Below are 72089 nucleotides of genomic sequence, written 5' to 3' on the forward strand. Positions count from 1 at the left end.
GAATATAATACAAATGTGAGAAATTAAAATTGTTTTATATGTTTTCAGAAAGTTAATATTGAATATTTTAGAAGAAAACTGTATTAAAATTAAAAGGTATCCATAAAACTCCCTATTTACTTAGATTTTCTTTAATTTTTTCAAAGGAGTTTTACAATTTTCTCCATAAGGCACTACCTAGCTTTTGTTAGATTCACTTATTTTAGTTTATATTTTTGGTATGATTATCTTTTTAAAAATTACTTTTTAAATTTGTTGCTGGTTGTAGAAACTCATTGACTTTTTTATATTGCTTTTTTAAATTCAGCAACCTTGCTAATAATTTCTTCATAGATTTTTGCATTTTCCATGTTGCTGATAACATACGTAAATAATGAATGTTTCATTTCTTCTTTTCAATACTTATACCTTTATTTCTCTCCTCTTCCTTCAATACATTATTGAATGAAAGTGTTATAAGCACTTTTGACCTCAATCATTCACTCTTTCACCATTAAATTTTTGCTGTCAGTTTTCTGCAGATATACTTTAGGAGGTTAAAGGAATTCTACCGTAGCTTTCTTAGGGTTTACTTTTATATATTTATTTTTATCATGAGTGGAAATTTAAGTTTATCAAAATTTTTTCATTTACTGAGATGTACCTGGGTTTTTTCTCTTTTAATCTGTATGAATTATGTGAATTTGGTTTTCTAACATTAAAACAATCTTGTGTTCCTGTGATAAACCCAACTGAGTCATGATTCTTTTACACATTGCTGGAATTACTTTGTCAATTTTTTTATCTTCTCCCAAAGACATACTTATTGATTTTTAGAGAGAGAAAAAGGACGGGAAAGAGGGAGGGAAAGAAACATCAATGTGAAAAAGAAACATGTATTGGTTACCTTTTATATGCATCCTGATCAGGGACCAAATCTGCAAACCAGTCATGTGCCCTGACTGGGAATTAAAGCAGTGAGCTTTTGGTTTGGAGGCTGGTGCCCAATCCACTGAGTCACAGCAGCCAGGGCAGTAGTATTAATCTTTTAAAAGAACCAAATTTTGGATTCTCTCTCAGGCCTCATAGCACCATCAAGAGGTAGGAAATACTAGACACATTTTAAAGCTAAGGGAATTGAAGCTCAGAGAAAGGAAGTCACTTGCTTAAGGTTGCAGTAGCCTCAGCACTGGCTCTGTCCTGCCCTTGGCCTTGTGCTCTGCTGCCTTGGTGGGAGTCAAACTGAAGAGGAGACCATCATTCCACCTCATTTCCCCCTGAGCCCTGGGTCCTGGGATCCCTGCAGAGGGTCTCAGTCATCAGCCAGATTGTTCTCCTGTGCAGGGCCTGGCGCTGCCTCAACAATCAGTTCCTTTTTCCCTTTTGAACCTCAACCCAAACAGAGCCATGGATACAGAAATAGAACCTCAGCATGGGGAGGTAGGGAGGGATGTGTGTGTGCCCGCGAGCACGTACGCATCCCTATGACCTGGGCCACTATAAAGGAAACTTAGACATTAGCCTTCATTCTTCCAACTCCTACCCCCACCGCTGCCTAGCCTGCAACTCTACTTTTACATGTACCAGCAGTATGGATGCTTCCCACCCGGAGGAAGCACGCTGAGTGCCCAAGAGAAATCATAGTGTTCGTCTTGCTCTGTGAATTGCCAGTGGGGTTTCTGGAAGCCATTTCTGGAATTTGTCTTCCAAGCCTATAGTGTCCAAACACTGTGGTTACAACTGTGTTTAAAAAAAATCATATAAAGGAAAAAAAATGGGGTTATGAGTTTTTTAATTTTCAAAATTTTCTGTAATGTGATTATTTTTATAATTAAGAGTTATGAAAAAATGCAATGAACTGCACAAGCTCTATGTTGCTTTGCTCTGTGTAAAACACCTGCCGATTGCTCAGCGTTGCTTTTGACAAAGTGGTATGTAATACGATATTGCCAAGGTTTCTAAAAACTGTTTTAATTTTTTATTGTGGTAAAATATACATAACATAACATTTACCATTTTAACATTTTAAGTCTATAGTTCAGTTCCATGAAATGCACTCACATTGCTGGGCAACTGCCACCATCATCATCTCCAGAACCTTTTCATCTTCCCCAAATGAAACTCTGTCCCTGTTAAACACTGACTTCCCCACAGCCCCTGGTTATGTCTATTCTACTTTCTGTCTCTGTGGATCTGACTATTCTAGATACTTCATAAAAGTGGAATCATATAATACTTGTCCTTTTGTATCTGTCTTATTCACTTGGCATAATGTCTTCAAAGTTCTTCCATGTGGTACCATATGTTGGAATTTCCTTCCTTTTTAAGACTGAATAGTATTTCACAGTATGTATACACATTTTACTTATCCGTTCATCCATGGATGAACATGTGGGTTGTTTCTATCTTTTGGCTCTTGTGATAAGGCTGCTATGAACATGGGTGTACAAATATCTACCTAGAGGTGGAACTGTTGCCAAGGAGATTTTTAAAACTTGATTTTGGGACTTTCCTTCGGACCTTATTTTGAAATAACCCAGCTAAGGCTGCTCATTGTCCGTTGAATGTAGATTTTACTTTTAGAAACTTCCAGCAGTTTTGCAGGGGCATCAAAATGGATTGGTTTCTTACTATGTGTTGCCCTGGTGCTACAAGGTTTAGACATACTGCATCTTCTAATAAAGCAAGGCTGAGAAGTAAGGACAGGTGTCTTGCTTTCCAGACGAGGGAACTGAGACAGAGGGGAAGAGCCTGCCCAGTGTACAGTACCAGTCACAGGGTCAGGGTTCGAGCTCAGATCTGTTTGAGCTCAATGCCTGGGCTTGGCATTTTACCATGTTCTCTTACTTGGAAGCAATCGTTGGGCTACCAAATTAGAAAATACCATTTTGGATCAAAAAGGTATGATTGTGGAGACAGATATTAGAATATTCATTATAAAATTTTCCAATCAAAAGGAAAATAAATGATCATTTGTCTAAATTTTGGAGTATAAAGAAAAGCAGAAAGAGAAAAGTTACCCATGGTTGTGCCCTCACTGTCAATCAATCGTACCGTTGCATAAAATGTTGAATTGCATTTCCTCCACAGTTCAGCTGGGCATGGTGCTCATTTGATCATTGCAGGTCAAGAAGAGAAGCATTTAGTCACCTTAACGAAGCTGTGTCTTTTCATTTACAAAGGATTACTCTGTCAGGAGACGTCAGAGTGTGGCAGCTGCACAGAGCAGGAAAGAACTTGCGAAGTGCTTGCCGCAGCGAGAGAGGGCTTTTAGCTGAGAGCCTCCCGCTGCCCCGGTTGGAGCCAGCCACATGCCTTGCCCAGGCAGCTCTCCAGCCCGGACCGAACGCGGTGGGGGCACCAGCACCCACTGTTTCTGCCCAACAGGGGACTCCTCGAATGGGCAACTGTGCTCCACTGCCCACGGGGTTGCCCAAGACTTCGCATAATTTGCGCTGCGGTCTGAGACGTTCCCCTCCCTGTTTTTCTCACTCCCCTCTCTTTTTTCACAGGTGTGGGTCTGCACGGCACTCTGAGGGCTTTCCCTGCCCAGGCCTGCCTCCTCCCCCTTTTCCTTCATAGTTATTGTCCCCCGATAAACCTCTCAATCCTGACTCCCGCTCTGCACCTACTAACTCCTAACTCCACCAGCCACTACCGGGAGCACCCGGCTCTGGGAACACAGGTGGCGACTGTTGATGGCAAGCTCCGTGCACATTTCTGAGTTTTTCTTTAGTCTTTCAAAAGCAAAGCTTAGGATTTCTACATGAAGTGATGTTCAACATACCACCAGTTTTGGACTTAATGCAGAGCATAAAAGTATATATTTATAATAATGGTGTTTTCTATTTTTTTTGACTCAACCGTATGTTTTAATATTTTAAGAAGTATAAAATGGTAGTCTAACAGAGTGAAATCCTCGTCTCCCTGTCTCTATCTTAATTGTAGCCTGCATTTCTCCTGTGGCCTTTAGGCGAATAGCTCCTGCTATCACACTGATAATTATTAAAGGAATTCTGCTTGAAGTTTGAGCTTTCAGCGAAAACTTGCCGAGTCTCAAGACCAGATTCAAATTAGCTGGGGTCAACAAAACTGGGCAACAAAGAGATGTAGAGATTTCCCGCTCTTCCTTGGATTCCTGTTGGCGCCTAGGTGTCTCGTTCCTCTTGGCCATCCATACCTCTTGGGCTGAGCCTCCTCCCTTTTCTTGACATTAGAGACACCTGAATTCTGGGCTCTTTTAAAATGGGTTTGCCGAAGCTCTATGCCCACCCCCTCCATTTTCTCTAGCTGGGGTCTCCTGGATCAATAATCTTCTCCTCACTCCAAGCTCTGACATTTTGAATATTGGCCTCTTTTATTGAAGCATTGGGCACACGAACCTTGAATTGGTGACAGTAGAATAATATGTAAGAACTCCGAGAAATCATAGAAGAAACACTAATGAAAGACTGGAAATGAAAGAGAATGAAACATGGAAGCCAAACCCTGCAATAACGAAGATGGACAGATAACACTATAAACGAGGGGAGTGGTGGGACATGAGGCAACTGTTCTCTGGAAATCCCGGTTGTGACTAATCAATAAATTCTGATTAATGTGGAAGAGGATAACATAGTAAAAATGTGTTAACAGCTGAGTGTCTTATAATGCAAGCTAGTGGAATTAAGTGCTAAACACATAAAATAAATATATGAAAGTAGCTGTATCTGCTGTAACTCACACCACTGCAGGGGCTTTGAAGAGCTGCTAATACAATAGGAATGCATTTTCTGTCTCTGTGTTTGGAGATACAACAGGCCATTCCCAGGAGGCCACGCTCCCCACCTCCCACAGTCAGGAAGGGCAGTCGGGCCTGTTCACCACTCCTTTGCATTCCGTGTACCTAGTGAGCAGCTCCCATGATGAAGGCGGAGCGGAGTCTTAGGCTGTTGGAAGCATTTTCATCCTGACTGCACATCTAAGGCCTGGCCTGCGATGTCTGCAGCTGCCCACTGGGAGGCAGGGGCTCCATCTTGCTCCTGTCTTGAGTGCCTGGGTCGTGTGTCTGGGACATTGAGATCACAGGCCTGGGCATTTTCTTTGTTGCTCCATTTATTTCCCTGACATGAAACCTACCCCCTCATGCTCCCTCCTCCCCCAGGATGTCCTGATTGGCCCCAGAAGCTCATCTTTGCTTAGCCGGGCTGCTCATTCACTAATGCCCAGGCCGCACTCAGAGCCTCCCAGGTGTTAACAATGTACAGCCAAGGCTAAGAATTGCCGGCTTAGCTAAACCCATTTTCCCCTCTGGGAGGAAGGAAAAAAGGCCATTTCATTGGCCACACCACTGCCCCTCAGGACAGAGCCAGGTCACCCTCACCTCATCCCATTCAGCAGTGCCTGCCGTAGCTCTTACATGCACACAGTCTTGTCCTCTTATGGAGGGCCCTTAGGTTTAGTTCTCTCCACCCTCCCACCCAAACCCTCAAATGAGCCAGATGGGTGTGGAATTTAGGGTAAAAACCCAGAATCAAGATCTATCCTTGACCACAAATGGACAGCTAGCTCTGGTCATGCTCTCTAACCCCTATGAGGCTGAGACTTTTACATCCAAAAATGAGAGTGGTACTTTTGCTCATCAGTCCTCCTTTCCTGGGAGCCCGGATAAGAGCTAAGGCTTGACATACAGCATTTGCAATCCTCTCAATACCCAGTTAGGTAAATCTTTTCGTTACCTTTTTGCTAATGGGAAAATAGACTCAGCTGAACGCACTTGTTAGGGTCATGCAAGGGGGTGGGCTTTGGGATCAGACAGACTAGGTTCAAATTCCCGCTTCACTTCTTGCTAGCTGGGGAATCTCCAGCATGGTAATGAACCAGTCCAATGGTCCATTGCAATGGGAACCCTAAGAATTTTCTGCTGTACTCTCAAATCTCTTCTGGGCAGGCTCTGGCTGGGCAGTAGTAGGGTCAAGAGAGCAGCGTAGGAAGCTCAACCCAAACTGAGGGAGTGACCTTCTCCCCTTCTCCAGTCTGGGGCTCCCTCCAGGCAGAGGTGCTGAAGAGAAGAACACATGAGACCGTTTGGATAAGCGAGTGCACAACTGACAAGTCACACAGGCTTTGACCAACCTCAGGGGGAGCGGCAACAGGTATGGGATGAACCCCCACGTTCCTTTGAGTGTGCAGCTCCAAGATGTTCCTTTATTATGTGTAATTCCGATGATATCTCCCACAGCCTCATTTTATGTTGTGGCACAAACTACTCTCAAACTCCTGCTCAGAACTCTCCCTAAGGTGGAGCCAGCTGGACTCTGTGAGGCCCGATGGGAGCGATTGTTTACTTTATTTGCATGTGGCTTTTTCAATAGAATGTCATATCCTAAGGTGCGGGGCCCGTTGCCAGGGTGACAAGATGTAGGGCATATACCGGTTTAGCCTTTGCTGAGTTCTGACTCTCTTGGCTTACACCTCTCCTGTGTGCTAGACTGTTCTAGACCATTTCCATGGTCACAAAAACATAAACATGCTGAAATTTCTCCTTATTTTCTCTGATTCTCTATAGGTTCTCCTGGAGCTTCACCTTATCCTGAATTCACCGACTTCACTTTTTATTTCTGTTGACGTATTCTGATACTGTCCCCACTCCAGTGTAATAAATTATTAGCTCTGAGCGATACAGGCACCCAACCTGTCCCTCACAGGTAATTGTGAGGAGTAATTGAGATAATGTGTGTAAGCACCAAGCACATTGTAAATGCTTATACAAATTAGCTATAATTATATAAACAATAGTCATACTGTGTGGCAGAGCTATGCTAGCAGGAAGTACAAAGTACACTAAAAATGCTCAGTAAACTGAGAAATGGTAAACAGTGATGGGTTGTAACTACTGCGTGGTGTCTGGGAGACCTGAGCCCCAACTAATACCTTTATTTACTTATTCACCAAACGTTTACTGAGGTTAGTGGTGGCAACTTGTCACATTCACAGCTGCCCCATGTTTCCTTTTCTTTTTTCAATTGCTAACTTAAAAAATACTTTTTTATCCTCATCAGAAGATATGCTCATTGATTTTAGAGAGAGGAGAAGGGAGAAAGAGAGAGAGGGAGAGAAACACCGATTGGTTGCCTCCTGTAGGTGCCCTGATGGGGACCGAACCCATAACCTAGGCATGTGTCCTGAATGGGAATCGAACCTGCGATCTTTCTGTTTATGGGACAATGCTCCAACCAACTCAGCCACACTGGCCAGAGCAAAAAAAAATTTTTTTTTAAATTGTGATAAAATACACATAACAATATCTACCACCTTAACCATTTTTAAATGAATGGGTCGGGGCATTAGGTACATTCACATTATTTTTGCAGCCAGTCACCATCTATCCAGGGCGCCTTTTTCATCTTGCATGCTAATGTCTTTTGAATTGTCTTTCTGTCTCTGGGGAAATTCCTCTTCTGCCTTCCCAGCGAGAAAGTCAGAACTCATGTTTCTACCTGTTCTGGGACTGGGCTGCAGGTCTGTGACCAAGCTCCACCAACCAGCAATCAGATGCGGCTGTGTAGACCGGGGTTCAGACGGGAGCCAAGGAAGAAATAGGCCGCAGGGGAAGCCGCCATATTTGCTGGCATAGGTGGCAGCAAAGATGTCCAGCTTTTGGTGGTGGTGGCTGCAGTGGTGGTAGTTCCCGCAGGTGGCAAGGTCAGGTTTCTGATGCAGAAGTGAAAACAGCGCAGCTGCTGTAGCGATTGCAGGATGACAGGTTCTGGGCACTTCAAGCTTGGCATTGGCAGTAGTTTCCGTATCTCGCCATGGTTTTGGGTGTCACATCTGGATTGTTTTGTCTCAAGTCTACTCACGAGTAAATTTCTTTTCCTTCCTTCCTTCCTTCCTTTCTTCCTTCCTTCTTTCCTTCCTTTCTTCTCCTTCTCCTCCTTCTCTCTCTATCTGGAACTCTGCCAGTCATTTGCATCAAAAGGGCCACAGAGAACGGTGAGACCAAGGCTGCCTAGCCATCTTGTTTTTGGATGCTGTTGGCAAAGCTGCTCCACCCTTGAGCTCCTTTCTAATGAACTGGTCAGGCCCCAGCTCTTCCCTCGTCTCTCCTTGACTCTAGTCCAGGCAGGGAGGGCTCTGGGATGCAGTAGCTCCTCCTTATTGTTGGGATTCCTGGGAGAGAAATTATTTTCAGAAACTGTCACTGTTCAGATCCCAGGCGGCTGGGCAAGAGGGAAGACGAGCTCTAGTCTCACTGGGTCTGCAGATGGTTGACCATCCGGCCACAGGACAAGCTTCATGCAGTCAAATTTCTGAAAAGTTCTGCAAAAGCTGATGTATATCATTCTGGAGATTATTTTTCAATGAAAAAAAAATCTAGGAACTAAATAATCTTTTCTCCTCTTCTGTGGCTGTGTGCATATGATTGTGTGTGTGTGTGTGTGAGGGAGGGAGAGAGAGAGAGAGAGAGAGAGAGAGAGAGAGAGAGAGAGTGTGTCTTGAGCTCTGGGTCATTGTCACTCTAATAGACTTCTAATTAAATACAGTAATCAGCACATGCAGAGAATTTAGAGACTAAGTCAAATCTGTTAGTATCAAAAGGTGCAGTCTGAGATATTCTCAAATTAATGTTACATTAAAATATAACCACAGGTCTATCAAAAATTAAAGATAATTAATTCCTACCTGAAACATGACAGAGGACTCAGCGAGCTAAGGTTTGTATTTATTATCATTGGTTTATTAAAAGTATTAGGTGTTGTGTAGAGGACAACTGACCAACTGAAAGAGTATACAGCAGTCTTCCTTGAGGTTAAAATACATATACTTGTTCCCTTTCCAAATGAGTAATGAGAGATACAAATTCTTTTTACTGGGTTAGGTAAGATTCCAATTGCTCATACTAGGTAGAAGCTCATTTTCTTATGATTATTCAAAGTATTTTTCCTTTTTTTAAAAAAAATTAAAAAGTACTCTTCCTTGCTTTTTACCTCCCTTGTTTTGAAAAGATTTTAAGGGCAACTAAAAACACCCTGCATCACCCTGGCCCCAGTGGCTCAGTTGGTTGGAGCATTCTCACACACCAGAAGTTTGTGGGTTTGATTCTGGTGAGGGCACATACCTACGTTGCGGGTTCTAACCCCAGTCGGGATGCAGCCGCTCAATGTTTCTTTTTCTCTCTCTCTCTCTCTCCTTCTTTTCCTCTCGCTCAAATCAGTAAACATATCCTGGGGAGGGGGTTAATAAAAAAGAAGTATTAGAAATATGGTTAAGGTAGAACTCGGCATGACAGTTTTAACCGCCTCAGACCTCCGCCCGGCTCCATCTCCCCTCGAGTGCAGCCAGTCGCCACCTCGGAAAATCTTAACAACACAGGCAGCAACAGGCCCAGCCACGGAAGACGCGAGCCGGGGTAACACAGGAAGATATCCCTGCACTTACTAGTCTAAAAGCCCACGGGTTAGCTGAAGTCCAGGGAGCGGCCTCGCCCTCATCATGAAGAAAATTTCAAAATTGAAACCTTACTGTGGAGGGACCAATCGTAGCCACGTTCTCTCCAAGAATGGCGTTCCCAGTGACGTAAGAGCACAATCTGGATTGTGATTGGCTGAGATAGCAGCACGCTCCGGCCAATCATAGCTGAGGTGCTTTGGTATGAATAAGCAGAAGGCGGGAGCGAGGGGAGGAGAAGCAGGAGAGGAAAGAAGGTGTGTCACTTCCTCCTGTGCGGTTTGTGGAAGCCGCTGTGTCATTGGTTGGCTCTTCTTCCGATTGCACCAATCGCAATCTTCTCTGCTGAGCCCTAACTAAGAAACTGAAAGCAGAGATGAGGGTGTAACCAATGAAAAAAAAAAAAAAAAAAGAGTGCAGCAACCAATCTTTTTGCCCAACAGGAAAAGGAGTTTCCTAAGGAAAGGTGTTACCTAGTCGCCAATGGGCGGGCGCCGCCGAAGCGGAGGAGCCAACGAGTGCAAGACGTTGAGTGACAGCTGTCCAATAGGGACCCTCAGTGCTAGTACGGTTTGTGGTTTAAGCGCCGCGGCGGCCTGAGGAATGTCAATTATTCAACATGGAGGAGGAGGTCGATAAGCTGGAATTGATGGTGAGTGTAAAGTGAAGGAGATCTACTGGGTAGTTTATGTTTCCCCGGATGGCCGCCAAAGTGGGACGCAATTTGGAATCGCCGGAAACCCTGGGCGGAGGCTGGACCAAACCTGAGTTCCCTCCTCCTGCACCAAAGGGAGCTGCCTGCTCTTTTAACCGCTGGGGGTGGGGGGGGGCGTGCAGAGAAGGGGTTACATCCGGGCAACTAGTGAGGGAAATGTCGGGAGAGGCTGAGGGTGTGGGGCCATTGAAATAGTTTGTTCCTTGCCCTCACCTTTCTGCCCCTCAAGGAGCTGTAGCTGGTGTGGACGTTCGTATTTCCACCCAAAGATGTGACTGGAATGGTCCCCACAGGCCCCTAGAAGGGGAGAGGTCGGTCACACTCCAGAAAAAGGGGGTGGAGGGTGGGGTTTGGTGGGGATAACGGAGTGTAGCGGAGAGAAATCTGTTCGGGCCTGAACTGTTCGCATCCTCCTAGGCGGGCTGGGAAGTCTGAGAAAGGATGCCAGACTTGCGGGCTCAACTTCCTAGCGGCCAAGAACGCCCCTAGACACGTTTTTGTTTGGCCCACAGGGGCAGGCAGTCCTTGGGCGGGGGAGCGAGCGATGGGCACCTGGACCTTAAGCTCCTTTCCTGGAGCACGGGCGGGATCGCACGAGGAAGGCTCCCTGCTCCTGAGGTGCCTGGTTTCGTTCGTTTGTGAAGGTAGGGGGCGGGGGCGAATCGTTGGAAAGGACTCCCTCAGTGCTCGTCCTGCACGGGGGCGCCAGCTGGAGAGTGTCCTAGTTTTCTTCTATGGACGCTTCTCCACTTGCCCTCTTTATTCACTCCCTTCCGTCCCTAGGCTACTAGCTACTAGCTTGATCGGCCGCGTTTTTTAATCTTGTTAGTTCCCTTATTTTACCTTCAGCGTTACCAGTTTTGTTTTTTCAATTGGGCTGGCTTCCTTTAAAACATGGAATTTGGCGGACTCACCCGTCATTGAGCTCCTGTCGGTTTTTCGGTAAAGAAAAATAAGGTTAAGAAGCCAAAAGCTTTCTCACCCCGCAGTCCGCCCCTCCCCCCCTTGCCATTCGCCGGCATTGCTCCTTCGGAATCACACATTTATGCCTGCGTTGCTTTCTCCAAGCAACGCTTTTGCACTGTTGGTGGGAATGCAGATTAAGAATATTTACATTGCTGTGCAGTCACTACCATCCATCCCCAGAGCTTCATCTTTCCAAACTAAAACTCTGCACCCATTGAACAGTAACCCTACATTCTCCCTTCACCCCAGTATCTAGTGACCACCGTTCTACTTTCTCTAGGAATTGAACTACTCTAGGTACTCATTTAATATTTGTACTTTTGTGACTGGGTTATTTCACTTAGCATAATGTCCTCAGTGTTCATCCATGATGTAGCATGTATCAGAATTTCCTTCGTTTATAAGGCTGAATGATATTCCATTGTATGTATGTACCGCATTTTGTTTCCTCATCTGTTAATATGGACACGTGTTGCTTCCACCTTTTGGCTATTATGAATAATGGTCCTATAAACAGGGGTGTACAAATATCTGTTTCCGTGCTTTCAGTTTTTTTTTTGGTGTATACCCAGAAGTAGAACTGCTGGATTGTATGGTAATTCTACTTTTAATTTTTCGAATTTTCTGTCTCTTAAAGCCTGTTTATAATTTTATTGTCTTCTCAAATATTTTGTAATTGGAAGTGTGTATACATTACTTAAAAGGGGCATGGGAAATTTTTTTTTAATCCTCATCTGAGGATATGTTTATTGATGTATTTACTTATATTTTTTAGGGGGTGGTCAGGGAGGAAGGCAAAAGGAGAAAGAGAGAGAAAAACATCAATCAGTTGCCTCCTGCACACCGGGGATTGAACCCAGCAGCTTTTGGTGTATGGGAGGATGCTTCAATCAATGAAGCCCCCTCGCCAGGGGCTAAAGGGGCATGGGAATTTAAAAAAATAAAAAACCGAAAGCAGTGGTATAAACCCCTGACTTTTAGCATTTGCCAAGTTTCCTGTGTAAATATTTCCATCCTGATCAAATTTTAGCTACCCCTATGATGTCCTTGAAAGTAGAGTTGGAAAGACATGTGTATTAGCACATGATATTGTATTTCCTCTATACAGTTATGATATACCTCAAGAGCACAGATAATAGTAAAATAACTGGGAAGTTATGATTTTTGAGTATTTATTTGTTTTAATAGATTAATTATAAATTCACATAATTTAAATCTTAGTGATACCTGTGTTTAACAACTGGCTTGCAAAAGTCCTTGAAAATTTAGCTGACTCCATCATCCACCCAACTGTCAATTGAAAGCACACTCTGTTGTATCTTTCTTTTTTTTTTAAATATTTATTTATTTTTAGAGAGAGGGGAAAGGAAGGAGAAAGAGAGGGAGAGGAACCTCAATGTTGGAGAGAAACATAGATGAGTTGTTTCACACACCCTGACCAGGGATTGAACCTGCAACCCAGACATGTGCCCTGACCAGGAATTGAACTGGTGACCTTTTGCTTTGTGGTAGGACACCCAACCAACTGAGCCACACCAATCAGGGCTCTGTCATATCTTGTAAAATATAAGTTACTCAAAAGCAGGAACCACTATTTTTTGTTACTATTTGACAATGTTAATACATTGTGGACTTCCAGGTATTACAAGAAGTCATTGCTGAAATGACTCTCTTAAAAAAAAGATATTGTTAAATGGACTATGGGATTATGCTAGTTAAACTTTAAGCAGAAGTAAAATATCAAGTTAAAGAACACACATAGGCTTAAGGGTTTCTGGTTCATAAATAAGTTAAGGGCTTCTAAAATAGAGATTGTTTTAAGGGAACCCTGAAGCCACACATGTGATAATCTTAAGAATTCTGTGGTAATAGAGAAATTTTCAAAATGTTAAGTAGTTTTAAAAATTTTAATAGACCTTGGGTATTATATATAGACCATGGAAGATTTTTATATATTTTTTATTTCCTTTTTTTCAAAACGAGTTATATATCACATTATCAAAATATTAAAAAATATAAAGAGAAAAGAAGGAATAGTTGCAGAATTGTGTTTATTAATATGCCTCTTACTTCACAAAATAATGATTTATGCTGATTTTTAGTTCCAGAAAGCTGACTCTGACCTGGATTATATTCAATACAGGCTGGAATATGAAATCAAGATTAATCATCCTGATTCAACAGGCGAGGTAATCTGGAAAATCAATGTCTTTTCAAAAGAAAATTTTATTACAAGATTTTCTGATAGTATTTCTAATAATAGTGGTTATAACAATTACAGTATTAAGTACTAAGTTTATAGAATCTTAAAATCTTTTTATGTGGGAAACTTGGTCACAGCATATGAGAACACACTATTGTTTCCATAGTCAAGGGAATTTGTGGCTACCTTTTTTTTTTACACTTAAAAATAATTATTGAGTCAGGAAATAATGAACCATTGTGGAAGCCTCTGACATTGTAACATTTTTTTGATTGAGTGGAAGTACAAATTAACATATTATTTTATATAAAATTGGTAAAGCATGGTGAGTGTTTAGTTTTTACTGAACATTCTAGCTCCTTACTAGGACTATTCTAGCTCCTTAACTGACTTAGCTTTTTCTTTGTTTTTCTCCTCTTTTCTCTGACTGAAGAACAACAAACCAATTCTGGTCCAGTGGTACCACCAAATGACTGGCCAAAGGACTCCTCTGAGTCAGTGTCCTTCAAGAACTATGTGGAAGGCATTTCACATGATGCTCCAACTTTCTCTCCATTTTCCATCTCATCTTTGTTCCACTTCCAGTTATTTTTCTCTTCTACAACTTGTTTTCAAAACAGCTTTATTGAGTCATAATTCACATAACTATAAAATTCATCCTTCCAAAGTATACATTTCAGTGGTTTTTAGTATATTCAGAGATGTGCAGTCATCGCAACAATCAATTTTTGAACATTTTCATTACCTCAATAAGAAACACATGGCCATTAGCAGTCACTTACCAACCCCACCCACTGCCTGCTCCAAGCAGCCACTAATTAATTACTTTATATTTCTGTACATTTGCTGTCTGACTATCTAATGTGAATGGGATCACCTATATGTTTTTCAGACACATTTCATATCTTTTAAATATTCATCCATGTTGTATCATGAATCAGTACTTTATTCTTTCTTAGAGCTGAATAATATTTCATTGTATGGCTATACCACATTTTCTTATTTATTCATTAGTTGATAGACATTTTGGTTCCTTTTTTTGGCGACTATGGTAATGCTACTCTAAACATTGATGTACAGGTTTCTGTGTGGAAATTTGCTTTTATTTCTCTTGGGTATATACCTAAGAGTAGAATTGCTGACCAAATGCTAACTCTACATTTAATACTTTCAGGAACTGCCTATTATTTTATTTTCCAGAGCACCAACACCATTTTACATTATTATCCTTTTTTGTTTTTGGTGGTAGACTATACATAACAAAATTTACCATTTTAACCATTTAAGTGGTATTAAGTATATTCACATTAAATGCAACCATGATTACCATCCATCTCCAGAACTTTGCGTCTCCCCAAACTGAAAATGTATCCACTAAACAATAACTCCCCGTTTCACCCTCCCTCCAACCCCTGGCAATCACCATTCTGCTTCTTATCTATGAACTTGACTACTCTTGGTACATTAAAAAGTGGACTCAATACAGTATTTGTCCTTTTGTGATGGCTTATTGCACTTAGCATAATGTCCTCAACATTCACCCGAGGTGTAGTATGTACCAGAATTTCCTTTCCAAGGCTGAATAACATTCCATTGTCTGTAGGTACCACGTTTTGTTTATACATTCATCTGTCAGGGGGTGCTTGGGTTGCTTCCATCTTTCGAATATTGTGAATAATGCCACTATGTACATGGTTGTACATATATCTGATTGAGTCTTTGGGCTGTTATAACAAAATACCACCAACTGGGTCTCATGTAAATAACAGAAGTCCAAGATCAAGGTGTCAGTATGACCAGGTTTGGGCCCTCGTCTCTGGTAGACTTTTGATTATAATCTCACATAGCAGAGGAGAAAGATCTCTCTGAGGCCTCTTTCATCAGAGCACTGATTCCATTCATAATTACTCTGACCTAATCGCCTCCTGAAGGTCCTACCTCCTAAGTCCATCTCCATGGGGGTTAGGTTTTAACCAATAAATTTTGGAAGGACACATTCAGACCACAGTGATTATGACTCTGCAAATATTGCTTTTATCTAAAGTCATAGTATACTGTATTTGCTTTTCCTTTCTTACACACTTCTTTTTCTGAAGCTTTAAATTATTTTTTTTTTCTTCAATCTCTTTAGTTTCCCTGTGCCTTTATCATTCATTCAGCCTCAGACTTTCCTAACAGAACTGTAAGACTTGTCAACATTGTCAGACACATCACATGATCCCTCAGTTCCATTTTCCCCAGTTCTTTCCCATATCCCTTCTTGTGCTGTTTTTCTGCTCCAGTCCGACCTGCGCAACAGGCCCCCTGCCTGGCTGTGTTTCTGGGATTTCTTTACCAACATTTCAGTAATTTCTTTAGTTTTTCTCCTCGTTTGGATCATGTGTTTCACTCTTTCTTGTTTTACTCCCTTGATTAGGTGAAGCATATCCTTCAGAAACTTTGAGGAGGAATACACAAAAGGTTAACTTTTTGAGATATCAGATGTTTGAAAATATCTTTATTTAAGCCTTATTTAACCCTTTAGTCAACAGATGGTTTGGTTGAATATGGAATTCTAGATTGGAGATTATTTTTTCTTAATTTAACATTATTGCTTTGTGGTTTTTTAGCTTCCAGTGTTCTTGTTGAGAAATAGATGCCATTCTAATTTCTGATCCTTTGTGTGTGTTCCTCCTTATTCTACCCTCCCCCCATCTCTCTTGGAACTTCTATAATATTTTATTCATGCTGTGAAATTTATTTTATGGTTACAGTATAGGTCCTTTCATTAATTCTGCTGTTACTTGGTGGGGCTCTTTAAATATGAAAACACATGGATCTGAAGTTTTATAACTTTTCTTACCCAGTATGTTCATAAGAAAAGAAATTCTTTGTTGTGGCCTTTAGTATTTCCTTTATTTTTCCAGTTCTGCTGGAGATCTTTTATCCAATACAATGTCTGGCCTCTAGAAATAGGATGGGAAATATACCCCTAAGGGTGACAGGACAGGTCTCAATGTCATTGGGGGCAATATTGAGTAGATACCACAAAAGGCAGCTTAATATACATTTGGTGTTATTTATTATTTCTTTGCCCATGTCAAACATACTACTAAGAGTTCTTTTTTCATACTGTCTTCTGTCCCTTCTTGTAATGCTCATGGCATAGGTCTTGATCACTCTCTGCAGAATTATATTACTTGTCTTCAAGTTAGATCTTTTGTTTTTATTCCTTCCTGTTGGATTAAAAAAACAAAAACAAAAACAAAAAAAAAACATTTCCATCATTAAAAGCTTAGAGAAAAATCTCCAAGGAAGCGGAGAGGGGAGGGCGATGAACTGAGTCTCTGCCTATAGCCATGATGAAGGGTCCATGAAGGAGATATTTGAAGAGCAGGAAGGTAACTAAGATGATACAGTTTTATGGAAATCAAGAGTTTGTTTTAAGGCCATGGCCAGGTAGCTCAGTTGGTATAGCATTGTCCTAATATGCCAAGATTGTGGGTTTGATCCCTGGACACATACAAGAATTAACCGATGAACACACAAATAAAGGGAACAACAAATCGATGTTTCTCTCTCTCCCCACTTCCTCTCTGTCTCTAAAAATCAGTCAATAAATTAATTTGAAAACTTACAAAAAGAAGGTTATTAAAATTTTATTCCATAGGGCAAGCCTGACCTTTAAATTATTTTAAAGTTTTGCAAAGAATACTAGTCTGTGGGTATGTTAAACTGAGGAAGTATATTATAGGATCTCAAAGGTCAGTGGCAAATGGAAAAAAAATGAAACTGGTTTTGAAGTGACAAGAGAGTCAAGAGAAGGAGTTAATTTTTCCCTTAGTATTGGGGAGATGTCTATATGTATTTGAAGTCTCTAAAGGGTACTGAAATGGTTATTGAAATAATAGGAAAGTCAAGTTACGGAGGCCATGGAAAGGAACGACAGCAATAGTGGCAGTGTTAGGGGGCTGAGTATGGTGAGAATGTCTATAGATGTTCTCCTTTCGGGATGCAATGCCAGGAAGGGAGTTTTTACTAGATGTTTTCTGCCTTCTCAGTAAAGTAGTCTGTGAGGTCTTATGGCAGGAAGGAGTAGGTGGAAATTGAGGGAGTAGAGAAAGTTTGGAATAGCTAGTATTGAAGGTTTGCTAAGGAACCATCAGGGATTGAAAGGAGTTACCAAGTGGCAGAAAGGACCCAGTTCAAATGAAATGTCTTTTATGGAATAGTGATTATATTCCAAAAAGACTTTGAAAAACCACTTAATATATAAATATAGTTGCTTGAGTTGCCATGAATTTTATATAATGAAGTCAGCGAATTGGTATTTATATATACTTTAGCCCCATGGCAGTGTTTAAGAATTTTATAAGTGGTTCACATTGTCTTATTCTTTAACAACAAATTAATATAGTTCCTTTAATCATCTTCTGAATCGCGTTTAAAATTGTATTTTAGAAATACTATGCAATTCATTGGTTTGAACTATGTATCAAACACTATGCATTTAAAATGACCTTATTTGATGTTTAATTGCTTTTTTGTGGACTATTTCTATACGTAGGCTTTATTTTTTTTAATTTTTATTTTTCAATTATAGTGACATTCAGTATTATTTTATATTGGTTTCAGGTGTACAGCATAGTGGTTGGACAATTATATAATTTATGAAGTGATCCTCCCAGTAATTGTAGTACCCACCGAACACCGTGCATAGTTATTAGAATATTATTGACTGTATTCCCTGTACTGTACTTCTGTACCTAGACTTTAAATTCCTTGAGGATAGAATCTAGGTCTTCTACTTACCTCTTTCTTTCCCTTCTCCATCCTTGTCACACAATTGCATAATAAAATATTCACAGTGTTTCTTAAATGGATGGTAGAATGCCTTGTATTTATTTTAATTCTTAAAAGAAGTTTAATTTTTCATTTCCACAATTTAATATACATATATATTTTTTCCTGATGTAGAAAAATCCAGTTACACTCTTACAGGAATTGTCAGCAATAAAGTCTCGATATCAGACTTTGCATGCACGCTTTAAGCCGATTGCTGAGGAGCAGAAAGAGACTAAGAGCCGCATCTGTGCTACTTTCAGTAAGACTATGACCATGATACAAGAACTCCAAAAGCAAACAGACCTGGAGGTAATGCTTTCAATTGACATGTTAAATTTGTAAAGTTTTTATTCTGAGTGTTGCTTTGAAAGATGAATCCTCAGTAATGTTCATTTTAAAATTCATCAGTTTGAACTGTTGATAGAAATGAGGTTTTCTTGATTCCCTTTTAATTTATTATCTCCTTGTATTTTAAAATGAGCATGTGAACTTGGCATGGCTGATTAAGAGGTATGCTGTCTTGGATTATGCTGTCATGGCAGAAAAGGTGATAATACTTATTAAATCTACCAGCTCTGTTGGTTCCATAATGTAAGGGACAAAGAAACTAGTGACCCTCAAACCAGTAGGAAATAATTAATAGCAAAGGACAAATGTAATTGAATCTTGAATTAGGGGGTCTCCGAGTCAACAGTATTAGCATACATACAAGTCAGGAAGTGACATTCTGCAGTTCATCACAAATGTCTCTGAGATCAAAGGGGGGAAGATATTCATCACCAAACACAGGGAAATGGGAAAATGTAGCTAGACAGCTCAACAAACAAGTTAGCAAATCTCCAAGGGAGAGCTGGAGACAGACCTATAACCAGATTACCCTTAGTTAATTACCACCCTCAGTTAATTTAATTAATCAAGTTAGACTGTAACTCCAGAGTATCCAGCATGGAAAAACGGAGGAGGAGGGAGAGGGGAACGGGGTTTTACTTGCATTAGGTTAAAGCCAGCTTGCTTTGTCTGTTGGGGCACGCATATCTTTGTTTCGTGCCCCCAGCTCTGCAGACCTGTGAATGAACAACGCATCGGCTACTGCTGAGTCCTGTGTCCTGGTGTTTTTATTGTGAGCATGTCTCACAATAAGAACTAGTGAGAAGGGAAGGAGGATGGGGAGTGGAGGGAGCTCACCAAACCAACTGAAGGAACGAACTATAAAAAAAAGTCAGTTTTCGGCGTGCGGCTAAGCTCGTGTGAGGTGGTGGTGTCGGCGGCGGCTGCAGTGAAAGAGTTGGCGCGATGTCTCACACCATTCTGCTGGTACAGCCCACCAAGAGGCCAGAGGGCAGAACCTACGCTGACTATGAATCAGTGAACGAATGCATGGAAGGAAGGCGTTTGTAAAATGTGTGAAGAACATCTGAAGAGAATGAATCCCAACAGCCCCTCTATTACATATGATATCAGCCAGTTGTTTGACTTTATTGATGATCTGGCAGACCTCAGCTGTCTTGTTTACCGAGCTGATACCCAGACATACCAGCCTTATAACAAAGACTGGATTAAAGAGAAGATCTATGTGCTCCTTTGTCGGCAGGCCCAACAGGCCGGGAAATAGTTGTGCCGGAAGATTGAGGGTGGGCTTGGAATACAGGTGTACAGTGATCTGTAGTGGGAGTTTTGTATTATAGTAATCCTGTTTCCATTTTGGTACACTCTAGTCAGGGTTGAATGTGCTAGATGATAATGGCATCGAACAAGATCACCCCCCTTTTTTTCTTTTCCTGTTTTTTTACTGAAACATTGTTATGATTTTGAGGAAAGTTTTTCTTCATCAGTTAATGTTCATATCTACTTTGCAACATTCACTGTACTAACCCTTCAAGTTGGGGTCGGGGTGGTGACCCAGTTTAGTTATGTCCTAAGATAAAGTCTTGGTGCAAAATAAATAAATGTTCTTTAGTTAAAAAAAAAAAAAAAAGTCAGTTATAGATGCTTTCCAGACTTCTCAGTCAGAATACTATTTTCCTGTTTTGGGGACAGTAGAGGGAGATCCTCTATTTCAGTTGCAGTAAGGTACAGTAAGGTGACTTTTTCATTTAATCCATGTGAATTTGGGGCAAATGTTGGCTTGATCAGCCAGACCACCTGGGCCATTCAGTAGCCAAATGTGGCTATATAAATTAAAATTCAAGTAATGAAATAAAATGAAAAATTCAGTTCTTCATCTACTGATCGGACAGTGCAGATATAGAATATTCCCAGCATCACAGACAGTTCTATGGGACAGCACTGCCCTGGAGATTCTAATTCTGTAGTTAGTTATATGGGGTGTTCTAGATTTGGCAGTATCTGTAGAGATGACCTAAAGTAGTCCCCTTACCTGCAGTTTGGCTTTCCCCAGTTTCATTTACCTGGAGTCCAAAAATATCAAATGGAGAATTCCAGAAATAAACAATTCATAAATTTTAAATTTCAAGCTATTTTAACATGATGAAATCTTGAACAGTCCCACTCCATTTTGCCTAGGGATGGAAATCACCCCTTTGTTCAGAGTATCCATGCTGTATATGCTACCTGCCCACCTGTTAGTCACTTTTTAGTTCTTTCAGTTATCAGATTGACTGTCCCAGGACAGCAATCCTTGTGTTCGAGTCACCCTTATTTTATAATATTTAATGCAAGAGTAGTGATGCTTGCAATTTGGATATGCCAAAGAGAAGCCAGAAATTGCTTCTTTTAAGTGAAAGGGGTGAGTACAGTACAAGAAGATATTTTGAGGACTTCCGGCCAAGACGGAGGCATAGACAGACATGCTGCGTCTTCCTCCACAACTAAGAAGGAATACAACTACCTCAAAACTAGAAACAACCAGAAGCTCCAGAAAATCAAACTGCATGGAAGTCTAACAAACAAAGACAGAAAGAAGAAATCCTCATCCAGCCAGGTAGGAGGGGCAGAGCCAGGGCGGAGAGGACAAGGTGTGGTGGTGGTGGCAGCAGGCCAGTGGAAAGCATAGTTACACATTTCAAAAAGTCAGGAGGGACACCTGGGGAGTGTTCTCAGCTCCTCACCAGACCTCGCAGCTCACGATCCCAGCACCGGGAAAAATCAAGCCTCATTGCTTCTGACTGTGCAAGCCAGTGGGGGTTGGGGCGGAGGCGGAAACTGCCGGTCTCTTAGTGGAGTCCACTTCTTTAAAGGGCTGCTACGGTCCTAGAACATACGCAGATCCACCCACTCTTGGAACGACGGCCAGGGCAATAGCCAGAGGGGTGCCAGTCCCATACGAAAGTGAGAGAGGTGCCTGGAGAAGGGGCAAGTACTGGGCAAGTGGCATTGTTCCCTCTCAGACCCCTCCCCCACCCACATTGCCACAAGGACGTGAAACAGGTCATCCTGTACTGACGAATCCCTAAGGCTCCGCCCCTTGCAACGTAACAGGAGCGACAGCTCTACCTAAGACACAGAGGCAAACAAACATAGGAGCCTGTCAAGATGAGCAGACAGAGAAGTATGGCCCAAAAGAGGGAACAGATCAAGGTTCCAGTGGGAGAACTAAGTGACGGGGAGTTAGCCAACCTAACAGGCACAGAGTTCAAAACACTGGTGATGAAGATGCTCACAGGCTTGACATATGCTTGACTGATATGCTTGAGTATGGCAAACGCATAAGAGAAGAAGGCTATACTAGGTGAAATGAAGGAAAATTCACACAAAACCAAGGGTGAAGGGAAAACCGGGGTTCAAATCAATGATTTCGAACATAAGAAAAAAAGTCAACCAGGGCAGGAGGAGGAAACAAGAATTGAAAGAAATGAGGAGAGGCTTGGGAACCTCTGGGACAACTTTAAACGTGCCAACATCCGAATCATGGGGGTGCCAGAAGGAGAAGAGGAAGAGCAAGAAATTGAAAACTTATGTTAAAAAAATAACGGAGGAAAACTTCCTAAATTTTGCGAAGGAAGTAGACATACAAGTCCAGGAAGCACGGAGCGTCCCGGGCGAGCTGGACCCAGAAGGGACCACCCCAAGAAACATCATGATTAAAATGCCAAAGGTGAAAGATAAAGAGAGAATCCTAAAAGCAGCAAGAGAAGCTGAGAGTTGCCTACCAAGGGGTGCCTATAAGACCATCAGCTGATTTCTCAAAGGACACTTTGCAGGCAAGAAGGGACTGGCAAGCAGTATTCAATGTGATGAAAAGCAAGGACCTACAGCCAAGATTATTTTATCCAGCAAAGCTAGCATTTAGAATGGAAGGGCAGATGAAGTGCTTCCCAGACAAGGTAAAGCTAAAAGAGTTCATTACCACCAAACCATTATTATATGACATGTCAAAGGAACTTAAGAAAAAGAAGATCAAAACTATGAACACTAAAATGAGAACAAACTCACAAATATCAGCAACTGAATCAAAAAAAAAAAAAAACAATCCAACTAAGCAAACCAGAATAGGAACAGAATCATAGGTATAGGGTCATTTGGAGGGTTATCAACTGGGAAGGGCTTAGGGGGAGAAATGGGGAAATGGTGCAGGGATTAAGAAGCATAATCACTTGGTACAAAATAGACAGGGGGAAGTTAAGAATAATATAGGAAAGGGTGAAACCAAGGAACTTATATGCATGACCCATGGACATGAACTAAGAGGGGTGGGATTGCTGGAGGGAAGGACGGTACTGGGCAGAGGGGAGCAAAGGGGAAAAATAATTGGAACTACTGTAACAACATAATAAAATATACTTCAAAATATATACAAAATATAAAAAGATATTTTGCGATAGACCACATTCACATAACTTTTATTACAGTATATCATTATAATTATTCTATTTTATTATTGGTTATTGTTGTAAATCTCTTACTGTGTGCCTTATTTATAAATTAAGCTTTATCATAGGTATATATGTGTAGGAAAAAACAGTATAGATAGGGTTCAGACTATCTCCAATTTCAGGCATCCATTGCGGGGCTTGGAACATGTCTTGGGACGACTGTATATATTTAGGCAGATTTGGAACTATTTGAGTGATTCTTTAGGTTCTACCTCCTATTATTTCCCCATATAACATTTAGTTTCAGCCAGCCTGTTTGTTGGTGCTCTGTGAAAATCTTTTACAAGTTCCCTTTGGCTTCTCTTCTTCCCTTTGCTTTTGCTCCTATCTGCTTTTGTGAATACTATTTGCTGCTTGTTTTCTTAGCATCTGTTCTTCCTTCCTGCCTTACAGAGCACTGATTTTTCGTGAGATGTGTGCCATCCCTCACAGCCTCATGCCTGAGATAAATAACGCTAGCACTATCCTCAACACCAGTGTGTGCCTGATTGGTAATGGGAATGGATTTTCCTTTAACTAAACTTAATCCAGAAATGGGTTTTTAACCGAAATGATATGTAAGGAGGGAAAGTCTGAAAGTAGAAACTGAGGAAGAGTTTCCTCTCACTTCTGAGAAAGCCCTGGGAAAAGAAAACTTTCCTTCTAAACATTTTGCATAAATGTGATGCCTAGATCTATTTTCCTGTCAGCTTGAGGAAAAAGCCACCATCAAGGATGTCAGAGACATGAAATGGAAAAAAGAGTCCTTATATTCTTGAGCTCCTGAATAAACCAGCCCTGAAGTCTGCCCTTCTGTATTTATTTTGCAAAGATAATAACTTTTCTGATCATTTATCTATTTTGAAATATGTTTTTGTTACTTGCATCTAAAAGCATCTTAATTATCCTTCAAAATTTAGCCCAAGTTTCTACTTCTGAGGAAACTTCCAGGTTATTTTTCATTTACATTTGTTTACCAAAATACGTTTACAGTGTGGCATTCAAACATCATATCTTTGGTTCTGTTAAATTATAGTCCTTAAATTGTTTGATTTCTTGGTCTTGTTTCTTCAACTTAATTGCAAGTTCTTTGGAAGTTCAAACATCAGAGTACTTTGTATACAGATAGCTAAATAATCTATTTTTCCCTGCTTCCCTAAATTTGTGATCACATACATAGTATGAGTTCATAGCAATTATTGGTGTGATAAAGAAGTTAACAATTTGACAGTCTGTAAAGGTTTTCATAAAAATAAAGTATATTTGAGCCTTTAAAGGTTTTGAAATAAAGACTTTGTTATTTGTTTTCTAGCTGTCACCACTGACTGAAGAAGAGAAAACTGCGGTACAACAATTAAAATCTCACGTATCAGACTTATGAAGAAATGGACTTGCAGAGGGGAACTCTAATAGAGTAGAGATCAATTTCAGAGAGATTTAGGAGGATATCTTGTTAGCACTTGGTACTTAGAGGTGGGGTATGGTGAAGGAGAAGGTCTGGCCTGGGTAACTAGAAAGTGATGCCTTTCACAAGAGAAGGGAATATGAGAAGGGCAGATGTTCCTAAATTTCAGTCAAAAGGATGTAATGGGAATAAAGGGATTTAAGCACACATATTTAGTTTTGCAATTTCAGGCAAGGAAGTGCTAACATTATTTTGCATCTGTTTTTGTATAATCAGGGTAGCACAGATGTCCTATTGTAAAAGAATGTTTATGCACTATAAGTCAGTCCAATGTGAATAAGCATGCTTTAAAAGATAGAAAAAGTATTTGTATTATGTTATACAATATATTATAGAACTCTTCATTTTTGAAAATTTTGATTGAAGATGTGGTCACATTATCAGTGAGACTGCTATGTGACCTATAGTCTCCCATAAAACCTACCTTTTATAATCTGGTTTTTCTGTTGAGAGCCTTTTATTTTTGTCCTGTTCCTTCTGCTTCCTAATGTTGAACAGCATGAGTTCTGCTTTCCAGTGCTCTCTTAGGCTGTTCCTTTTGTATTTCAATATGACCTTTGTTCTCCTTCAGCCTATATTACTGTAATGGTTCATACTATGTGAAAGCTAAGAAATTGAAATCAGAAGAGCAATGGCGACTGCTGCTTGCCAGTTTTGTGTGTGTTTGTATATGTTTCCTTCATTATTTATTTATTTAAGATTTTATTTAATTTTAGAGAGAGGGGAAGGGAGGGAGAAAGAAGGGAGAGAAACATCAATTGGTTGCTTCATGCACACGCTCTGACCAGGAACCGAACCTGCAGCCCAGGCATGTATCCTTACCAGGAGTTGAATCGGCGACCCTTTGCTTTGCGGAAGGATGCCCAGTGAAGCCACACCAATCAGGGCCCCTTATTTATTTTTTTAATAACTTGACAATAAGGTAACTGTCCAAAGTAGGGGCAGATCTTGATATAAATGTTAATCGCAGGGTTATATATAATAGTAATACACACATCTGGCTAATAGGCAAGTAGGAAAATAAGTCATGGTGTATTTATGCAATAAGAGGTGAGAGTTGTCTATAAATTTATTACTTTTAATGTTCTGGGAAATGCCAAATGGGGGAGGGGAAGCAGATATTGAAGTTGTGAAGTTAAGGTTGGGCTTTGACATGTATCTGAGATGTAAATAGCAGGTTTTAAATTTCAGCTGTGTGACCTTGAGCAAATCACTTAACTTCTATGTGCCTGGATGGTTGGAAGCACAATGAGATGGTGTTTGGTTTTGAAGGATACTTAGCAATCCTTCCATAAGTGATCTTTCCATATATGTAATAAAAATGAAGCATTGAAAGGACTAGGAAAAATGAATACAATATTGGGTCTGTAGGTTATAGAATTATACCTCAATATAAATTTAAAAATTTCTGTTATGAGAATGTATTTGTCTCTTGACCAACTTACAATAGCTGAGAAAACGGGGTTGGGAGAGTAGCTGCAGTTAAAATTGTGTTGTTTTGTTAGAATATTTCAAGAACAGAAAGCCCCCCCCACTTTTATAAAAATTGGAGAAAAATAAGTCACACCTTAGTAACAGATACTAATTTTATCCAGTCCTCAGGCAATTGATATTAAGGAAGTTCCTGTACATAAATTTTGGTGAGAGAATTTTTCAGTCAGATTAATCTTCCTAAATTCTCTTCGTCCATGGCTCACAGTTTAAAAAAACTTCTTGTTGTCCACTACTTATAAGAAAGTCCAGACTTCTGGCCAAGATGGAGGGCTAGACAGACATGCTGCGTCTCCCTCCACAGCTAAGAAGGAATACAACTACCTCAACACTAGAGACAACCAGAAGTTCCAGAAAATCAAGCTGCATGGAAATACAACAAAGAAAGAAAGAAGAAATCCTCATCCAGACAGGTAGGAGGGGCGGAGCTGGAGTGGAAAGGATGTGGTGTGGTGGCAGTGGCAGCATAGGCCACCAGAAAGCACAGTCACATCTTTTAAAAACTAGGGAGGGACACATGGGGAGCACTCCCAGCGCCAGACCAGACCGAGCACACAGCTCACAGTCCCAGCACCAGGGAAAATCAAGCCTCATTGCTTCTGACTGAGCAAACAAGTGGGGGTTGTGGTAGAGGCAGAAACTGCTGGTCTCTCAGCAGAGTCCGCTTGTTTAAAGGGCCCCCACAGTCCTAGAATGTCTGCAGACCCACCCCTTAGGGCACAACGGTCAGGGTAGCAGCTAGAGAGGTGCCAGTCTGGTGCGGAAGTGAGAGAAGTGCCTGGAAAAGGAGTGAGAGCTGAGCAAGCATTATTGTTCCTTCTCAGACCCCTCCCCACATACAGTGCCTCAATGTGGTGAAACGGGTCAACTCTACTCACAATCCCCAAGGCTCCGCCCTTACAATGTAACAGGAGCGACAGCTCTACCTAAGACACAGGCAAACAAACACAGGAGCCTGTCAAAATGAGTAGGCAGAGAGAAGTATGGCCCCAAAGAGGGAAAGGATCAAGGTTCCAGTGGGAGAACTAAGTGACAAGGAGATAACCAAACTAACAGATATTGAGTTCAAAACACTGGTGATGAAGATGCTCACAGGCTTGACATATGCTTAAGTACAGCAAACGCATAAGGGAAGAAGTGAAGGTTACGCTAAATAAAACAAAGAAAAATCCACAGAAAACCGATGGTGAAGGGAAGGAAATGGGCTCAAGTGAATGATTTGGAACATAAGGAAGGAAAAAAACAGCCAGCACAGAATGAGGAAACAAGAATTGAAAAAAATGAGGAGAGGCATAGAAATCTCTGGGACAACATCTGAACCATGGGGCGGGGGGTGGGGGTGGGGTGGTGCCAGAAGGAGAAGAGGAAGAGCAAGAAATTGAAAGCATATTTGAAAAAATGAAGCAGAAAATCCCAAATTTGGCAAAGTAAATGGACATACAAGTCCAGGAATCACAGAGTCCCAAACAAGCTAGACCCAAGGAGGACCACGTGAAGCCACATCATAATTTAAATACCAAAGTTCAACATAAAGAGGGAATCTTAAGAGCAGCAAGAGAAAAGCAGAGAGTTACCTACAAAGGGGTGCCTATAAGACCATCAGCTGGTTTCTCAAAAGAAACTTTGCAGACAAAAAGGGACTGGCAAGGAGTATTTAATGTGATGAAAAGCGAGGATCCACCTTAAGATTACTCTATCCAGCAAAGCTATCTTTTAGAATGGAAGGGCAGATGACGTGCTCCCAAGACAAGGTAAAGCTAAAGGAGTTCATCATCACCAAGCCATTATTATATGAAATTCAAAGGGAGTTAATTATTAACAAGAAGATTAAAATTATGAACATTAAAATGACAGCAAACTCACAAATGAATATAAAACAAAAAAATCCAACTAAGCAAACAAGAATAGGAACAGAATCATAGGTATGGGGATCATGAGGAGGGTTATCAGTTGTGAGGTGGAAGGGGGAGAAATGAGGAAATGGTGCAGGGATTAAGAAGCATAATTGGTTGGTACAAAATAGATGGGGAAGATAACAAGAGGAAGGGGTGAAGCCAGAGAACATACATGCATGGGCCATGAACATGAACTAAGGGGGTGGGATTGCTGAAGGGAAGAGGGGTACTGGGTGGAAGGGAGCAAAGGGAAAAAAAATTCAGATTACTGTAACAACATAATCAATAAAATATATTTATAAAATAAAATAAAAAGAAAGTCCAAATACTCCCTGACTGGTATGGCTTGGTGGGTTACGCATCATCCTGCAAACAACAAGTTCTCTGGTTCAGTTTCTGGTCAGGGTACATACCTGGGTTGTGGGCCAGGTCCCCCGTTGAGGGCGTGCAAGAGGCAGCCTTTGGCTGTTTGTCTCCCTCTTTATCCCTTCCCTTCCCCTCTCTGAAAATGAATAAAATCTTTTTTTTTTTTAAAAAAAAAAAGGTCCAAACGCTTTGATACTCAAGAATTTTATAGGTTATTGTTGATTCTCTACATGTGCACTTCTAGGTTGGGTGAAGTGTAATAGTTGTTTGCAAACAAACCAGAAAGAAAAAAATTAAATTCGGATTAAGAATCTGATGCAAGTCCTTCGTCTCATACCTTCAATTCCTGCAATATTTAAGCATGTCCTATACCAGAAAATTGTAGAAAGCAGCCGCCACTATAGGAAAGCTCGATGCAGTTGATACCCATTTGCACTTCGTATAGTTTCATGGCAACAGCGCATCTCAAGCGGCAAGAAATGCAGGCTGTGGTGTGGCACTTAGATCTGCACAATTTATGGTCCCGTTCAGGTACCCCCGAATGAAGAAACGCCACCGCTCTAGTTTTCGCAGTCTTGAGCTTCGGAAGTCTTAAAAACCTGAGACTGGGCTTTCAGAGAAAAAACGACTAGCTAGGAAACCTTTGCACCACGGTTTTGCAAAGGGAGGATCATAAACCATCTGCCAAAATCACCTAGAACGGTTGTTAAAAACGCGGATTTGGTGGGGCCCAAGCCTCTAGAATCATGGAGACCGAGTCCTAGGGATGTGGCTCTGGAGTTTGCGTTTCGCACTGGCATTCCTGGGAGCTGCGGTCTCTGGCCGGCAAGTTTGAGAGCGGTGAGGCTCCGCCCCTATCCTGGCCACGCTCTCCGCTCCCTGCTCCCTGCGTTTTCCGGAGTGGAGGGTACGCAACTGCAGAAGCGAACCGCCAAATCTCGTGTGCGCCCCCGCACCGCAGGAACTAGGTGCAGCCTCTCCGTGGTGCTCCCCTAACACTGCGTCCTGCGCTTCCAGCTGCCCTGGTTACCGTTGGTGTTTGTGAATTCCCTGCAGCGCATTCTTAGCTGGGGACCAGCGCGTCTGGGCTTCTGCAGCATTTCCGTAGGGCGCGCCCCCCAGTATGCGTCACTTGGGCCAAGGCTGCCTCCTGGTACCCAGCGGGCGGTTGAACCCGGAGGAAGGAGCTGCGGCCAACACTTGCCCTCCCACTGCGTCCTAGGGCGGGCACGCGGATAAAAATGGCGAAGTGGGGGTAGCTGGTGGAGAAGCGATGGGGAGCGCAGGTGGGGCGGTCGTTGGAACCTCCTGACGTGGACACCGGGTTGTTCTCCGCGGCAATTTGAAGTGGCGACCTCGGGCTGGCACTTACTAGGTCTGACCGCGGACTCCGTGGGTCACCAAGCCCCGGCAAGAGTCAGAGGCAATGGATGAACAGAGCGTGGAGGTGAGGGGCTTTGAGAAGGTTGGTGATTAGTCTGCCCCTGTCACTCGGGGAGGGCTTTTTAGTCAGGGCGCCTGGTCCTAGTTCTCTGGCCCGGCACCCTACTCTGCTGCTCTGGCTGTGGTGAGGGCTGGCCAGGTGCGAAGGACGTGGTGCTTGTTCCGCAGCCCTCTGGTGTCTGTGCTCGGAACGTTCCCGCAGTCAGGTGGTCTCTGCACGGGTGCGCAGTCCCCGCAGGGTTTCTGCAAACTACATCCTCCTCACAGCAAAACTGCAAATTCATTAGGTGGACGTGCCCTTCCACTCGCAACCAGTTCTTGCGAGTTCCTGCGCGACCCAAATCTCCCTCCAAATGGATAATCATTCCTCCCAGCGGTGCATTTTGTAGACTTTTGTCCTTCCTGTGAATGAAGGTATACTCTTACTGTCTCAATTTGGCTGTTGTGTGCCAGAACAGCTCTATTCTTTTTATATGACATTTGTAAGCTGTGATTTAAAATGTTGTGTGTATTTACGTAAAGGCTAGGAACATTTTTTTAAAAGGATTGGTTATTGGACATAATTGTATAATGTCTAATTTTGAATCTTCCAAATACTAAATAAATTTTTGCTTCTTAGTAAGGGCAACGATGTCACTGGGCACCCCACTTGAAACTAGTTGTCCACGCCTCCCTGCCCCCCCAGCATCTGCACCTCACAGATTCTTTCTGGCCCAGCAGAGTCATGATTAGACTCCAGTAATTTTCTTCTTAATACTTTGTGTGAAGATATTATAAAGGTTTGATAACTTTACCTTGGTTTTAGGAGAGTTCCATTCTTCTAGAATGGAGTAAAAATAAATGTGAGTACCGCAATAATAAACTTAAAATATGTAATAACTTACATTTAATTATATCTTTTCTTGTTAGTTACTTCCTAAATTGGTTCACATGAGACTTCTTGCAAAGATAAGAAGTTTCTTCTATTTACGTGAACTTTTTTTCTTCCCTAAACATTGGTTGTGCTGCCACCAAAAATCTCAGCAGGGACAGAATCTCAGGCTCAGGTAAATTAGTTACTTGGTTACAGCATCAGGGCAGAAATTCGGATTTCTGGATTCTGAATTCGTTTGTTTCTTGACCAGAGTACACTGCTATTAGAACATACATCTTCTAAAAACTTTTACAATATTATAAAAATAATTCGTTCCCCTTGGGGAAATTGCAGAAAAGTAAAAAGTCCATTTGTTCCTTTTTTTCTTACTGTTAAACATAGGCTCCCCCTCCTCCCATATCGTTTCCTGAAATATTTGCAGTGACTGTAAATTAACTGTGACAGTTTAATTAATATTTGGACGCTTGGGTTAGTCAGATTCTTGCCATTCTAATTAATGCTTCCATGAAAATATTTGTGCATAAGTCTGTCTGTTTGCATGTCATAGCCTTTCCTTAAAATAGAACCATTGTGAAGCTTAGATGTACTCAGGTACCCTGGACCTTGGACTGACCAAGTCCTGATATGGAATAAAGTTAAAAGTAAAATTTTATCAAGTGAATTATTTTAAGCATGCTTTTTACTCTTGATTCAGTAACCTAATCTGGTGGACTTTACATCTTTTATTACTTTCAGAGCATTGCTGAGGTTTTCCGACGTTTCATTTGTATGGAGAAATTGCAGGATGCCCGCCTGTGTCCTCGTTGTTCCAAGCTTTGTTGTTTCAGCTGTATCGGGGTAAGTTTTTTTTTTTTTTTTTTTTTACATGCATTTAGTTTACATAAGATATTGTAAAAATTAATCGTTTTCTGTATTTTTTTAACATTTTAAAAATTGTGTTTCTATTACAGTTGTTTCATTCTTTCCCCCTGTATTTTTTCTTATTTTAAATTTTGTGTCCTCTTAAAAAATGTCTATATGAATGTTCTTTAATAGGAAGACCATCAATGTATATTGCTTAGTACTGCAGAGATGAATAATCATCAAGTGATAGCTGCCATGAAATGTCTGGAAACCAAAGCTCCATGTAATTTTCATATATTTGTATTATTAAATCACTGCACATTTAACCAGTATTAAACCAATGGACTTTGTGTTTATATTGAAGAATGTGTACTGTCATAGAGAGGCACTAACAAAATACTGAGAGACCCAGAGGAGGGAAAGTTCAAACTTGTTTGGTGGGTAAGACCAAAAAAAAAAAAAAAAAAAAAGTAAAGAATAAAATCATATCATCTTATAGTTATAAGAGACCTTAGTGATGACTATAATCCAGTGACTTTAATAATTGAATGTAGATAAACTCCTCAAACAAATTTACAAGGAGGCTTACCAGGTAGGAACTTGTTTCGGTTGTGTATGGGGATTCAATAACACATTTTCAGACCACAGTTGAAAACTGCCCTGCCCACATTACTCTTAGTAGATTATTTTCTTTCTTGAAAAAAACCAAAGCATCTCACATGCTCTTCACCTCAGAATTTCTCTGTGGTTTCTTATTTCTGTCTAAGGAAGATAAATATCCCTTTGTGAAGAGTAATATCTCTAATATATAAATCATTTGCTTCCAGTCACAGCTAGCAAATGGTGGAGCTGGAGTTGAACCCAAGAAGTCTGGCTTGAGAGCCTGTGTTCTTTGCCACTATACCATGTGCAGAAGACCTAGGTTATATACCATGCTAGTTCTCCCACTCATAAACTGAGACTCAATCTTTCTTAGCCTTGTTTCCTCAGCTATAGGAGGTGGATAACAAGATCTTCACAGGGTGGTTGTGGCATTAGATGAGATAAGCTAAAACTAATTTAGAAACTGTAAAATACTATTTTCTTGTAAAGTGTTACATTGTTAAAATAGCAACTAATGCACATACATCTTCATTTTAAAAATTTTTATTGATTTCAGAGAAAGAATTTTCGATTTGTTGTTCTTCTTACTTATTCCTGTCTCCTTTCCTCCTTTCCTCCTTTCTTTCCTCACCAGAGGACATTTTTTCATTGCTTTGAGAAAGAGGAAGGCAGAGAGAGAGAGAAACATCGATTGCTTCCCTCTTGTAGGCTCCCCACCCGGGGATTGAACTTGCGACCTAGGTATGTAACCCATCCCATTGTATGGGATGACGATCCAACCAACTGAGCCACAGCAGCCAGGGCCATTGGTTGTTTTCTTGGATGTTCTCTGACTGCAGACTCAACTGCAACCTTGGTGTACCTGAACAGTACTGCAACGAACTGTGCTACCTGGCCAGGGCCTCGTTGGTTGATACTTGTATGTGACATGACTGGGAATCGAACCCCCAACCTTGCTGTATCTGGATGACGCTGTAACCAACTGAGCTACCTTGCCAGGAATTTGTTTATGTTGATAAATGGTGAAACTGAAACTAGATAAATCAAGTCATTGGCCTCTCCTACTGTAGTTAATTAAGTGATAGAATCTGGATATGGACTCAGTCCTTGTGATGAAGGCGCAGTAGACATACGACCTCTGGTTATTACCTTATAACTCAGTGATTCTTTATTTCTTCATTGTTACCTCTTCCTGTTCCTTATAGGCATATATTTTCTTTTTTTTAAGATTTTATTTATTTTACTTTTTAGAGAGAAGGGAAGGGAGGGAGAAAGGGAGAGAAATATCTGTGCGACAGAATCGATTGGCCGCCTCTCACAGGCCCCCAAGTGGGGACTTCTCTGGCAACCCAGGCATGTGCCCTGACTGGGAATTAAACAGGTGACCTTTTATTTGCAGTCCAGCGCTCAACCCCCTGAGCACTCCTGCCAGGGCGAGGCATATATTTCTTAAATATTGCTGCTGGCATGCTGTACTCTGAGGTTTCTGGGAAAATTTTATCTACTTTAAGACACTTGATTTACTGTTGCAGGTTTAAGTTTCATTTCTGTGAGCAGGGCTCCCAAATTTATTCCTTCAGCATTGACCTATAAATGTCCTCTGATTGTCCTTCCAAGCATCTTCAACTTTCTTCCAGATCAAATTTGTCCTGTTCTTTTCTCAAATTGACTTTTTTGACTTCTTTCTTTTTATTCTATTTTGCCTGTCAACCTTGACATCTCTTACACTGATGGTTTTTAAGTCCTGTCAGTCATCTCCAAGTGTCTCTCCTGTCTGTCCTTTCTCTTCCTATCATTACCATCCTAATAGAGAAATACAGACATTATTACCTTGTGCTCAGGTTATTATAGTTATCTTCTAATTGATATCTCTGTCTTTAATCTTTTCTTATCTCTAGTCTGTTTTGTATCCCGCTGCCATGTTGATGTTTTCCAGTGATGTCATGTTTTCCCTTCCATGCCTGTGAGATTTATTGCCTGAAGGATAAAGTCCAAGAATATTACCCTTGTGGTCAGATCATTTGGATAAAATGGTTCTAATGTTTCTTTCTAGAGCTGTCTTGATTCTTGAAGGTACTCTTCATTTGTTTATTCATCAAATATTAATTGCATGCCTACTTGAAGTTAGGCATTGACTTCCCAAGGAGTTGACTCAGTTGTTGGGATATAGACAGACAAGTGAGTAGATATATGTTAGATACCAATAAGTGCTATTAAGAAAATTGAAACTGAGTAAGGGTTTAGAGCAGGGACACTGAGGAGGGCAGAGGCAGGCTGGTGGCTGTTGTGGATAGGGTTGTGGGGGAAGGTCCCTTTGAGGAGTTGACATTTGAGCAGAGACCAGAATGAAATATGGGAGTGTTGTGAATATCTAGGGGGAGAAAATCCCAGGCAGAGAAATTAGAAGGGGCAGAGGCCTTGAGAAAGAAGTATGCTTAGTGTGTTGAGAAATAACAAAGAAGCCAGTGTAGCTGGAGCAAAATGGACAGAGGAAGAGTAGAAGAGGAGATGAGTTTCGAGATGTTGTGAAGGGCCTTGGTAAAGACCTTGGAGTTTATTTTAAGTGTGATGGCAGTCATTGAAATTTTCTGAGTGATATAATGTAAATTTTTAGAAACTGCCACTCTGGTCCCTGTGTGGAAAGTGGACTGTCAGCAGTTGGGAGAGGAAGTGAGGCAATCCTTTAGGATATGCTTTATCAGTGAAAGGTGAAGGGTGGGTTAGACTAGAATGGTAATAGTAGAGGTCATGAAAGTAGGACCGTCCTGGATGTATTTTGAAGGTAGAGCTTGCAGATGATATGTGAGGAAGTGTAAAGCATCTGGATGGTATAAACGGTATTCCATTCTGAGGTAGAAAAAACTTGGGGATGAGCAGATTTGGGTAGGCTCTAGATGTAAAAGTTTTGTTTTTAAATATATGGAGTTTATGCCCTGGCCAGGTATTCAGTCGTTTAGAGCATTGTGCCGATTTGCCAAGGATGTGAGTTTGGTCCCTGGTTAGGGCACATACAAGAAGCAACCAACAAATGTGTAAATGAGGAGAACAACAAATCGATGTCTGTCTGTCTGTCTGTCTGTCTCTCCCCCTTCTTCTCTTTCTCTAAAATCAAGAAATAGAAAAAAGTAACTTTAAATATATGAAGTTTGAAGTGTTCATTATACATCTAATGGGAGATTTTGACAGTTGGAAATATGACTCTGGAGTGTGGAAGGGGACTTTTGGAGAGATTGAATTGTTAGCATATAGATAGTATTTAAAGCCAGGGGGTTGGTTGAGCTCACCAGGTTACCTCCTTGTAGGAAGATATTTTTAGGTCCAAACTGTGGGTTGCTCACATTTAGAGGTCAGAGGAGGAGGCAGATTCAGCAAAGGATGACAAGAAGGAGCCACAGAATTCAAGTGAGAAACATGTTTGAAGAGGAGTAAGGTAGCTGTGCCATATGGTTCTGGGCTGGGAATTGACCGTTGGACCTGAGAATGTGTGGGTCATTGGTGGTGACCTTGATGTGTAGTTTTAGGGGGAACAGAAACTTGCTGCCAGAGAGCGGGAGGAGTGAGACAGCAAGTATGAAGAGCTCAGAACTTCGTAATAAGTAAAGGGGAGCAATAAGGCTGTGGTTTGAAGGGGGTGTTGAGAGTCAACATTTTCCCCCATTTTTGGAGAAGTTTTATATCTTGCTTTGACTGAACCAGTAAACAGAATAATTAATGATGCTGGAGAGACGGGGGGATAATGACAGGAGCAAAGTCCTTGAGAAGCTGAACTCTCCACCCAACCAAATTGTAATATTCATTTTGATGCCTTCCCTTCTTTCATCCCATCTCTGTTCACTTGACTATGGAAATTTAACTGTCTGTGAAAGGACAGATACTCATGCCCAGACCCGTGAATAAACATGTCCAAAGTCACCGAGTAGTTGGTGACAGACCAGGATTGGACTCCCATTCCAGTGCTCTACCCATGACTCTGGTGTGCCCAGGCACGTACACACACACACACACCCTCAAAAGGTGGGAACATTGTCTGTTTTCAGGCCAGGTCTCCTTTAATTATCTAACTACACTTAGTGATTCTCTCTTATTACCAGTTTCCTTTTATTTGTGTTTATATCCCCGCCCTCTTTTTTGTCCCTGCAGTTCTCATTGTTCTTAGTTTTCGGGTTGGTTTTTTTTTTTTGACTTCTTGATTTTCAACACAAGTAGCATTTTTATGTTTGCCTATATTTATTGACTTCCTTTTGTTTTTAATTTTGCAGCCTTTTTAAAATTAGGTATAATTGACAATAAATTGCACATGTTTAAAGTATATGGTCTGATAAGTTTTGACAAATGTATATACCTGAGAAACCATCACTACAGTTGAGATTGCATTCCTCCAAAGTTTCTTCGTGCCTTTTGGTAATGTCTCCTCCTGCTTGTCTTGTTCCCAGGGAACCTCTAACTGCTTTCTGCCACTATAGATGAGTTTGGATTTTCTGGAATTTTATACAAATGGAATCTTAGAATGTGTACTCTTACATATCCTTTTTGTTTGTCTTATACTCAGCAAAATTATTTTGATATTTATCTGCATCATGTGTGTCCAACAGTATTCCTTTTTATTGGTCCGTAGTAGCATTGTGCTGTGTGCATATGCCATAATCTGTTTATCCATTCACCTGTTTTTGTTTTATATGAGGTATAATTGACATATAAAACATCACATTGGTTTCAGATGTACAACACATTTTTAGATTTGGTATATGTATATGTTGCAAGATGACTATACTAAATCTAGGTAACATCTGTCAGCATATATAGTCAATTTTTTTTTCTTGTGATGAGGACCTTTGAGATCTGTTCTCTTAGCAATTTACAAATCTGCAGTATAATATTATTAACTATAGTTACCATACTTTACACACCCACTTGCTGATGGATACATGGGTTGCTTTTAGTTTTTGGCATTTACATAGAAAACTACTATGAACATTTATATACCAGTCTTTGAATGGACTTAAGTTTGCATTTCTTTTGGGTAAATAATTAGGAGTGGAATGTCTAGATCTTATGGTAGATGTATGTTTAACTGTTTAACAAATTGTCAGACTGTCTTCTAAAATAGTTGTATCATTTTACATTCTCACCAGCAGTTTATAATAGTTCCAGTTCTTCCACATTAATTCCAACACTTGTTTTTTTCAGTCTTGATTTTTAGCCATTCTCATAGGTATGTAGTGGTACCTCAACTTTCCCCCTAAGATCAGGAAAAAGATAAGGATGTCTACTTTTATTACTTCTATCTATTACCTTCTCTCCCAACCCCTGGTACCTACTATTTTTCCTGTCTCTATGAATTGGACTAGTAAGTACCTCATAGAAATCCAATCATGTAATATTTGTTCCTTTGCATTTATTTGTGGACTCTCTATTGCTTTCTATTTCTGTCCTTATCTGAGCACCAAACTGATGATTACTGTAGCTTTGCTGTAAATTGAAATCAGGAAATTCAACGTAGTTTTGGCTATTTGGGGTCCATTGAGATTCTGTTTGAATTTCAGAATAGGTTTTTTTACTTCTGTAAAAAGCACCATTGGGATTTTGATAGGAATTGCATTGATTCTGTAGATTGCTTTGGGTAGTATTGTCATCGTAACAATATTAATTTTTAAATCCATGAATATGGGGTGTCTTTTCATTTATTTAGGACTTCTTTAATTTCTTAATTTTCTTTCAGCAGTATTTTGTAATTTTCCACCTATAAATATTTCAGTCTTGGCTAAATTTATTCCCATGTGTTTTCCTCTTTTTGATGCTATTGTAAATGTATTGTTTACTTAATTTCCTCTTTGTAGTCTTCTTTGCTAGTGTGTGGAAATGCAAGTGTTTTTTATTTGTTGATTTCTATATCCTGCAACTTTGGTGAATTTATTAGTTTTAACAGTTTCTTGTGAAATAGGGTTGTCTACATAGAAGATCATGTCATCACAAACAAATGATTTTTACTTCTTTTCTATTTTGTATACTTTTATTTACTTGCTTAATTGCTCTGGCTGAAATTTTAGTATTATATTGATTAGAAGTGTTGAAAGCAGGTATCCTTGTCTTTTCCCTAGTCTTAGGGAAAAGTTTTCAGTCTGTAACCATTGAATATGATGTTTACTGTGGGTTTTTAAAATAAGGGCTTATTAAGTTGAGAACGTTTCCTTCTATTTTTCTTGAGTGTTTTTTTATCATGAAAGGATACTGGATTTAGTCATGTGTCTTTTCTGTATCAATTGAGATGCTCAGATGTCTTTTTCCTTTCATTTTATTATGTGCTATGTTCCACTGAATGATTTTTGTATGTTGAACTGTCAGTGAATTCCAGGAATAAATTCCACTTGGTCATGGTGTATAATCAAGGAGACTTGAGCTAAGTCACTTGTCTGGTGTCGTGTGGTTAGGATTCAGACTGAGGTCTGAATACTATCTGAAGCTTGTGATTCTTCCATTTGATGGAGAGAAATTAATTATTTAGTCAAATGTGGAGGAAATGCCATAAGGATTATTTTTTTAATATTGTGCATTAATATTGTTCAGTGGTTCTTACCTTTGGTTTTGGTTTGGGAGAAACATTGTTTTTCCCAAAGTATTAAAATTGCCATATTTATTTTTTGATTAAGTGAGATTCTAGAATACAAGGTAAAAATGCCACATATATACAGAGAAGGGAAAGGTCACCAGCTTGGGATAGGCAGGGAAGTTTTATGGGTATAACCAATGGACATTCCCAAGTGACAACATATGGAGGGAAGAAAGGACTGTCTAAGCAGGTACACAGACTTGATGCTGAAAGTTGGATACAAGGTCTGTCCAGAAGGTATCCAGCCATGTAATATGAAAAATAGAGACATTCATTGAGGAAGATGCAAGATACAAATAACATTGTACATAAGACAAGCCTAGGTGTCCTTCAAAGTAGACACCTGGGGACCTCACACAGTTCTCCCAGTTACCACCAGCTGCCCCATCGTATTTTCCTGAATATCATCTACAGTCTGAAATCTCTTCCCTTTCAAAGGTGATTTTAGCTTTGGGAAAAGCCGGGAGTTGCTGCCAGTCACCAGTCACCCTTAGCTGTGGCCTTCTGAAGCATCCAGAGAGTTTCCAGGAGGAATGTTCAAGCTTAATGCAATATTTGATGCAGATTCGTTGCTCTACTTGCTCAGTCATTGTGAAAGTGACGGCCGTTCAACAGTAGGTGTGCTCACTCAGTGGCTTCTACCACCCCCACTGACTAGTGCAGTGAGGTCACCATTGTTCATGCATGTGCATTCCAGTTCACGCATATGTATTCCAGTCCACTCTCCTTGGCTGTCAGGTTACACTGATGTCACGCAAACCATTCTCTTATATTAACGGTGGCTGATAGGTCTGGTCTACAGCTAGGGGTGCTCTCCAGGTGCCTCTCGCCTCCCCTTAAATACAGGTGTCTATGCTTACCACCGTCCCACCATCATCGCCGTTGCTGCCACCACCAGCACAGTTTGACCTCTCCACCCCAGCTTCACACCTCCTACCCTTCTGGATGAGCACCACTTCTTTATAACTTCCTACGTTGGACTTCCATTTATTTTCTGGAACTTCTGGTTATTTCTGGTTTTGTGGTAGTTGTATTCCTTCTTAGTTGTGGAGAGAGATGGAGCGTGTCACTCTAGGCCTCCATCTTGGCTGGAAGTCTCCTGTGTGTGTTTGCCTGTGTCTTAGGTTACATTGTAAGGGGCCGAGCCTTAGGGATTCCTCAATTTTTTATGTTAGCTTGCTATTGTATACTCAACCTTTGACTGAAAGATGAATATAAGCTTTTATTAATTTAGCTGACATTACTAAATTACTTATTTTCTTAATGACTTCTATCTAATTAGAGTCTTAATCTGAAATGACTTTCTTCCCTTAACTGTGAACTTTCTACTAGCTTGTAAGGATGGAGAACCCGTTACACCAAGACAGGGCACAGGTTTGTGCAAGTTTAAGATCTCAGGGGAGAAGACAGGCCTCACCGTAAAGGCATGCTCAGGGATCCAAATATTCTGACAGCCCTAAGACCTGATGATGGGGGGCCACAATGGGGGTCAAGTATGTTGTACATAACTGGCGCTTGGTGAGCCAGGGGCCAGAGCACCAGGATAAATTGTTATTTGACTTAATAACCCACACCCCTGGATGATGATGTATCTTCCAGTTCTCGGGGACAGACTATATTGGGGAACATGGGGGAGAGGAGTCCCTTTTCACCCTTGTTTGACCACACTGCTGCTTGAGGAAGTGCTGGCTACCCCGGGAGTCCTGCTTCAGCCTTGCTTTTCTTGCTTATGGCTCGTGCTATTTGTGTGTATATATATTTACCTATTTACATTTTAATTCTTTCCCTCATGGCTAGAGGTGGTTACAAACGTACACATTTCAGTAGAGAAAAACAATTTATTAGTAACCTGGTTCACTCAGCAGGAGGATCAGGTGTCACTTTCTGTTACTACTGATTCCAGGGTTTTAGAGGAGACTCCCTCCTTTGTTCTGGGGAGAGAAAAAGAAGGTCAAAGCTTTTACTCTTGAAAGGAACAATGAAACTATTCATTATTTCCCCCTTTTAGACAGGAATTCTAAATAACTCCCAGTTATTTACATGTCTGAAGGCTCCTCCTCATCAGAGGAACCCATGTTTTGCAGATGCTGTGCCTCTTCTTTTTTCAAAGGGCCATGTGCACCCCGCCGCCAGCTCCAGAAACCGCCCTCCTAGAAAACAGAGAGGGAAACATGAATCCTGCCTGTCCCCCACTTTTTCCCGCCACAGTGCTTGATCCTCCTGAAATTTACCTCCATCTGGCTTTCCACCGGTCGGTCCTTATTCAGGAGTCGCGAGAGAAAGCCCCTTGGAGGAAAACGCATACCAACAATTAGTGATTTGTCCCTCGCCTTATTAGGATTAAATGGGTAACTGGGTCCATACTCAGAGGCAAAGTCACTGTAGACCTGGGACCTTGGAAATGATTCTTTGCACACTGGGCTTCCAGGGGTTCTCTGTGTCTGTTTAAAATGTCCCTGCCATGTCTCTGGGGTGACCTCTGTGGGTGGTCTGGCATGGAGTACAGGTGGGATTTTCAGCCTGAAGCACTTTCCTGGCCCTTGGCCAAGCGCCCTGAAGTGCATTGGGGAAAAACTGCACAGCCACACTGGGCAGAAGCAGTTTGCTCTCTCCAGAAGCATTTCACATCTGTCCCATTTAGACTTAGTCCCACATACACCCTTTGCTGGGGGTGGGGGTGAGGGTAAGAAGGTGCTTTTAACTTTCTAGCTGCTTTATCCTATAAGTTAAATCACACAACTAAATGCCTGAGTCCAAATAGCAGTTAGCTAAGTTAGCTAGCTTGCTGACTTCCGTACTGCAGGCTGTCACCGCTGAGTGAGTTGTGAAATCAGTTTACAAGTCACAACCAGCACTAGACTACAAAGTATTCTTTTTGACTGAAACAGAATAGAAAAAAATCAGAGTGCATAATGAGTCTGTTTTAGAAACGACTTATGTCTGTGTGGTACGTGTGTACTGAGTTCTGACATAAAGTGTAGCTCACAGTCCAAGCACGGGGTAATCAATGGAGAGACCCCCAGCTGGAAAGGCACCATCTTCTTTCTGACACTAGCAATGTGGCCATGGAGCAAGATATTTCCCTTCCTCCTCTCTGTTTCCTTATTATTAAAAAAAAAAAAAAGAAAAGACAAACTACTGCGTAAGGTCTTGCCCAGTTAAAACTCTATGAAGTTGGGATAAAGGGAATAGAGAGAGTAGGGGCCTGAAAACCAGGAGGAGGGGAAGGGAAATTTTCCTGCCACCTTACAGGAAGGACTCATATAGTCTACATTCCGTCAGCCTTGAAGGAGACCAGAGCCTTTACCCTAAGGCCACGTGGCTTTCCCTGTCCCTTCCCCAGAGCTCCACCACCAGCAGGAACAAGTACAACCAAGACCTCCCCCTTTGCTCCCTGTTTCCTTAAAGGACCAGTGGCAGCAGATGCACCTGTGCTAGTCACACTCTCTATCAGCTTTGGCTACGGAGCTCATTTTGCAAAGTCCAGGCAAAGCATCAGAGTTAACAAGTGTTCTTTCCAAACTTAGCGGTTTCCTCACTGTAAAATGAGACTGAGGTAGAGTTCTAAGTTCTCCTCTAGTTCTTTCTTTTCTTTTTCTTTTTTTTAACTTTTCTAAGCATTTATTTTATGATAAATTTACTTTCAAGTTTTTCTTGCTTCAGTTCCTTATGGGACTTTTCTTTTCTTTTCTATGCATCTTCTTCTTCTGGTTCAGGACCAATCTGCTCTTTTTCAGGGAGGAGCATCTCAGTGCGGCAGGCCTGAGAGCCCTTGTGGGCGTTAATCCACCATGAGCGCCGTAAACTCTGCGCTGCATCTTGGGAGCTTTGCTCACCTGGATGTGCTCAATGCCCAGAGAGTCTGCACCCCAACCCTTAAGTTCAGCACTGCTCTCTGCAGTTTTAAGCATGTGCAGCAAAAACGCAGCACTCTTTTGGGGGCACCAACCTGCACCCAGCCCCAGTCTTTGGCCTGGGCACTCCTACCAACTCCACCATTGTAAGGACAGAATGGCACACATTGCTTCTGCAAAGTGACATCCTTTAGCTGCTTGGTGGCTTTTCAGATATGCATACCCTTTTGGCCTGGCTGTTTCCCAAGTGTTCTCAAAGTGAACATGAATATTTAAAACTCTTGATTTGCATGATTTTGTGGGGTTTTCTGGGTCAAATGAGTAGCGCACCATTTTCAGAGGTCACTTCAGGCCACCTCCAGGAAGAAGCTCCTCTAGTCGTAAAATCCTACTTTAAAAACTGTCAGACTAATATTTACCTTGGCTTTCCTCCATTATTGCCCACAGGTGTTCTTGCGGCACGGAACTGTTTTAGGAAGAAAGCAACATCACAATTATTCATCACAATGACCACTATCTCTAAATCTTTATTTGTTCCCTTCTAGGTAAGGTGATAACTTTCTTGAGGACAGGAATTTGTTGAATACCCTTTGACTCTTCTTCCATACTCCCTAAGTTAGGATCTTGCAGGGAGCTGGCAATGTGTTTCATTGGCTGCTTTGGATAACGTTCAGCAGTTAGTCCCTAATAAAAGCTCTTAGAAGTAGAAAAAGAAAATAAAAGTATCTACCGGAAACAACGCAGCAGCTTTGTTTTAAGTTCAAGAACAAGAGTAGGATGCCTGTTATTACTGTTACTATTCATCATTGTTGAGGAGGTCCTAATCAATTTAATAAGAAAAGTGAAGTATTGGAAAGAGACAAAACGCATGTGCATAGGAGATGATGCCAAACCTAAAAGTGCAAGAGCATCGACAGAATTTTAATGTCAAGTAAAATGACAATTCAGTAAGTGAATCCAAAATCAAATGATTAATACGCAAACCTCAAGAGTTTTCCCACGTACCACAAAAGACTAATTAAAAAATGAAAGATCCCACTTGCAATATCAATAAAAATGCATCAAGTACCTAGAAACAGACTTAACAAAAAATGCGTAAGACCTACGTGATCAAAACATTAAAACTCTTCTGAAGGACATTAGGAAGAATACACGACGTGAAGATACCATGTTCTTAGGTGTTGTGAAGATGTCAGTTCCCTTCAAATGAACCTACCGATGTAATGCAATCTATTCAAATTCCAAGAGAGTTTTTAAACAAAACCTGGCCAGCTGGTATTTGGTAGAGAAAATATGCAGGAATAGCCTACAAAATGTATGAAGAAGAAGATAAAAAAGCAGCAGCTTATATGTTATAAAGAAATTGGAATTACATGGTGATACTGTCACTGGTACAAAAAAAGATAACTAGATCAACAGACTAGAGTCCAAAGAGAGCTTTTTAGATCAGGAAAGAAAGAATGAGTCATTCAATAAAAGATTTTAAAACAATTAAATCTTCACGTAGGGGGAAAACAGTCAACCACACTAAAAACAAAACCAATACTAGACAGATTTCTTTTTTAAATTATGAATAAAAGAAATATTATAAAAAGGACTAAAAGAAAATATCAGAGACCACTTTCATGCCATGAGGTAACAAAGGCCTCGCTAACAAAACCCATACCCCATAAGCCAGGAGATGATCGGCAGAGAGGGTGACAGATGATCAATACACATCCTGCTCCGCACAGCCCTTGCCCTCTTCTCCCCTTGTTTGTTTGTTTTCTCCCTGTTGATTTATGGAAGTCCTTTGATATTAAATATCTTCATACTTTCAGTGGTTTTCATTGAATTTCAAAATTTCAAATATTTCTCAGTGTTGTTGTCTTTAAGGAGACAGAAGAGTCAGGCAAACCATCCTCAAAAAGCTTATCATCTAACTGGGGAGAGGAAATAATGAAACCACATAAATAAACACAAATGCAAGATTAAACTCCATAGAAATTAAATGCATTATAGGAGTTTATAGAAAATCCAAAAAAGCAAAGGCCATGTGCCCACTAGAGAGGGAGAGGGTATTGTCTGGGCACTGGCCAATGACTTCTTCCCAGAGGCCTTGGCAAGCTGCCCACATGCTAGTCCCCAGCTCCTAGGCTCAGAAGTCAGACTCTTCACCAAGAGAGGGCTCACTTCTTCCGATCGGGGTAGTCTCACCTTGTCAATACTGCAGTGCTAATAAAAAATCAGAAGGCCAAGATTACGGCCTGAGAGTGAGAATTACATCTGTTCCACAGACAACACCTGTGTCTACACGATCAGGGAAATACACTCTGTGGAGCTAGGCCACATGGCACACAGAAGCACAGTCAGAAGGCTACTTGGTGAGAACAGAATTAGAACAATAGGAATCAGCTGAATCCCGTGTTTAAAGGAAAAGACTGTATTAGCTGGATCCATGCATCTCCCCAACAGGCACAGCCTGGCTAGTGGGCTGGACTCTCCACGTCTGCTGCCTGAGGTGCCATCTCTAGGCACTGCTAGGATGGGCAATGCCCATGTCAGACTCTCCCTCACCTGTTCTCTGCTTTTACTGCTGACCAACCCTCCTGCAAATAGACATGTTTTCTTTAGCAGTTACACATCCAGCCAGGTATTTCTCAAGTCTGGTAGACCAGGAGGCCATTTGGTCCATACACATCTCTGCTCTGCTCCATGATGTGTTGACCTTGGTATTTCTCTCTTAGGGAGCTGCCTTTTAAAAACTTACCATATTTTTAAGTTCTCGTGGGAGGGGAATGCCTCACTACTGCCCACGCCCTGAAAGGATGATAAATCTCACAGAAGAAGGAGGACTAGCAGGGCTGAAATAGGAATTTGAGCTGGCTTTTGAGAGATTCACAGGACTTGCAGCACAGGCAGAGCAAAGTAAGGGAGTTTTAGATGAGCAAAGGCACGAACAAAAGTAGAAATGGGCATGGTGTGGCTAGGTTATGGTGGGGGGCTGCCATGACCATTGAAAATGTAAACAAGGTATTAGGTTGGATTAGTAGGGTAGTCAAGATTGTCAGCTAATTAGATCACTTTTAATATTAGCTCCTGCCTGTTGGGAAAACAAGCCATTGTGTAATTGAAGAAAAGGCACACAGGCAAGCTCCAGGAAGAGGTGAGTATAAATACGACAGGCTTTAGAGAGGCCTGATGCAGGATTTAGTTTGCAATGTTTTAACTGAACCTATTTACGCCATGCTTTTTACACACTGGAGAAGAAATCCGCTAAGTAAATCTAGTCAATTGACAAGATCACACTTTTGTCTTTTAGCCATGTCCTTTTGACCAGGGTGACATAACTTTATGAGGGTGGAGAGTCTAAATCTCTCCTCATTTCAGCCAACAAGAAATCAATGGTAGAAAGAGAGTAATTGGTAATACATCAAATCAACATCATCCATTTTGAGTTGAAGAAATTTTGCTGTCATGTCAACTCTGGCCTATTGTAAGTTCTCAAAATAGTACAGTGGCTTGTTATCTTGATTTCAGTTCCACAGAATCTCTGGGAGTGGGCTTCCTTTAAAAATCTTTGGAATATAATGTGTAATAAAATAATAAAGCATATCAGCATTCATGACTAAAGAAAAATATCAGGGAGGAGTAGGTGGGAAAGTGGCTTTGATTTTCAGTTTGTGGGTTCTGACTCTATTCTAAAGACAGAATGTATTCTGGGAAGCTGAATGAACCGTTGTCTTACCATAATGAGACAGAAGATTGCAGTTAAACCTGTCGCCACTACAATAACAGGAGAGGCTAATAGGAGTATCTCCTTATAGCCATATCTTGGCACATTTCTGATGACCTTAAAAGAGAAAAACAAGCAATAATTTTAAGAAACAAACCAAAGAGATGGAAAAGATAAAAGTTAACTATTCTTAAGCCTGTGCTAAAGAATAGCTAACTATTCTTAACTACTACTCTAAAATCCCACTCTTTCAGGTGAATGGCTTATGAGGAGAGACCCAAAAACCCACAGAATATATTTATAAAATATTGTGTGTTTATCCTTACATGCTTAAACTTCAGTCCCCTTTACAGTACTCTCTATTTGATGCAATACACCTATTGAGACGTTTTTTTCCACTGCTCAAAACAGTTTTTGAACTTGTCAATTTTGATGCCATTTAGTGCTTCTGCTGTTTCTTTGTTTCACTGATTCCACATTGGCAAAACAAATCCCCTTGAGGAATTTTTCATCCAGGGAAACACAAAAAGTCACTCAGGGCAAGACTGGGTGAATAGGGAGGGTGGGGTGTGGGGGTCATGCGGTTTTTGTCCAGAACAGCTGAACACTCAGCAAGGTGTGCGCAGGCGCACTTGTAAATTACCCATCAAATATGTTGAAAGAGTCTTCCAAAAAAAATTCACTGATGCCTAACACACCCTCTCACAACAAAACCAGCTGGTACATTCTTACAGATGGGTTCCTAGAATACTCCCCTAGTGGAGGAAACCTGTACTACAAGGGGCCCGCCCTCCAGAAGACAATTCTGGGTTTTGGGGGGTTCCCTCTCATATAGGTTCTTAAAGAGCATACTGTATCTAATGTGTTATGCAATCTTAGTATTAGCATTTTCTTGTGCAATTTATCTTGTGTGTTAGGTCCTCTTGGTGTCTACCCCAGGAACAGTGGCACCACTGTCTAAATGAGCAAAGTAGAAGATCACTGTCTTGGGCCTTGGCCAAAGTCACATGGCTAAGACAAGAGGCAGTCTGGGTGCCTCTGGTCTTCCTACCTCAGTGCTTTCATGGCACGTCCTAACTGACTGGCTGTCCAGGCCTTGTGCCTCAGGAGCTGCCCTTACCTCATGTGGCTCCTCCTCTTCCTCTTCACCCTGGGCTCCTGTCTTTTCATTTGCCCATTTGTTCATGTCCTCTGGCTTGGAGACCTCTTCTTCTTCTGGCTCAGTGAGCAAGTCTGTTAATAAATCTGTTCCAAAAAATAGTTTCCTCCATTTATTTTTGTAACTTGAATTGTAAAATTTAGGTTTAAGAAGGGTCCCTCTATTGTTTTTCAAACGACTCAGGGGCATACCTCCATCTTGTACATTTTAAAAAGGAAGTTTAATGAATGGTAATAACATTGATTCTATACCTGCTTTTTAATCTCCGAGAAATAAGGCAGTCTGTACTGTAGTGCACTAATGACATCACTGTTATCATTAAAGTCTAGCTGCTTACCCAGAATGGCTGACAATTTCTTCTTTTTTTGGCCTAAGGAGACCTCCTCTGGCTGAATTGTCAGCTCACTGCCCGCATTCTTATGTTCTCGCAACGCGCTCATGAAGGAGCCTTTCGGATTTTTTAAATGTGGTTCATCTGTCAAAAAAGAAGAGACCATTTTTGATCATGAAGGACTCATGGGACAGCTTTTTGTCAGTCCAAAGCCCTACATGCCAGTCAAATAAGTTGGGAATCAGCAAATATCGGAATGTTGTTGAGAGAGGAGAAAAATAAACCCCAACTTAAACCTGATTGACAACACAACAAAAGGAGAAAAGCTATGTTTTTAAAGGGCGTTATTGACTCAGAACATTCCACAGCGTGAAATAGAGTAACTATATTTAGGGTTAGTCCCTTAATCCCCGGGGGCCAGTTGCCAGGTACTGAAGAAAAACCAAGGCTGGAAGACCCCACTCAGTTACACTCTCTGCAGATCTACTGCGATTCCTCACGTTCATGGTTCCCACCCTGTCCTGCTCAGATGCAGAGGGAGCATGAGGCGTCCTCTCTCCACCTCTTCGTGTGCTCGTGTTCTTGCTTCCATCACAGGTGAGCGTGATTAAAACCCACGGCTAACAGGTCTTCATCTGGACATGCCCTTCTCCACTTACCCACCAAAGCATTACTTCGGTCATTGCTTCTACACATCCCTGCCCCCAGAACAAAAGGCTCTATACAGAAAAAGAACTCTATGTCCACTCTTGCTCTGTACTTAAATTTAGGCAGGCATCTGGAATGTAGGTGGGTTAAGAGACTTGGCAGGTTGTGTGCCATTGTGGAATGTTCAACACATCTATGGAATAATACTTTGGGGTTCTAATATACAGAAGGGAAAAGGCAACTGTTGTCAGATGCCTACTCTCCTTTCCTTTCATGTCTTTTCTTACATTTTCAGCTTTACTTGGGGAACCATCCAAAGCTTCTGACTGCATGAAGGTCAAGTGTATCATTGTGCAACTGGGTTTCCATTCCAGAATAATGAAAGTATTGCTGTTGAAGCTGAGGGTCAGAGAAGGAGTTGAGGGTCCCAAAGTGGGGAGCTTGTGGAGCCCCAAAAGGAAAGCCAGAGATCTGAGTACTAGGTGACAGCACTTAACACTCTCTAATCTTGTTTTTACTCTCCTGTTAAAGGAGATTAAAATGCCTGCTCTGCCCACCTTTGGGGTAGAAGAGAGTAATATAATGGGCCAAAAATTTGTTTTTGAAAAATGAGCCACACTCTCTTAATATAAGTAGCACAGTGTTATTATTTATGATGTGCCCCAGATCCCTGCCAGAGACCCACATTCACACTATTTGGGCATGAAAGCACATTTTGGAAGTTATCAGATGGTGCAAATAAGCCTAATTTGTAGAAAAATACTTAAAAGCACCCAAGTGTTTGGTGGATAGAAAACCGTGAGCTTCAGAGCAAGTTCAGAGTTGGACAGTCTAAGAATACAAGAGGCCTCCCACCCATTAGAAGGATTTGTCAGTAGCTTCTGATAATAAAACCAGAAATTCAGATCCCAAATAGAATTTTCATAAAATACAATCACTCGTACTCTTTTTATAAAATTGCAAAACAAACAGAATAAAAATATAGCTCTACCTGTCCAACGAGGCAAAGGACAAATGAGGCCCAATGCATCCAGAGCCAGTTTACAGGCTGTGCCACTGACCAACAGGTTCTCATTTGGACGGAAAGCGCCAACTGAGCACCGCACGCACTGTGTGCTCATTGCTGTTAATCCCCTGCCCCCTTCCTTTCTCTTTTTCCTTCATCCAACTTTTAGCAAGGAAGCGATTCTCAGAAATATAGGGAGTTAAACTCTGGATGAATGAATAAAAATAACACGGTGACCTTATTTGTTTAAAAACTTACCATCACTGGGACAACTGTAATAGAACAACAATTTTAAAAAAGAAAGAACAAAAGAAAAACAGCAACAACAACGAACCTTCGAAAGGTATTTCCAAAGGAAAACAACTTATCATCATCGATTAAAAATTAAAACAAATAAAATAAAAAAGAAAGAATTTACCATTGGGCAATTCAGACTCACCACAAGTTGTGTGTGTCAGACAGTCAGCGGGGCAGTGTAATTTCACTCTCTGGCTGACCCTCTCAATGTTCTCACTGAATTTGCAGAGGCAGCAGGCCAAATTACGGGGGAGGATCCTATAAAGGGAAAGGCAGAAAATTAAATTATTGGCAGAAAAGCTATTTGAGCAGGTAGAAGAGGTGGGCAGAGGCTACCAGAGGGCTGTGCGAAGAAGCGTTATGGGGGCTTCCCACCTGAACAGTTTGGGGGGCATCAGCTGGCCATCGATTATTCTTTTGGTAATCCTCACTGGGGAATGTGCTTATTGATTTTAGAGAGAAGGGAAGGGAGGGAGAGAGAGGGGGAGAGAAACATCTATGTGAGAGAGAAACTAACCGGGACCCTCAGCGAAACCCTAGGCTGGCTGGAAATGGAACCCGCGACCCTTCGGTTTACAGGAAACCTCTCCAACTCACTGAGCCACACCAGCCAGGGCAGCCATTTGCTCTCTTGAATATTGTCAATAAATAGAGGGGAGGACAGAAGAGTAAGAATGGCAGACTAAAGGTGATAGGCACTAGAATCAGGTGACACTCTGATCTGTAGTTATAATTCAGATGTATCTCCTTCTCCCAACCCAGAAGTCTCACTTTGGGTGGAGAGTGCACTAGGAGGGGGAAATCTTCTAAGAAGGCTCTGGATAAGTCCCTAACTTATAAATCCCTAATTGTGAGTGGTAAATGTATTAGAAGTTACTCTGGGCATAAAGAAAAACATTATGTGGTTAAATAGTAGCAGACTGCATTGGGCAAATCTGGGCAATATGAACATTCAAAAGAATAATGATAATAAGGTATAACATAATTAATTTAAAGAAGAGCCCATGAGTTCACAATAATACTCAAAAAGAAAATAGGTAAACTATTATTTATAGAATAATTCCAGCTAATAAATGTAGTAGGAATAATAAAATTAGAAAAAGAGTGTCACTTTGTAACCACCAATGTAGTAATCGATCAGACACAAATTATTACTGATGCACAATTGGGTAAAAAGTTGAGAGGAGAATGTCCACTGATCTTAAAGCATCATTCAACAGATTATTTATTAATTACCAAGGAAAAAATAACTTTACAATGGAGGGATCTGGAAAATACCATGTTCACCAAAAGATCAAATTTAGCATTATAGGCCACTTAAAATGATGAGGTAGAAAGGATACATCACTTACGTAGTATTCCTTCCAAAATATTTTACTTTGAATCTGATCATGAGCAAACAGACAAATCCAGACTATGGGACAATTCATAAGACAACCATCTTAGACACATCAAAAATGCCAGTGTCATAAGAGACAGAAAATAAAAAGGGTAGATAAATGTTTTAGATTAAAGGAAACGAAGACAAGACATGTGATACCTGATCTTTGATTAGATTCTGGATCAAAACAAAACAGACTTAAAAAATATTATTGAGGCAGGGGGGAGAATATAACTGACTTTAGACCAAGTTGGGATCAATTTGACCTCCTGCCTAAAACAATTTAAAAACCAGACAAAATATATGTAACAACAGTTCTCAAGAAGTTGAAATTCAGGTAATGAAGGACAGTGACTCCCAAGAGATAGGAAACAAATTAAGGAAGCCCTCTGATGCATTGTTCTAACTTACTGCTCTGAGCTTTCAGGTCATGATGTAAGGAAGAAAAAAAACCCACAGAGACTGGTTAACTCCCTAAGGAATGGATATGAGAGTTGGGGAAACCAAGGTGACTGGAATGCACAAAGCAGAATACTAGGAAAGAAAAGAAGTACACAGACAAGCACTCTGGGGATATGCAGAGAGATCTCTTGAGTATTCAACAAAGTACTGGATGGTGCCTGTGTGTGAAGAGTGGTTTGAGCCCAGGAAAAGAACCACATGAAAGGATCAGAGAGAAGAATAACTGGATATCACCCACTGTTAGGAATAGTGCCTGCTCCAAGAAGCTGGAGATTAAAAACTACAGTGTCTAACTGAAAAAGACACTGGAGGGGGGATAAATGGTAATGGAGGAAAGATGCAATAAATACCTACATAAATATAAAAACCAAAAAGAACAAGAAAAAGACACTGGGTAGGATTACTGGCGTATTAGACAGTGCAGAAGAAGAAAAGACCGGTGACTTTAAAATGTAGCAATACAAACTATACAAAATGGAACGCCAAGAGAAACAACCAACAACAAAGATGAACAGAGCCACAGGGAGCTGGGCAACAACTTCAGGTGGCCTAATGTATGTGTGCTTAGAGTCCATGAAAGGGGGGAGACATAAAAATCTGCATAAATAGCCCCAAATCGTTCCTGTTGGTGAATACTGAACACTCACAGATCCAAGAAGGCCAGTGAAGTCCATGCACAAGAATTATGCCCAAAACTATACTGAAGCACATCATAATCAATTTGCTCAAAACCAACAATAAAGAGAAAATATTAAAATCAGTCCAAGGGGGAAAATAAAACCACTATATAAGAGGAACAAAGATAAAAATTACAGTAGATTTTTTTGTTGGCAATAATGTAAGCCAAAACTCCCAGTGCAAAAAAAATATTTGAGATAGTGAAGTGGGGAAGGGGACCCAACAACTATCAAGCTAGAAATCTCTACCCATGACCTTTCAAAAACAAAAGCAAAATACTCTCAGACATCCAAAAGCTGAAAGAATTCTCCACTAGTAGATTTGCACTGTAAGAAATGTTAAAGGAGGTCGTTTTCAGCAAAAGAAAAATGTTACCAGATGGAAATACAGATTATTACAAATTCTGAAGGACACTTGAATTGGAAGTGACTTAGGTTAATATGTAAGTTTTTCTCATTATTTAAATATCTTTACAGATAATTGATTATTTAAACACAAAATATAGTGTAGTGTTTATAATGTAAGTAAAAGTAAAATGTATTGAAAACAACAGCACAAAGGCCAGGAGGGACAAATGGAAGTACACTATTGCAAGGTTCTTATACCATTGATGAAACTACAAAATATCATTGGAAGATAGGTTGTGATAAGGTAAAGATGCATACTATAAACCATAAAGCAATCACTAAAATAACAAAATCTGAGCTATAGCTTTGTAGCCCACAAAGAAAATAAAATACTCAAATGTATTCAATCCAAAAGCACAAATGAAAAGAAAACAACAGCAACAGGCAAACAGATGGGACAAATAAAAAACAAATAGCAAGACAGTAGATTTAAATGTAATTGCATCAATCATTACATTAATTGGAAATGGTCTAATACAGTTGTCACACTAGATAAAAAAGGCAAAAGCCATCTTTATGTGTCTACAAGAACCAACTTCAATAGAAAGATACACATAGGTTAAAAGGATAGAAAATATACTATGCTAACACTAACCAAAAGAAAGCTGGAGTGGAGATATTTCCATAAGACAAAGTCAATGTCAAAGCATATTACCAGGGATGAAGGAGGCTATATTTCATCAAAATAAATATGTCAAATAATGAAGACGTTACCTAGAAACTTATACACCTGATAACAGAGTTTAAACATAGATGAAGGAAAGTGAGAATGACTAGGAGAAACAAACAAATCCACAATTATAATTGGATACTTTAACATTTTCTTTCAGTGATTGATAGAGCAAGTAGATAGAAAATCAACAAGGATATAGAAGACTAGAAGAACACTATCCACGTACATGATGTGTAGAAGACACTCCTCCCCAAATCAGCAGGATGTACACTTTTTTCAAGTGGACGCATAAGATTTGCCAAAATAGACCATATTCTGGCCTATTACCAGAATTTACTGGCTATAAAGTCAGTTTCAATAATTCAAAAAGGATTTTAGTTATTCAATATACGTTCTCTAACAACAGTGAAAGTAAATCAGAAATTAACAGATCTATAAAAAAAAAAGTCCACAGTTTTGACAACTAAAAAACATGCTTCTGAATAACCCTATGGGTCAAAGAAAAAATTCATAAGGGAAATTAGAAACTATTTTGAACTGACTGAAACAGAAAACATGAGATGTCAATATGTGGGATGTTGCTAAAGCAATACTCAGCTTCTTCAGCTTCCATCTTAAGGAACCAGAGAAAGGACTTCAGGTCAAGTTGCAGGTATAGGCAGACATGCTTCAGCAGCCCCTTGCACGAGCATAAGAAATATCACAACTATCCTCAAAACAAAAAACACCCAGAACTGTGAGAAAATCGAACTGCATGGAAGTCTGACAACCAATGATTTAAAGGAGCCATATTCATCCAGATGGGTAGGAGGGGTGGAGCCGGGGCGGAAAGGACACTGTGTGGTGCTGGTGAGTTGGCACCAGTGGCTGGCAGAACAGGCAGTCCTACATTCATGTGTGGTGCATAAAGATCGAGTGATCCCAATCCAAGGCCAGACCACATAGCCCAGGGCGCCAACACCAAAAATATAAAGCATAATAACTTCTGGCTATAAAAACCAGTGTGGGTTGGGGTGGCGGAAGAAACCACTTGTCACTCAAGAGAGCCTGCTTAGAGGGCCCCCACAGTTCTAGAATGCACTCAAACCCACCCACTCTGGGAACCACCACCAGTGCAACAGCTAGAGGGGTGCCAGTGGGTGAAGTGACTGGAAGCAGGGTGAGTGCCGAGCAAGCCTCCAGAAGCCAGGCAGTGGCATTGTCCTCTCTCTGACCCCTCCTCCACATACAGAGCCACAGAGTGGTGAAATGGGTTGCCCCGCCCTGGCAAATACCCAAAGCTCCACCCCATACAACTTAACAGATGTGCTAAGACAGGGAGTCAAAGCAGCTCTACCTCGTACACAGAAACAAACACAAGGAGGCTGCCTGGTTGAGGAAACAAAGGAATATGGTGCAAATGAAAGAACAGAACAAAACTCCAGGAAAAGAACTAAACAAAATGGAGATAGCCAACCTATCTGATGCAGATTTCAAAAACACTGCTGATAAGGATGCTCAGAGAACTCACTGAGTACTGCAAAAGCATAAGGGAAGAAATGAAGGCTACACTAAGTGGAATAAAGAAAAATCCACAGGGAATCAACAGTGAAGGGAAGGAAGCCAGGGTGCAAATCAATGATTTGGAACATAAGGAAGAAATCAAGAGTCAACCAGAAGAGAATGAAGAAATATGGAAGTTAAAAAAATGAGGAGAGAATAAGAAAACTCTGGGACACCTCCAAAAGTACCAACATCCGAATCATAGGGATGCCAGAAGCAGGAGAGGAAGAGCAAGAAAGTCTATTTGAAAAAATAATGAAAGTAAACTTCCCTAATTTGGCAAAGGAAATAGACATGCAAGTCCAGGAAGCACAGAGAGTCCCAAATAAGTCGGACGCAAAGAGGACCACACCAAGATACGCCATCATTAAAATGCTAAGTGGTAAAGGTAGAGAGAGAATCTTAAAAGCAGCAAGAAAAAAGCAGAGAGTTACCTACAGAGGAGTTCCTTTAAGCCTATCAGCTGATTTCTCAGAAGATACTTTGCAGGCAAGAAGGGACTGGCAAGGAGTATTCAAAGCGATAAGAAACAAGGACCGAAACCAAGATTACTCTATCCAGCAAAGCTATCATTTAGAACGGAAGGGCCAAAAAAAAGTAGAAACAACTCAAACATCCATTAACTGATGACCGCTTAAACAGACTGGTATCTTCACACAACTGGAAAATTACACAGCAATAAAAAGGAATGAACTACTCACAGATGCAATAACATGAATGAATTCCAAAAGGATTATGCTAACTGAAAGAAGCCAACCCAAAAGGCTACACTTTACATGATTTCATTTATAAGAGACTCTGGAAAAGGCAAGACTATCGTGACAAAAATCAAATTGGTACTTGCCAGGGACTAATGGTGGGAGGAGGAACTGAGTGCAAAAAATCATGAGGAGCCTTTTAGGTATGACGAAAGTATTCTGTATCTCAAATATCATGGTGGCACATAAATACACATTTCTCAAAACTCACTGAACTGTATACTTTAAAATAGTGAATTTTATTAAATAAGAATCCGACTTAAGAAAATAATAAGGCAAACCTAAAAGAACAACTAAGTGAAAATAAATATAAGAAAAATCAACTTACAGTTTTTCCAAATTAGTGTTTAGCGCGAGGATGCGCTCAACTGTTGTGAGTGACACATCTGTTTTCCCCAGGTCTCTGAAGGAGAAAGTCCAAACATGCATCAAATGAACCCAAAGACAAAATTCTGTACTTGAAAGGGCACTTAATATCTGCTTACTTCAGTTTTGGCTTCTCTGTCAAGCCAGCTCAAAAGTTTACTTGCTGTGGATAATAATTTCAGAGAGCTCTTCTTGAAGAAATTTACATTTATTTGCATCATCAAATTAATGATGTTGGTGAACAGTACAACCTACTTTTTTTTAGCCATTATTCTACTTCTCATTCTCAGTAGCATCCACCACTTCATTACTCTTTAAAAAATACATAATGTACAAGTTATTCCTTTTTTCTTTCTGAGATCAATGGTATTTCTACATGCTTCTCAAGTTACATATCAGTGTGTGTTCTTTAACATCGCTCCCTTTCTCTGCTGGCTCCCTTGTCCACCTGCATTCTCTCGTAATCATTTTTCTGTGCCAATAACTTTGTTTTTTTTCAATAGGGAAAGATATTTTATTTATTTTTTATTTTTAAAAATATTTTTAAATTTATTTTTAGAGAGAGGGGAAAAGAGGGAGAAAAACATCAATGTGTGGCTGCCTCTCATGCTTCCCCAACAGGGGACCTGGCCCTCAACCCAGGCATGTGCCCTGACTGGGAATAGAGCTGGCTATACTTTGGTTCGCAGGCCAGCGCTCAATCCACTGAGCCACACCAGCCAGGGCTACTATGCCAATAACTTTTATGCAATAAACCAGTTATAATTTAAATTACGACTTTTTAGTCAAAATGCAAAATGCTAACACTTTGACAAAAGTAGAAAGGAGCAGAAATCATCTCACAAACCAAGAGATTATCGCAATACTTACAAATGTTTTAATGCCGGCAATTTGAAAAGATAGGGATCATCAAGACTTCTCAAAGGATTGCGATTGAGGATTCTGAAAAAAATGCAATATAATAAAAATTATCTGCATTTTCAATAACTGCTACGAAAGTTTATATTCATTTTGTTGGTACAGAACTAGAAGGTTAAAAAAATATTATTTTCTGTCTTTACTTATAGATCACCCAGAGAATCTGTAAAACACTCTTTGTTGGGGAACTACCCAGATCTCTAAATGATAAAGTGGGGAAGAGAAAGTGGAAAATAAAAAAAGAAGAAGAAGAAGAAGATGATGATGATTAAAAAAAAAAAAAAAAAAGTGGATAGCAAAGAAAAAAGTATGCCAAAGAACTTTCAGATGGAAAACCCTAGAGGTGACTACGCTGACAGGAAGCTCTTGCTCTACAGAAAATACTTATTGTAGCGTCCTCCATAATTCAAGTTGCTTTTCTTTCATCTACAGAAAGATTTTTAAATTCCAGTTTAAACCCCCCAGTTAAAAATAAAAATAGGACCAACTCCTTGGTTTTAGAGCCAAAGAAGGGATAAATCTTGAGGAGCTGGTGAAAACCACACTCTCATTACATACTCCCATGTGTATTCTTATATCACAAACTTCCTTACATTTCATGTAATCACCTGTTTACTTGTCAATTTCTTGGACTGTTAGTGCCTAAAATTTTCTAGGTATTTAATAAATGTTTGTTTAATAAATAAATAACATTTTAACTACATATCAATAAAATGAACAAATGTGATTTTTGACAAAATTTTTTATTTCAAATGCTGAAATAAATTTTATTCTTGACTCTTTAAAACAAGCAAAACAGGCAAAAATAAGAAAGAAAAGAAAGTCTGTTTTTAGGTTAACTCTTCTCAAGAATCATTAGTGTAACCCTCACAATAATCTTACTGATAAATATTATTATTACCCCATTTTACAAATGAGAAAACTGAGGCACAGAGAGGTTGTATTGCTTGTCCTAGGTCATCAAGCTAGTAAGAAGCAGAGGTGGCATTGAACGCAGTTCTGACTCCAAAGCCTGTTTAACTTCTATGAAGAAAAGGGGTTTAAAATAACTTGTAATTTAACCTTACTTGTGAGACCACTAAATAAAGAAATAGATTTTCAAATTTCATGTACCCATCTGGGAGACCCTCAATGATAAATTACATTTTCTGTTTTTATTTCTGTTTCCTAATCATTCCCCACGATTAAATATTTAACTAACGTATAGTCAAGTTTAAAACCATGTTGTAGGCAAATCAGTAAAAATTATGAAGTAAGGACACCTGAAAATTCATTTCTACAAAAGCAACAAAAAATACAACTGGAAAAAATAGACTCAATTGTTTTTAAACTGAAAATTTAACCAGCACGCTTGCAGGAATCCAGGGAACACTTATTCAAGAAAAGTGATTGGTTTCTGTAAGATCAATGATCTGTGTTGCTTTAATTCTTCCTAGAGCTTTGCTCTCCATCCCATGGGTAACATTGAAAAACAACCCACATGCCCAGTACCACAGGGGACAGAATGGAATACAATCTCATTCCCAAAGAACTGTCTGGTAGTTCCCTGAAGACTCACTTAAAAGGTTTGTCTTTGACGTGACTGAGAGCTGGGTAGCACCAAAAGCCTCTCTCCTCAGGGGCAATTTCGTGAAAACAATTGCAGGTAAAAGTTTTAAGAGGGTAGCCGCGGAGGCAACAGATAACGGTTGGTGCAAATTAAAAAAAAAAGAAAAGAAAAAAAAGAGAGCCTAACAAAAAAACTTAAAAATCAAAGCTGAGAAATGAGATATCCATAAAAACTCTGAAGGGCTTCAAAATATGCTCAGGAAATTGGAAGACCATGGGACACATTCCTGAGAATCTAGGAAAGAACTATCAGAGCTAATAAATGAGTTCAACAAGGTTGCGGGATACAAGACCAGTATGCAAAAATTAGCTGTATTTCTATACACTAGGAATGAATAATCCAAAAATGAAATAAAGAAAGAAACTCCAGCTATAACAGCATCAAAAAGAATGAAATACCCAAAGAAGTGTATGACTCACATACTAAAAACTACAAAACATTGTGTAGAGAAACTTTTAAAAGATGTAAACAAATGGAAAGACATGATGTGTTCGGCATTGGAAGATGATACTGTTAAAATGACCCTCCTCCCCAAATCAATTTATGGTTTCAATGCAATCTCTATTAAAATTTCAACTGACTTCTTTCCAGAAATTGACAAGCGATTTTTAAAATCATATGACAATTCAAGGGACCAAGAATAGCTAAAATGATCTTGATAAAGAGGAACAATGTGGAAGAACACACACATCCTGGTTTCAAAACCTAATTCAGAGCCACAGCAATCACAGTGTGGGACTGGCACAAGGCTAGACATAGCAATCAATGGAACAGAATTGACAGTCCGGAAATGAACCCTCACATGTGTTGTCTATTGAGTTCCCACAAGGGTGCCAAAGCTATTCAATCGTGGAAAGAACCGTCTTTTCAAATGGTGCTGGGACAACTGTATATCCCCACGCAGAATAATGAAGTTGGACTCTGCCTACATGTCACACCATATGTACAAATTAACTCAAAGCAAATCAAATACCTTAATGTAAGAGCTAAAGTTATAACATCCTTAGGAGAAAACAAGGGATAAATCTCTATGACCTTGATTAGACCAACAGTTTCTTAGATATGATACTAAAAGCACAACCAAAGGAAAAATAGATAAATTAGACTTTATAAAAATGAAAAAGATTTTGTGCCTCAAAGGACACTCACTATCAGGAAAATGAAAACACAGACTTCCCGTCAAGATGGAGGCCTAGACTGACACGCTCCATCTCCCTCCACAACTAAGAAGGACTATAACTACCACAAAACCAGAAATAACCAGAAGTTCCAGAAAATAAAGCTACATGGAAGTCCAAGGTATGAAGTTATAAACAAATGGTGCTCGACTGAAGAGGTAGGAGAGGCGAAGCCTGGGCGGAGAAGTCAAGCCGTGCTGGTGGCAGCTGCTACAGCGATGGGTGGAGGGACTGCAGTAAGCACAGACACCCCCTATTTAAGGGGAGGCAAGAAGCACCTGGGAGCACCCCTGGCTGCAGACCAAACCCGTCAGCTCACGATTCCAACGCCAGGGAAGGCAGACCCCATTGCCTCGGACTGTGAGGCCCAGAGGGCGTGGGGACGGAGGAGGAGGCTCCCGGTCTCTCAGTGGAGAGAGAACGGCAGGAATCCATCTTGCACCCCTGCCCCCACGCAAAGCACCACAGTGTGGTGAGAAAGGTTGTCTGGTAGTGACAAATGCACGGGGCTCCACCCCCTATAGCAGAGAAGGTGTGACAGCCCCGCCCAGGGAGCAAAAACCTGCCAAGATGGCAGGGTTAATGATAGAGATCTCAATCATGCAGCTGACTAGAAAGCAAATACATGAATTAACGGACGAACAGATAGATAACATTTCTGAGGCTCAGTTCAGAGCTATAGTTATAAGACAGCTTACAGAAATAACAGCGGGACTTAATCAAGATGGGGAAGGAATGAAGGCTAGTCCTGCTGAAATGAACGAAGACACATATGAAACAAGTGGTGAGGGAAGGAAAACCAGGGATCAAATCAACAAATCAGAACAAACAGTCAACAAATGCAGAAAGAGGAAACAAAACGTGAGGAAAATGAGGAGGAGCTCAGAAACCTCTGGGACAGCTATAAGAGAGCAAACATCTGAATTATGTGATTGCCAGAAGGTGAAGAAGAAGAACTAGAAATTGAATAATTATGTGAAAAAATAATGAAACAGAACTTCCCTAACTTGGGGAAGGAAACAGATTTACAGGTCCAGGAAGCACAGAGAGTTCCAAAAAAACTGGACTCTGGAAGAACCACACCAAGACACATTATAATCAAAATGTCAAAAATTAAAGATAAAGAGAGAGTCTTAAAAGCAGCAAGAGAGAAGAAGAGAATTGTGTACAAAGGGGTCCCAATTAGACAGACTATCAGCTGATTTCTCAAAAGGAACTCTGCAGGCGAGAAGAGACTGGCAAGAAATATTCAAAGAAATGAAAAGCAAAAACCTACAACCAAGATTACTCTATCCAGTGAAGCTCTCATTCAGAATGAAAGGGCAGAGAAAGTGCTTCCAGGACAAAGTAAAACTGAAGGAGTTCATGAGATCCAAACCACTGTTATATGAGATGCTAAAGGGACTTGTTTAGGAGAAGGAGGATCAAAACTATGAACATTAAAATGAAAACTGTATCGCAACAACCAACAACAGAAGCTAGGGAATCAAAACAAAGGCAAACTAAGTAGGCAATGAGAGCGGGAAAAGAATGATAGGTAGGGGAACATTATGGGGGGAGGTCAGCGGAAAGGAGGAAGGGGGTAAGAGGGGAAAGGGAGGCAGATGATGCAGGAATTAAGCATAGTAGGAGGGAGTGGAGTAGACAGGAAGATGTTGAGAAGAACTATATTCACAACCAATGGGCATGGACTAAGTGGGCGGTACAACTGGAGGGAGGGGGGTCACAGGGTGGAGGGAAGCAGAGGAAAAGTAATTGGGAGAACTGTAACAGTAAAATCAATAAAACATATTAAAAAAAACTGAAAACACCACTCAAAGAATGGGAGAAAATATTTGCAACTCGTATATTTGATAAAAGCTCATATTTAGAATATCCAGAATATGTAAAGATCGCTTACAACTCATTAAAAAGATAATAACCAAATTTTAAGGTGGACAAAAGATTTAAAGAGACATTTCTCCAAAAACGATATACAAATGGCCAATAAGCACATGAAAAGATGCTTAATGTCTGAAGTAAACAGGCAAATACAAATCAAAGCTACCGTGAGATACTACCTTACATTCACTCAGATGGCTATAACCAGACAGACAGACAGTAACAAACGCCGGCAAGGATATGGAGAAATTGAAATCCTCACACACTGTTGGTGGGAATACAAAATGGTGAAGACACTGTGTACAGCAGTTTGGCACTTCCTCAGAAAAGGTAAATGTATAGTTGCTATATGGCTCAGCAATTCACTCCCAGGTATGCACCCAAGAGAATTAAAAATATGTCCACAGAAACACATCCCTAGGTATGGGACTGTCATAATAGCATTATTCATAATGGCCAAAAGGAATAGCAAATTCCTTGCAAAGCTCATAAGTGGCTCTACCACTTATTAACAGTGTAAGCCTAGGTAAGTTGTTTAACATCTCTGAGTTCCAATGGGAATAATTATACCTGCGTCACAAGAGTTGTTGGGAAAATGAGATACAGCCTGAGGTAACACGTGATGAGCATTTACTGTGTGCAAAGCACTATTCTAAGAACTTTAGTCACGATATCTTACTTGTATCATAATTAAAAGTACCAAGTATACTGCCTGAAACATAATAAGCACCTAATAAATGTAAGTGTTAAAGAAACATGGGGCAGAGGATGAATTACTATGCTTTTGAGAGAAAGAAAATATCTTCTTATAAATGAGAAGACTAAGATGCAGTTGGAAAAAGAGAAGTATCATCGTAAGCTGCTGGGTTTGACAATCTCAAAACCTTTGTACTATTACAAATAAAACGACCCCCCTAGATGATCCTAAAGGACAGATTCCTCACTGCTATTTTTAGTGTCTTGTTTATGCCTTTCAGAACCCAAGAATAAGCTGCCAAGATTCCAGTCCATACCAAAAAGGGCATCCTTTAGTTGCCCACAGCTATCTAAAGGAACCCAATCAAGGTTAGTAGACAAGGGGAGCATTAGGGTGTCTCTGTGATCACTGCTCAATTTGCCTTCAGCGTGTGGCCTGACTTACCTCACTGATATTCTCAAGAGTGGGGTCAATAATTCAACAGGGATAAGGCTTGGATTTTCCTCTCATATCCTCTCAGTGCCTATGATCTTGGCACAATATGGATGTACCACGGACAAGCCAGAATGTGAACGTGCTCTACCTGGATGAGGTACAGCCTTTCTGCATTGTAGAGTCCTTTGTTTTCTAAAATCATGGAGCTCGTATCGTTAGAATCAATGAAGTGAGCTAAAAGCATTTTTTAAAAATGTTTTATTTTATTTTTAGAGAGAGGGGAAGGGAGGGAGAATGAGGGGGATAGAAACATCAATGTGTGGTTGCCTCTTGTGCGCCCCTTACTGGGGACTTGGCCTACAACCCAAGTTTGTGCCCTGACAGGGATTCGAACCAGCAACACTTTGGTTTGCAAGCTGGCACTCAGTGCACTGAGCCATACCAGCCAGGGGTAAAAGAATTTTTTAAAACAAGCCATCAGCCCTGGCTGGTGTGGCTCAGTGCATTGAGTGTTTATCAATAATATAATGACTTCATTCAACGACTTCCGGCCAAGATGGAGTCCTAGACAGACACCCTGCATCTCTCTCCACAACTAAGAAGGAATACAACTACCTCAAAACTAGAGACAACCAGAAGTTCCAGAAAATCAAGCTGCATGGAAGTCCAACAAACAAAGATATAAAGAAGAAATACTCATCCAGATAGGTAGGAGGGGCAGAGCTGGGGCGGAGAGGATGCAGTGTGGTGGTGGCAGCAGCAGCAGCAGCAGCGACAGCGGTGGTAGCATCAGGCCGGCAGAAAGTGCAGTCACACATTTCAAAAAGCAGGGAGGGACACCTGGGGAGCGCTCCCGGCCAGACTGCACAGCTTAGAGGCCCGGCACTGGGAAAATCAAGCCTCATTGCTTCTGACTGTGCAAACCAGTGGGGGTTGGAGTGGAGGAAGAAACTGCTGGTCTCTCAGCAGAGCCTGCTTGTTTAGAGGGCCCCCACGGTCCTAGAACGACTGCAGACCCACTCACTGAGGGCACAACGGGCAGGGCAACAGCTAGAGAGGCGCCAGTCCCATACAGAAGTGGGAGAAGTGCCTGGAAAAGGGGCAAGTGCTGAGCAAGCGGCATTGTTACCTCTCTTTCCCCTCCCCCACATACAGCATCACAACGTGGTGAAACGGGTCATGCTGTACTGATGAATACCTTAGGCTCCACCCCTTGCAACAAACAGGAACAACAGCTCTATCTAAGACACAGAGGCAAACAAACACAGGAGCCTGTCAAGATGAGGAGACAGAGAAGTATGGCTCGAAAGGGGGAACGGACCAAGGCTCCAGTGGAAGAAATAAGCGATGAGGAGATAGCCAACCCACGAGATGAGGAGATAGCCAACCTAGCAGATGCAGAGTTCAAAATGCTGGTGATAAAGATGCTCACAGGCTTGACAGATATGCTTGAGTACGGCAAACGCATAAGGGAAGAAGTGAAGGCTATGCTAAGTGAAATGACGGAAAATCCACACAAAACCAATGGTGAAGGGAAGGAAATCGGACTTCAAATCAATGATTTGGAACACAGGGAAGAAAAATCAGTCAACCAGTACAGAATGAGGAAACAAGAATTGAAAAAAATGAGGAGAGGCTGAGGAACCTCTGGGACAACTTTAAACGTGCCAACATCTGAACCATAGGGGTGCCAGAAGAGCAAGAGCAAGAAATTGAAAGCTTATGTGAAAATATAATGAAGGAAAACCTCCCAAGTTTGGCAAAGGAAATAGACATACAAGTCCAGGAAGCACAAACAGTCCCAAACAAGCTAGACCCAAAGAGGACCACACCGAGACACATCATAATCAAAATGCCAAAGGTGAAAGATAAAGAGAGAAACTGAAAAGCAGCAAGAGAAAAGTAGTTATCTACGAAGGGAGGGGTGCCTACAAGACTATCTGTTGTATTCTCAAAAGAAACTTTGCAGGCAGGAAGGGACTGGCAAGAAGTATTCAATGTGATGAAAGGCAAGGACCTACAACCTAGATTCCTCTATCCAGCGAAGCTATCATTTAGAATGGAAGGACAGATAAAGTGCTCCCCAGACAAGATAAAGCTAAAGGAGTTCATCATCACCAAGCCATTGTTATATGAAATGTCAAAGGGACTTATTTAAGAAAAAGAAGATCAAAACTATGAACATTAAAATGACAACAAACACAACTATCAACAACTGAATCTAAAAAATAGAAACAAAATTCAACTAAGCAAACCAGAACAGGAACAGAATAATAGGTATGGGGATCATTTGGAGGGTTATCAGCTGGGAGGGGGAAGAAGTAGAAATGAGGAAATGGTGCAGGGATTAAGAAGTATAATTGGTTGGTACAAAATAGACAGGGCGAAGTTTAGAATAATATAGGAAAGGGTGAAACCAAAGATCTTATATGCAAGATCCATGGACATGAACTAAGGGGGTGGGATTACTGGGGGAAGCGAGGTACCGGGCAGAGGGGAGCAAAAGGGGAAAAAATTGGGACTACGGTAACAACATACTCAATAAAATATACTTAAAAATAAAAAAGACTTCATTCAAGAAACTTACTGAATTATAATTACCTGAACCCCAGGGGTGAATCAAGATTTTGTGGAGTTTGACCATCATCTGTTCTGGGAAATCCTAATACAAACATGCCAAACTAGAAATATGAAAATTGTTAGTGCCCCTCCTAAAACTTTGAAAGGTGCCAATGCAAGTGAAGAGCTCTGAAGCTTAAGTTTCATTCAGTTTATGATAAGTCTACCTCAAACTTGTCACAAACTTGTTTAATGCAGAGAAAAGTATCGTTTCAACGTATAAAAACACCAGTAATACATTGTATAGACGATCGAATGACTCACCTTGAGGGGTGGCATCTTCCCTGGGCAAGTTGCCTTTGGAAAAAGATGCAATTTAGTTTACACCTTATCATGGCAGATGTTTCCTGAAGCAAATTAGCCTTGTCCCTAACAAAGATTTGGCCCCAAACAAAGGAGCCCAGCCTCCAGAACACACTCATGGCATTGTGACAAGCTTTTGAAAATAACTGTGAATTAATTAGTTCTAGCAGTACAGCTCTATGCAAATCACAGGAGTATTTTTATTTCTAACACCTTTTCCTGTCGTTTAAGATGAACCCAGAAACTGAAGAACTGCAAGCTGGTGCCTCCTGGATGACGAATCTTTTCTAACCCACCCCCCACTTCCCACTTAGTCTCCCTCCTCTCCCGTTACCCTGCTGCAGAGATGCTGGCATGGGTCTCCTATATTCTTCCCAACAACATCTGTCTTCCTCCTTCCAGTATCTTAAAGTTTCTTGGGGATAAAGTCCCTGCCCAATTCTTCCTTGTACCCCAGCACTTAGTACAGTGCTGATACACAGTGGGCATGGCACCCAGGAAACCTTTTTTCTTCCTGTGCTGCCTTCCTAACTATAGTGAAACTCAGGTTCTTATGAGAAACTCCCCGTGTTACACAATGCTTGGCAAAGCTGGTGAGTTTACGACATTGTACTCATACTACCGAGACCTCTGGGTGGGAGGACCCCAGAAGCCTGCTGCTCTGATGCGCGCGCCAAAGGAAAACTGACCCTCAGTCTTCTTTCCCCAAGTTAGGGATCAGCAAACTAAACAGGGAAAAGGAAGGCTGCTACAGATGGGACACCTGCGGGAACTGTCAGTCCAGCTCCAGACACACCCTGAACACCTGCATCTAACCCGAAACTGTGGGAAATTGGATTTCTGAGCCATAAGACGGTAAGACAGTCTTTTCAAAGGCAGGTGGAGGGGACAATCTTCCCCATAAGTCCAAAATCCTGTTCAGGCCCCTGAACATATGCATTATGCTTTGCTCGTGTCACTGAGAAATCACAGAATTTTTGAGCTGCGAGGGGATAAAACCCACACTTCTTACTGACGAGTGGTCAGGAAAGAAACTGGAATTAGGCTACGGCGATGTATTTTCTTTATGACTGTTTTTTCACAGCACACCTTAACATAAATAGCATATTTTCCCATACCTCAAAGGTTCCCATTGCCACAGACAATTCGCTTCAGAGTTACATACTTTCTCAAAAAGATAACATTCTGGGTTATTGAGGAGAGATGTGCCCTGTGGCAGGTTTTTAGGAAGACTTCCTGCTTTACCGTTTAAGAGACCCATGGTTGAGGAGAACTCTGAGCCAAGCTTAAACTCTTTCAGTCCTATGTTCCGTACATTTACACAGTTAGAAACTTTGCACGTAAGCAGGAATCTAAGTTCAATTTAGAAGTGGAATTTCAAGGACCATTCACAAGTCAGAGCAGCAGCACCGCTGGGATAGCCAGGACGATGCTACTTTGAATGATATTTGCTTGCTGCCTTTTATCGCCCCCGCCGAAGGTCAGTGCTGGGGAAAGCGGAGCCTGCGTATGAGTCCGACAAGTCCTTGGCCTCTTTGTACCTTAGTTTCCTCATTTGAGAAAAATGAATGGCTCTTAAGCCATACTTCTCAGAGTTCAAACTGGGCTTACACCCAGCTCACCAATCACTGGATAATGTGTTTACCCATAGCTTTTCACGTGTATTTATCTTCTATTTCACTTACAATGTATGTAGAAATCGCATTCCATGCTGGGCCTGAAATGTCCCGGGCCTCAGTTCTTCGACTGAATTGCCACCAAGGTTCCTTCAAAAGAAGACACAAGCAAAAAACAAAAAACAAACAAAAAAAAAATTCAGCTCTTTTGGCAGTGATTCTAATTTATATATGATAAAACAACCTCAATGCTCCCTCTATACATTAAATAAATCTCACTGTGGGAGATATCTCGTATGAGCTAGGCTTTCATGTGTACACATGCAGTGCATTAGATACAAAACAGTAAGTACTTGAAAAAAACTTGCATTAAGTGGTCTTTATTTCTCTAGCACAGGGTTACATAACTTAACATTTTGGGCTAGATAATTCTTTGTTACAGGGGCTGTCCTGTGCGCTGTAGGATGTTGAACAACTCCGCCCTCTGCCCACTACATGCCAGTAGCATATCTACAATCCTGGCAACTAAGAATGCCTTTGGATATTGCCAAGTGTCACCTGGGTGCAAAACCGCCTTGGCTGAGAATCACTGCTGTAGAATGCGTCATTCCGATCTGTGAGATAATTCTCACACTAGTCTGGGCTAGAGACAAAAACGACTTGCTACATAACTTTAGTAGCTTTCTACTAATACAATTTTAATCTCACTTCAAAAGAAATAACAAAGAGATTTACAATTAAGTTTTATAAAAATTCTAGACATAATGAAGTTATAGTTATAACTTACAGAACTTCCAGAAAAGGCATTTCTTCAAAACATTTCTTCCCAATAAAGTTTATATTATTGCCAGATAAATCTCTAGAAAAAAGTAAAGGAGAGATATTGCCTGAATTAGCTATTAGATACCTAAATAGTAGAAATAATTGGTAGAGGTTGGAATGATAATATTGAATACGTAGCTTTAGTCTAAACTCTGAACCTTAGGAATTGGGATTTGAACCTTCCAGAGCTCGTAAACCTGCCCTCCCCTCCCTGAACAATCTCACCCTCATGATCTTTATAAAGAAAATATACAACTATAGATCTTGATAAATTTTGAAGATAATCTTTTCTGAGAGAAGAATTGATTAGATGACATTTCGTGGCCTCATCAAATTTAAATTATAAGCTGAAAGCTTTTATCTTTATATTTAATTACAAATTTCTAGTATGAAAAAGAAATAGCCTCACACTTACACACCTTCCTGGCTTAGTTCTGTTTTTCTAGGCCAATTCAATACCAGAAGAAATAAAAGATCTCTTTTCACATAACTAAAAAGAAAGTTGCTACTTTTTAAAATTCAGAACTTTGAACTAATTCAGAACGATACTTCTATTGTTTTAGCAGAAATTCGTTTTTTATTTTACATGGCTTTAATAACCCATGAATTTAATTGCTTCAGTTGTACAGTGGTGGGAAAACAAAAAACCAAAATGGTACTGGATTTTTATTTGAAAACACCCATTCTTGTCTAGAGTTCCTCTTATTTCCATTGATTCCAGCTTAGTCCCTCACTATTCACCTAGATGAGTATAACTGTCTTCTCACTGGTGTTTCCATTTCTAGTCTCTCCCTTTCTAATCCATCCTGCACATTAACACTCTGGAAGTGGTTCTCCAGTACCGGCCAGCATCACTTGGGAACTTATTGAAGATGCAGATTCCCAGCCCTACTCTGGACCGACTGAATCAGTAACTGTGGGGGTGGAGCTTGAGTTTTAACGGGCTCTTCAAGTGATTCTGTTGTAGGCGAAAGTTTGCCCTACAGCACAGGTGTGATAACATGGTAGCCTGGCATGTTATCCTTGGCTTGGCCTTCAAAGCCCTAGAAGATCTGGCTCTAATATTCTGTTCTTCCTAGCTGTACTCCACAGGCACTCAAGGTATTTTTACTGTATTTTGCCTTTCCCCATGCTCCTTTTGCAAGATTATTCCATCCAAGATGTCTGTGTGATGATCCCTAAGGGCCCTTCAAGGTCGTCTTCAAACAGCATTGCTCTAGTAACATCTTTGCTGATCCAACTTGAAGTGTCTTTTCCCTCTGCTGTGTTCCAAAACCAATTCATATTTCTCATTGCCCATCTCCATTTCTTCTTTTTGATACAGTTATTCTTGCATCCTATTTCCTCTGAGCATAAACTCCTTGAAAGGATGGATGAGGTCTTGCTCACCTGCACTGTCTACCATGTTTAAAAGTGGCACATGAACATATGTAAACTCAAATATTTATAAAATAAACAAATAGCTGGGGAGTAGAGGGAGAAAAATAAGTGTTGTAAAGGAAATGTGGTTTTATTATTTTATGGCTCCCTCTATGCGCCTCTGCAGCACTGTCTTCTGTTTAGTACTAGTGCATTGTGGTATGAGCTTGCATGTTCATTTTCCCTGTGAGATCATGAGTTACCAGAGGGCAGAAGCCATGTCTTACCCATATTTGCGCCTACAATACTAGCGACAGTGCTTGGCATATTCTTTTTTAGCTTGTTTGTTGGTTGGCCTTTTTTAATGAATGGGAATACTTAGGCCGGCATGGAATAATTAGCTTACAAAGTATTTCACAGCAGAAAGGATGAATGACCTAATCGATTGAGCAGTTAGTTACCTCATTTGTCTTCCTCCTGTTTGTAAGGTTTGGAACCCAGATGGCGAGATACCCCAGAAGACCAATTCAAAAGTGCTTATGCCCTGAGGCTTGAAAAGTTTCATAATTCAAAGGACTATTTTTAGTGCCTCATGAGGCTCTTTCTACCCACTTCCCTTAAGCCTTCTATATTTTCAAAAAGCATCTATTTGCTAAAAAGCATCATTAATTAGCTTCAAAAAATTAATGACATACACATCTCTGAATGCCATGGACAAACAATAAGAATTGAGTTCTTATAGCAAAGGACATCTCCTTTATCTCTAAGTACATGGAATCACTAGGCAAGTGTTTCTTCCTTGGCCAGGAGGCTGGAGAGATCTTTATTTTGTAATTAGTGAAGTTAGAGGCATTTCTCATAAGCTTATTTGGTGTAGACATTTCTAAGTATACCACTTAACCATCATTTTAAACATTAAAATCCTGAACACCAAATCTGCTCTCCTGGTAACTTAACATGTTCATAACAATATTGTTTACATAGTTCATCTACTTAGTTAAACATTTGATATGTAAATGTTAATCTAATTTAGATTAAATTATTGAAAATTTCTGGGTTAATAGCATTCAAATTAATGTAAGTGTTCCATATTTTCTTGTCCTTTAGGAGACAATTTGAGGTTAACCTGAATGCTTCTCATTTTACTAAATTAACATTTTAAAACCTTTTCTGTAAAGGCAGACAGTAAATATTTTAGGCCTTGCAGGCCACAGACAGTCTGTCTCGCATATTCTTCTTCGCTTCTTTCTTTTCTTTTTTTTGTTTACAGCCCTTTACAAGTGTAAAAAGTATTCTTAACTTATGGGCTGTATGGAAACATACCATAGGCTCTATTTGATCCATGGGCCCTAAATTAAATGTAAATACAGGCAGATGATATATGAATACTTATATAACAAGGTTCATATGGGTGTGTATAAGTACTCAGACATTATTACCACTTTTCCTCTATAACTGGAGACAATTTCCTACCTATATCTTGTTTATATGATTAAAAAATTGAAAATGCATTGAGGATAATAAATGCTCAAGATAGGCTGGAAGCCCTATCCACACTTACAGAATTGTAGCATTTTATTGCTGGGAGAAATTGTAAAGATTATCTAATCTGAACCCCTATGTATCTTATAGATAATATAACTAAAAAATTATAAATAAAAACAATTAACTTACAAAGACTTGAGGAACAAAAGACGTTGAAATGAGTCCTTATGAATTTCTTTTAACTGATTGTTACTCAAGATTCTGAAAAATAAAAAGGTTATTTCTGGATCAAAAGGCAAAATAACTACAATTATTTACGACACAGAAATATATATGGAGAAGCCTGGACAGAAAACGAAAGCAAACATAAGAGTTTATAGCCAATGATACGGAGTTAACGGAGGAAGCACAAGAGGACTTCAGGATAGCACAATTAATATCCTCAGAGAGCTGTAAGCAGCCAGCACATCCACTGAAAAGAATGAACTCAGCCTTATACAAATGGAGTGTTGTCATTCATAAAAACAATGCTCAGTATATGCGCAGCAGAAATGACAGTTGAATAAATTAGAAAACTGAGCGATCTGGCCAGAATTCTCCATAATGAAAGAGGAAGGGAACAGGAATGAGCCACAGACAAGCCTGACACCTGGTCTGCCCAAGGAATGTGAAGGCCTTTGCTTTATCTAGTCTCTCAGTAACGACGAGGGACATGCTTGGGGTTAGGGGTGGGGAGTGAGGGGAGTTTCACTCATTTCCTACATGTGAGGAGCAGAAAGGCACAGGGCCAGTGCCTCCAAGAACGGAGCGAGGGAGTGGTAGAGAGCCAGTACGGAAGCAGCTCTGCCAAACGTCAACGTGGGTGTCTCTTGCAGGAGACTCCGCGCTCCTTGCACATGACATTAGGTGGTGCCCCCTTCAGGAGCCTTGGGGATTGGAGGAGGTGCTGTGTTGCCTTGTGAAGCCATTTCCATCAAGTTCAGCGTTTGAAATATTCTGCTTTTGCTCAATGTCTGTTGGCCACATATTTTTATAACCGCATCTTGTAGCATCATTCTACCCCAAAGCTTAATTCTTTACTCATAGCATATGGCAAAATATTACGGCCCAGAAACTCAACAACTAAGATCAGGGACTGTTCTCAGTTATAAGGTAGTTCAGATGACACAGATATAGTTACCTTTAAAAACAAACAAACATGAAAATAAAAACACAAAGACTTTAATTCCAACAAACAAGTCTTGGAGTCCTAAAAAGGCATCAAAGACCCTGGCCTCAACTTGAAATTCACCACATTATAAGGAACAGCAGTGATGGCCAGAATGTGTATGCAGCGGGAATGGTCAGGGGTGATGCTCTGATTCATTGTTTTCTCA

General features: G+C 40.6%; 1 protein-coding gene, 2 long non-coding RNA genes and 1 pseudogene across 6 annotated transcripts in view; 2 read left to right on the forward strand and 2 right to left on the reverse strand.

The window, feature by feature from the left end:
• Positions 1-9831: 9831 nt before the first annotated feature.
• Positions 9832-56933, forward strand: LOC149998140 (SKA complex subunit 2). 4 transcript variants are annotated; one of them, XM_090291483.1, is made up of 6 exons: positions 9832-10060; positions 13192-13278; positions 18249-18425; positions 31245-31298; positions 45444-45513; positions 56859-56933. In XM_090291483.1, exons 1-6 carry the CDS (start codon positions 10028-10030, stop codon positions 56876-56878), a joined length of 441 nt encoding a protein of 146 aa, XP_090147609.1. In that variant the 5' UTR covers positions 9832-10027; the 3' UTR covers positions 56879-56933. The 4 variants fall into 4 exon arrangements, with proteins under 4 accessions (XP_090147609.1, XP_090147610.1, XP_090147611.1 ...); XM_090291484.1 differs by lacking the exons at positions 45444-45513; positions 56859-56933 and adding an exon at positions 42816-43262 and having other exon boundaries at positions 9833-10060; XM_090291485.1 differs by lacking the exon at positions 31245-31298 and having other exon boundaries at positions 9834-10060.
• Positions 19395-20081, forward strand: LOC149998141 (enhancer of rudimentary homolog pseudogene; annotated as a pseudogene).
• Positions 40333-43228, reverse strand: LOC149998142 (uncharacterized). Its single transcript, XR_016514059.1, has 3 exons — positions 42788-43228; positions 40746-40800; positions 40333-40664 (listed from the first exon to the last, which is right to left on the reverse strand). It is a non-coding gene; the product is annotated as an uncharacterized LOC149998142 (long non-coding RNA).
• A 14026-nt stretch (positions 56934-70959) lies between the features above and the next one.
• The window catches only part of LOC149998143 (uncharacterized), a 6106-nt gene continuing 4976 nt past the window's right edge, over positions 70960-72089 (reverse strand). Inside the window, exon 3 of the long non-coding RNA XR_016514057.1 lies at positions 70960-70974. This is a non-coding gene — a long non-coding RNA (uncharacterized LOC149998143). The remainder of the gene's footprint in view (positions 70975-72089) is intronic.

Source organism: Furipterus horrens, unplaced genomic scaffold (genome assembly GCF_987537825.1).
Source record: "Furipterus horrens unplaced genomic scaffold, mFurHor1.1.pri manual_scaffold_11, whole genome shotgun sequence".
NCBI lineage: Eukaryota > Metazoa > Chordata > Mammalia > Chiroptera > Furipteridae > Furipterus > Furipterus horrens.

Bases quoted from the DNA above. Each gene is read 5' to 3' on its own strand.
- LOC149998140 (XM_090291483.1), top strand. From the start codon at position 10,028: ATGGAGGAGGAGGTCGATAAGCTGGAATTGATG. The intron at 10,061-13,191 runs GTGAGTGTAAAG...GCTGATTTTTAG, and splicing joins TCGATAAGCTGGAATTGATG to TTCCAGAAAGCTGACTCTGA. The intron at 45,514-56,858 runs GTGAGTATAAAT...CTTTACTTATAG, and splicing joins CAGGCAAGCTCCAGGAAGAG to ATCACCCAGAGAATCTGTAA.